Source organism: Danio aesculapii, chromosome 20, assembly GCF_903798145.1.
Source record: "Danio aesculapii chromosome 20, fDanAes4.1, whole genome shotgun sequence".
Classification (NCBI taxonomy): Eukaryota; Metazoa; Chordata; class Actinopteri; order Cypriniformes; family Danionidae; genus Danio; species Danio aesculapii.
The window spans coordinates 6644488-6708382 of record NC_079454.1 but is presented as its reverse complement, the minus strand read 5'-3'; the positions used below and the strand labels follow the sequence as shown (position 1 = coordinate 6708382).

The window sequence follows — 63895 nt, the reverse complement described above, 5'->3', positions numbered from 1 at the left end:
TTCACTCATTTTATTTCAATCCGCTGAGACATTCGTTCTTTCTCAGAACACACATGAAGATATTTTAGATGAAATCCTAGAGCTCTCTGACCCACTAATAGTCAGCAATGGTCCAGAGATGTTCAGGAAAAAAAAAGCAAACATTTTGCCAGAAAATTTCCACAAATAAATTAACTGTAGTCTTACAAAAGTCCAAAAAACGACTTTGTTCACCAGCATTTTCTTTTCTTCGTCAGGTAATATCATGTATTGCCATTAAGAAGTTTTGTCCCCGACGCATTTTTGTGCGGCTGAAAATGCCAGAATTCTTCTAAAACCACTTAACTGAGCGCACTTCAACTTTTGGACGTGATGCTGAATGCTCAGTGCCTCGCTATAGCATCGTTAAAACCCATGACTCTTCTATAGACATCAAAAAAACACCGTTGTAAGTCAGCAGCGCAACACAAGTATCGTAACGCCTGTAATAAATGTAAAGCCTGATATAAAGTGGTTTAGTATACCTAAAGGCCAGTTTTTGTATACATACAAAAGTGTTCTTGGAGCTTCGCATGTTTACTGTTCAACCACTGAAGTCACATGATGTTTTGATGTTCTTGGTTTTTTTCTGGGCCATGAATATCTCAGGAACATTGCTGTCTATGAAGGCGCAGAGAGCTCAGATTTCATCTAAAATATCTTAACTTGTGTTTCGGAAATGAACGAAGGTCTCGGGGGGTTTGGAACAACATGAGGACGAGTAATTAATAACAGACTTTTAAATTTTGGGTGAATACACCTTCAAGTTCACACAGAACACAGTAGGCTATATGCACTGATTTTCTAATGTTTTTCTATTTTTAAATATGAGAATGATATGTGTGACCATAACACTCTTCTTTTACACATATTGGGTTATACATTATAGTAGTACAACATTTAAACGAAACAAAAAATGTGTACATTTTATGAAGTATTGCCCTTCAAAATGTGCATTCTATTAATGCTAACACACACACCTAAAAATATTCTTTATATTTAACCTTTAACATCCACACACTCTCAAAAGGATAACATTGTAATACATTTGTATTTGATATAGATTTTCCACCGTTACTCATATTATTTCCATTGCAAATGTATTTCATGTGAATGCGCAATAATTTTGCAAACAAATGCAATCCTTTTATAAGAATGTAATTTTTCCAACTTGTTTTTGTGACCTGCTTGAAACAAAAACTGCATCTAGATATTTTTTGTTGTTGCAAAATCTAATCCTTCATGTAACCCCAGCCATGCTTAATAATGTTAATTACTGGTGACCGGGCTGGCCAATCCTGGAGCACCTTGACCCCTTTTTTACTTTCAGGAACTTTGATGTGGAGGCTGAAGAGGTGCTATCCTGCTGAAGAATTTGCCCTCTTCTGTGGTTTATAATGTAACGGGCAGCACAAATGTGCCTCAGGCTGTTGATGTTGCCATCCACTCTGCAGATCTCTCACACACCCTCACACTGAATGTAACCCCAAACCATGATTTTTTTCCTTCACCAAACTTGACTGATTTCTATGAGTCTTGGGTCCATGTGGGTTCCAATAGGTCTTCTGCAGTATTGGTGATGATTGGGATGCAGTTCAATTCATTTGCCGCCTTCCACTTTTCCAAATAATTATCTAGATGTCAAGTTATTATGTTGCTCTTCCAACTAGGATGGATGACAAGACTTTTGTCAGGTAGCGTAAAGTGGAGTTAAATGAAAATATGGTATTTAATATTGTAAAGCATTACACATGCTAAGCTAAATGATTTGCTGTCAGAAATAGTTTAGCTTTGCCTCTGTTACAGGTTTATTATTAAACTTTTTATAGCGTGTATTGTATTTCCTCCGTTAACACAATATCAACTCCCTGTTCAGCACTTAAAGACTTGATTTAACCAGCAGTTTTACTCCTTTAGATCTGTTTTTATCCCCCTTTAAGTATCATTACATTCCTCACACTGGATTACTTTGCTTTGAGTCTTTCATCCCTCTTTTTCTTGCATTTTTTATATATTTGTCTGTTCTTCTCATCTCAGTCATACTCTGGTTCCCATGTGCTCATGGCAGACAGCTTCACGCCATCTGTAGTACCGAGACAAAGAAAGTACAGAGGCAAAAGTTGACTGATCTACCGTAGTAGTAGAGGGAATATCAATGACATTCCCTTTATTTCCCCTTCCCTGTATGGCTCATCAATTCCAGTTAAGTCGTAATGAATTAAGAGAAATCCAGAACAAGTAGTTGGTCACCAGGTGAAATTTCTCAGTCTGATTCAAGGTGCGTGAGATTTTCATAACTTTATGATTTGTTTTAAACTCATATGCTCCAGGAAGCTCGCGCTGCTCTGTTTCGCATCAGCAAGTTCCCCAATCGGTCTTTAATCACTGACACATCTCTCATTATTTACGTAACTAAGTTCTAATCTGTTCCGTCCACTCCCCAAGCAAGATATCTTCATTGTGTTTGTTTGTGAGGATCCCATTGAAAGCAGGCGTAGACATTAAAGAAACACTCCACTTGCTTATTTTACAAGTTCCTCAGAGCGAAACAGCCAAGTTTTACCATTTTTCCATCCATTCAGCCAAAATCCATGTCTGGCGGGAGCACTTTTAGCTTAGCTTAGCATAAATCATTGAGTTGGATTAGACCATTAGCATCTTTCTTAAATTCAAAATAATAATAATTCTCCTTTTTAAAGATGGACTCTTCTGTAGTTACATAGACTACTAAGACCGATGGAAGTTGAAAAGTTGCCCCTAGGTTATGAGTAATTTCTGGCTTGACTGTAGCTGGGGACTATTTTCAGACACTGGATAATATCATTGGGCCATGCAGCCTTGTTACAGCAGCAAAGTTCCTTGATCATTACGATGGAATGAGAGTAGAATTTTTAGTCATATCGACCTAGAAAATACCAACTTTACAATGTGTGTCTTAGTATTCAATGTATCTACAGAGGAGTCCAGGTTTAAACGGGAAAATTAAAAAAATCTTTTATTGAGTGAGATGCTAATGGTCTAATCTGATTCAATGATCTATGCTAAGCTAAGCTAAAAGTGCTCTCGCTAGACCTGGACAGCAGCTGATTCAAACATGGTAAAACTCAGTTGTTTAAGCATTGGGTAGTAGTAAAACGAACATGATGGAAAAAAAAGTGGAGTCTTATTTCAATCAGAAAACAGACCTTTCAGAAAGTAATTTCCTGTATGTTGTGTCAACGTGCATTTGAATAGATTTATGTATACACTACCTTGACAAAAGTCTTGTTGTCGATCTGAGTTGTAAGAGCAACAAATAATAACTCGACTTCTAGTTGATCATTCTGAAAAGTGGCAGAAGGTAGAATTTTCCGATGAATCATCTGTTGAACTGCATCCCAATCATCACAAATACTGCAGAAGACCTATTGGAATCCACATGAACTCAAGTACATGAAGTTTGGTAAAGGAAAAAATCATGGTTTGGGGTTACATTTAGTATGGGGCATGCAAGAGATCTGCAGAGTGGATGACAACATCAACAGCCTGAGGTATCAAGACATTTGTGCTGCCCATTACATTACAAACCACAGGAGAGGGCAAATTCTTCAGCAGGATTGCGCTCCTCCATACTTCAGCCTCCACATGAATGTCCCTGAAAGCAAAGAAGGTCAAGGTGTTCCAGGATTGGCCAGCCCAGTCACCAGACATGAACATTATTGAGCATGTCTGGGGTGAGATGGAGGAAGAGGCATTGAAGATGAATTCAAAGACTCTTGATGAACTCTGGGAGTCCTGCAAGAACGCTTTCTTTGCCATTCCAGATGACTTTACTAATAAGTTATTTGAGTCATTGCAAAGATGAATGGATGCAGTCCTCCAAGCTCATGGGAGTCATACACAATATTCTTTCTTTTCCACTGCACCATGACTGTATATTATATACTGGACATTATTTCTGTTAAGTGACAAGACTTTTGTCTAAGCAAAGTCAGACCTTACTGTCCTAATTAAACTATTTAAAATCAAGGCATGATCATATTTTATTTTGGTAGTATGAGCTCAACTTAGAGGCCTTTGCCTTTCATACAAGAAACTTCTGATCCCAAATGATCAACAAGAAGTCAAAACTTGGAAAGATGACAAGACTTTTGTCAGGTAGTGTACATGTAGACGTTAAACCTTTAGAGAGTCTGGTACAAATCTGCAGTTCTGAACTTGCTGGAAATCTGTTCAATATTTAAAGAAAAGGTTGCAAGTTATGTGTTCCTTTGAGATAGGTATCATGCCTGTATGGAGAAATGAATGAGATCGCATAAATGGGCTGGAAAGACTGAGAGAATGTTAAAGAATTGCTTTGACTGAAAGAATGCAAGCTTTGATTCTACATCATCACTCATTGTCAGCGGTCTCCAGGCACTGCCACTGAATGTGTTTGACTCACAGGATTTAGATGGATAAAAATTTCAAGCACGGTCTTGTAAATCCTGTTTTTACAAGAGTACTCAGAGTTTCTGGTAAATGGCATGTTTCTTCAATCTTTCATAAATCTGCGGTGGTAACAGACGAAATGAAGCCTACAAGGTAAGAGTTGAGAGCTTTGGTGGAGGTCTTGAAGAACAGCCAGAGAGTTGAAAGCAAAGATGTTGAAGCCAAAATTAAGAGGTAAAATTATATTTGGACACATTTAAGATGTATTGATGTCATAAAATTATGAAGTGACATTCATTTTTAAGACTTTGATTATATTTTCACGCTAAACATACATGATTGACTGATTACTCAATGAGATATTCAAAATCAAGACAAAGTATTTGGTCATTTTGGATGTCAACTTTTAGTGGAAGCGAAAGGAAGGAACTCTAGTAAAGTCTGCATTAAACGGAAGCTGTGGTAATCTTTCCATATGAGCTGAAACGGCTTCTCAAACAAAAAATAAGTGAGTGGGATTTGATTTTGTCCATCAGAAATGGATTGGGCTGTTTGCTGTAGGTAAATCGAGTGCGATTGACAGGTAGTCAAACATTACATCTGACAAAATTATATCATTGGGAAGAGATTTTGATAACGCAGGAATAAAAAAAACACCATAAGTCACTACAAATTACACTAACACAATGAAATGAATACATTTAATTTAAAAGAAGTGCTTTTTGTGATCATTATATAACATTACTAACATGTTTTCAGGCGAAAAAATGTCTGTAAAGTTAGATTTATTTGATTAAAATCATCTTATTTTTACATACACATTGAATTAAATGAAAACCTATGCAGTGTTGAACTATTTACCTGCACACATACACAAAAACAAGATGGCAATGGAAGGTCTGAGGAATTGTTAAGTAAGAATGTTTACCAGAATTGTCCAAAGCAAGAAAGACTGTGTACCAATGAGGTATTTGTTAAATGTCATGGCATTACTAAATTTCACAGAAGACTTAGGTGGGCAAGAAGTTCAGTTATCTCATGCAAACACAAACAAAAAAGCCGAATGGCCACCATGAAGAGAGATTCCAGTCCTGAGCCATCTGGGCTACATTATAGATAAAAGAGTGTGAATGTGTTTTGAGGCAAAGTTTACAGAGAAAACTAGAAGGAAAAGAAATATTGGGAGAAAGTGATGAAATCCAGAGTGGAGGAAAGTGGAAGTGACAGTAGGATGTCATGAATACATGAGAACACTCAATTGTGAATGTTGGTGACAGAACGAGAAATGGGCAATGGGGAATGTTGATTCTGGAGACTGAAGCTGTTATTTAGGTCACTTTTACATCTCCAACATACTGACCTCTGCTTTGCATCACATTCTGGGCCCTTTAGCTAATCTCCAGATGTAACTAAAACTGCGGACCTCCCCCATGGGCTGTCCGGTAGGGGTAACTCTATCCAGATTTACCCCCTCATAGCAGCAAGTCTTGTGCTCCCTACAGCGAGATCCCCTGGCTGTGAATCACCAGCAGCAAACTGATAGGACTACATACAGCCGAACACCCAAATTAGACAGCAGAGGGGTATGCACTCCTTAGTAGTTACCTTCAGAAAGAACACATACCTAGGTCGTTTATTAGACCCGTTACGCAAGTAATCACTTCAATACCCTGCGGTAAAAAAACAAACCATTAAATAACAGAGATAAACAACCCTTGTGTTCACCTGTGGCCAGTCCAGCATTCCTGAATACAAAGCCAAACAAACAGCACACAATCCATCCCACACATGCTCCGATATGCCCTCCAAGAGGAGGCAACAAAGAATAATCTCTGGAAGGATCTTTTTGTTGGGGCAATCCCTCAAGCACATAGCATCCCTCCTTTTCTTCCGTCCCACTCCTTCCCTCCCTCCCTTTCCTATCTGACTGTATAAATAAGTCCCGGTGTAATGTGCCTGGACTCAGAGAAACTGCCTCCAAACCTGAGGAGACAAACTAAAGGATCAACCACCAATCAAAGCAAGAAGCTCCAACCAACCCCTCGAAGGCAACATTTAGCTTGAGCGAGAAAAAGTCAGTGGGAGCTAAAGATTGAAAAGACTCAGGTGAGAGGTCATTAGTGGAACGCCAGAGAAGTGAGCGGCTCCGGTTACACTTGGAAGGTGAAAGAGAAGGAATAGATTAGTGCAAGAGCTAAAGAGGACCAGGCAGACAAGTGAGCTGCAGAAAGAGTAGTCACCTCTGCCTAAAACCTAGGACAAGGCTCTTCGGGCAACAGTAGAAAGAAGTTATCTGTGGTCCACCTCAACATGTGGTTTTTAGCAGTGTTGTGGATTTCCTCCCTGCTGATGGGATCCCAGGTTCAGAGCAGTGCTAGTCTTCGCCGGGCAAATGCTGGGAGTGGTCGCTGTCAGTACACCTTCACGGTGGACAGCCCTACAGAAGCCAGCTGTCCATCTCCAGGTTCAACTCCCGAGATGGAGGCTCTGAAGTCTCGTCTGGGGCTGCTAGAGGCACTGGTTGCTCGTCTGGTAGGAGGGGAAGTCATGCCAGAATCATCACAGAGCTCGGGATCTGGCCTTCAGGACTCATACAACCAGGTGATGGGGGAGAATGCGCAGCTCAAGAGAGAAAAGCAGAGACTAGACAGACAGGTTCAGGACCTGCAGCAGAGAATGGAAGAGCTCCGCCAAGAGGCTGAGAGGTTGAGGAGCAGACCCTGCATGCAGCAAACTTCTTCCAGAGTGCCACAAAATGACAACAGCTTCACACCGGGATCAGGTAAGCACTGACAACCAAACACTGGGGGTGGGATGTTTGGGACATTTTGTGAAATGTTCGCTAACTTAAGACACTGTCAATAGTTTATCTGCTTGGAAAATATTCCACTCCCAGAAGTTAATAAAAGCAAAAACTGTACATCTGTACATTTCTGGGAATAGCAAAGAAATTAATTTGCACTTTAGAGCTAACATATTATTGCTTCAAGGTGCATTTTAGATCCTTAGAGTAGTAATGTTAGAGGTGTATGATGTGCAAAACTTTGGATCCTTGAAGATGCCCATATTGATCTTTTTTGCATGTTTTTTCTTTAAAAAAATTTAATTTATAGTAAAACCATGTAAAACTAATATTCGCTTCATCAAATTAGGGTCCAATTCAGCAAATCTATATTAGAGAACAAATATTTGGTGCTATTTAAAAAGATGCACATGCTGAAGTGCTCAAAACGCATTATGTAAGCCACTTTTGCTAAGCCATAAACAGGTTTGGTGTTTGAGAAACCAGAGGGTTTGAGTTCGCTAGAATCATTGGCACTACGAAAAACAGACGTTATGGTTAATGTGTAATTCCACGGTTATACTTCCCACCCAATATATAAATCACACTTCAGGCATACATGCAGAGGTTATGGTGTTCATTTTAAAGCACAAAGGGGAGGTATAGATAGATCATAGCTGAACTAGGTGACATCCCCATGTCACAGTTTATAAGAACAGGGCAACATAAGAGCAAGTGACTGAGAGAGATATGAAGGTGTTGGGGGGTGAGCCACTGAAGTAGTAAAACATAAGTACTGTGCTAATACTCGGCAGTAAATTCTTACTGACAACTCCCAGCAGACCCGCTGACTAATGCTGCTTGAGGTGGGGTGGAGGTTAGGGCTAACTCACCCCTGCTGGGGTTGTTAGTGACTGTTTAAATCTAGTGTTGGCACCTTAAAAAATTGATAAAGATTTACTGAAACTATTACAATCTTTTTTCGATCTGACAAAAATGTACTTAGTTCTAAAGGTCAAATATTCCTTGATATCTTGACACATTTGACATCTGTTCTACTTCTCAGGTTGACACCTGTGACCAGCACCACAGCTCCTTACATCTGCACCGTAAATCATGTTAAAAAGTTTAATGAGAGCAGTGGAGACACTAAACAGGAAAGCAGATTGCTGCGTTTTGAAACTGAAAGAACAGACCATGCATCTTGCATGCCCTCACCCTCTTAGATTCAGTGTTTTGTTTTCAGGTTCAAAGTCCCTTAGCTCTCTAAATATCCTACCGTGCATATGTAAGTTCAGAAAGGGGGTGAATAAACGGTTTTTAGACAAGAGGGTATGAACACTGTAATTACATAGAACAATTACAAAGGTGCACTTAGTACTTTATCAGGCTGATATGGTGGTCTTGGATTGACTTGACACCTAATGACATGAATGTTGTGCCGTGCAAAAGATCCAAGTTACAAGGTCTCAGGTAGATTGTAGAAATTACTTATTCACAATTTTGATCGATTCAAGTACATTAAGTGTGTGTAGGGGGGGGAGAGATGGGGGTATGGGGTGTTCAAAGTAATGAGGGAAAAATGACTGAGCCATGAAGCTGCCCAAATGCAAAATGTCCTTAAAATCCAAAAGAATAGGAACCCTGTTCCATTCAGCCACATGGTAGCTGTCAGTGTCACCTCATTACGGGCATACGAATATGCAATCATAATCTTTTTCCTCTGGAGATCAATTTGGTTTGGAAATCTTTACTGCAATGTTTTAAACAGGAGGAAATCTCTTCTCATTTAGAATTATAAGAGCTGGCATCTGGTTCACGGCGTAGAGTTGCAAAATCAAAAACCATTCAAACAGCGGAGAAAAAAAAAGTCAAAAGTCTTCAAGATGTTTCATTGAAAGACTCTTGGAAATAAATTAGCCCATTACTTACTACCAGCTGGCCAGAGCCTCTGCTTGATCTCTCGGGGGATTTCAGACACAGTATACTGATAAATACAAACACCTGCTAACAAACTTTGGCAATTACATGCTTTTGTTACCTTGTTGTGGAGCGAAGACATGTCTATGAGCATGTGTTGATTATAGGGATAAAAGACAGTAACTACAGACCATCCCACTGCAGGTGTGAACAAGCTATCATCATCAGCCGCATCACAGCAATCAATCCAAGTCAGAATACAGATGTTGGGCCATTATATAAGCTTGTTAACAACAGGTTAGCACATGATCAGTGTTTGATGATAATGTTGCATCACAGTTTGTTAGAGGCTAACAGAGGTAATTCAGTCCTTGGGCACATGAAATTGTGGGAGCAAGTCCAGTAACTCAATCTGAGCAATGCTTAAATCACATACAAGCCAGAAGAGAAAAAGGTAAACAAAGACACTAGCTTTAAATGGATTCGTCTGAGATTGTTAATTAGGGACCTTGTAGATGCACCCTGCTGGAGTGCACGTCTGAGTTTCGGAAGTGTAATGGGAGTTCTGTAGTCTGGCAGGCTCCGGGACAGCTGGGAATCTACTCAAGGCTGTTTATTTCCTTCTGTTAGATTCCTGACTGTCAGTAGAGCTGCCAGTCCTCCAAAACCATGCATCCCAACAAACATACATACCTCTCTCTCTCAGGCGAACAATACCAATAACCTAGAAGTCTGTCCTACCTGACTTGTTTGAACTTCCATCTTGGTGTGCTAGAATAATAATCAATCTCATTCGATTTATTGATTGGTCTGTCTTCATATTTGTTGTCTGGAGAAATCATATAATTAGGAACAGTAAACATTTACAAACTTTAACACCATATTGATTATGTCTTTTCCTTTCAGGACCTGTACCCTCCAACTTGGCATCCAGACCTGGGAATCCACAAGAAGACAAAAGTAGTTTGAGAGGTAGGGGGTGAGAAGAGTATGCTTGCTTCTGCAAAGAACAAAGTGCACCATTAAAAGATGTTTCAGTTCAATAATGGACAATCTTAACAAAAATAAATATTCTTTAACATTCTTGTTAGTAACAACCATGTGACTAGCTGTCATTCTGACAGTGAAGTCTTGACTAATGTAGATCTCAACACCTTCACATGCACGTCTCAATTTGACTGTGAATTTTGGTCTTCCTTCTTTCCTAGATCCCGCATGGCAGTACTCAAATCCCGGATACCAAGAGTTGACGGCTGTGGTCACCGAGGTAACTGCCCCGAATCTGGACGGTCCAGCAGACATCTCAGGTGAGAGTCCCACCCTAAACCTAGTCTTTCACAAAGAGACACAATCTAGTGGACATTACTAGCTGGACTGTCAAAACATGTTGATGCATATAAATACACCCTGCCCCTAGATCTGTCCATCTCAGATGCCTGAAAAGATGATACCGTGCACATAGCACTCATTCCTGCTGACAGCACTAACAAAATACTGCTATTTTTACCAATTCATCTGCATCTAAAATAGGATAGGTTATAAAAGGAGCCGTGTATGTTTAGTAACGCGCCAAAATGGTAATGCAAATCACTTGATAGACTGTCACTGAAAGATATTAAGGTTCGGGTTTTTCCCCATTAAGTCCTTTAAATTCTGCCAAGCATACCTTCCCCCAGTACCTCTCTCTTACAGGGTATTTTAGGAAAGGGTAAGTATGCTACTAATCTTTTACACTAGCAGTAATGGTAGGACATGGTGTCCTCTTTAGCAGATTTTAGCTTGAGAGAGTCCTCTTTCAACCGGTCACTGGTCCCATCTTACGTTAAATTTCAGGATTCCTCAAAATTGTTTGGTTTCCAACAAGTGTCTTTCGATTTCTTCAGGCTGTGGTGATCTGGTGTGGGTTGAAAATCCTGAGGTGCACCGTAAGGCTGACAGCATTGCTGGTAAATATGGTGTCTGGATGCAAGACCCAGAAGCCAAGGAACCTTATGGTCCAGACATGGTATGGCGTATTGATGCTGTCGGGTCTGAAGTGCGTCAACTCTTCGGATATGAAAACATGGACCAGCTGACACGTGGCTTTCCCACCAAGGTTCTACTCCTGCCAGAATCTGTAGAGAGCACAGGTGCTACCATGTATAAAGGCTCCTTATACTACCAGCGGAGGCTCAGCCGCACCCTTATAAGATATGATCTACATGCCGAGAGCATTGCTGCTCGTCGTGATCTTCCCCATGCTGGTTTCCATGGTCAGTTCCCCTACTCATGGGGTGGCTACACAGACATTGACCTGGCAATAGATGAGAATGGTTTATGGGCTATATACAGCACAAATAAAGCCAAGGGTGCTATCGTGATCTCCCAGCTGGACCCTCACAACCTTGAGGTGAAGGGCACCTGGGAAACAAAAATCCGCAAGACATCTGTGGCTAACGCTTTTATGATCTGTGGCAAGCTGTACACTGTTGCTAGTTACACCTCACCAGACACCACGGTTAATTACATGTTTGACACTGCAACCAGCCAGGGTAAAGCAATATCAGTGCCCTTCAAAAACCGCTATCGTTACAACAGCATGGTAGACTACAACTCCGCAAAAAGAAAGCTGTATGCTTGGGATAATTATTACATGGTGTCTTACAGCGTGAGGCTTGGCAAGCAGGAGTAAACCTTGTCAATTTCCATATCACGAAAGCTTATAGACGCGTTGTAATGTTTTATTACTTTAATATCCAGTGGGACGGCAATTGTTGGACTTACCGATTTTCAAAGACAATGACCCTTTTTTCTGAAAAAACAAAAAACAACAAAAAAAAAACACCTTAAGTCAAAATTTGCTGGTATTTGTATAGGAACCTGAGTGTGTGTGTGTATATATCAAATAAAACTATTTCCTGATAATACAAAGAGTATTTTCAAGATTTTCCAATTATATACAGTAAATAGCATACATTGTATATCCTCTCAGTCATAGATTTATCTTTGCGATAAATGTTTAAAAAAGATGTTTCTTTTGACCAACAAGTTCCAAAATGGATAATGTATCTAATCATGTCGATATTCACGTCTTCAATGATTTTGTCCACTTAACATGTTAATAGAGAAATTATTTTTCTACCTATGTAAGTAATGTCTTGTCTGTTTTTGTGTATATGGCACTGAATAAATTCAAGGAAGGGGGAAAATATACTGGTATACAATTAATTACAGCAAGCCTGTCTCTTAATTCATATATCGTTGAGAGGTATGCAACTTTACGAAACCATAACTAAACCTTTGCTTGTTGTGTTTGTTCTCCAATTCTTACTTTACCATATTATCTTTACTCTGTATATGATGATCATTTTCCCGTCTCTCTTTTGAATTTGCTGCAAGTCTCACATGCTGCTTGAGATGTTAAGATTGGGATCTTGTGGCTTTGGAAGTGTATTAACTTAAATGAAAATAAAGATTTATAAAATCTGCCAATGAGTGTGCTCATTTCTGTAGAGGTTTTGAATTATTTAGCATAAAGATATTTTGTTTATGTATCATATTTGAAGGGGAATTCAGCAGCTTAAAGCCAAAAAAGGAAACATCACAACCACTGTTCATTTTTTACAGCATATTATTTTATTAGTTTCTGTAACCAAACCAGGAGAATGTAAATAAGACCTTACATATTTTAATACAGCGATTTAACCCCTGTACAAGTAAAACAAAATCAAAAAGAAAAAAAAAAATCCCTCTCCTCCCCTTCTGTTTGTAGTTTCTCATTCCAAATAAACAAACAAGAAATGGGGGGGCCGTACTGAACCTCGTGTTCAACTGAAGGCCCCCCTCTTCGCAACAGCAACCCAAGAGGAGTGGTTTGGAGAAAGACCATGTATACTTGTAGTCCAGAACATCTGGGGACCTCTGTTCAAAACTTTCATCACCCCTGCCCCAAACCCCATACTGAGTCTTGTAGCTACACTCTTCAGCGATAAACTTAAAATGCTTGACCACTCACCCCAACCCAAACCCCGCCCCTCCTCTGCAGTGATTGGTCAGGAGAGTCAGAGCTGGTCAGCAGCATGGTTGGGTGCTGTGTGGAGAGGCTGGAAGGTGAAAGACTGGAGCTATTGAAGTGGGCGTGTCTACATAGCAATCACAGAAAAGGGGAGGGGCTAAAGCTTAGGACACATCAAACATAGGCCTGGTCTGGAGGAACCGTTTACAAAGGAAAACAAAACCCATCATAATTCTATCTGTTGACGATGTTGAGCCATCTTTGTCAAATCAAATATCTAAAAGGATTCAGGTCTTTTGACGCCTGACCTTTGGCTAAAGATTCAAGGTTATTTTGCGCGTACACGCAAATGCACAATCTTCGATTCTCGCAGGCGTAGACTATTGAGAAGGCAGGAGGGAAGGCTCACAGTGGAGACTGCAATCGATTAATTACTCCAATATGTCGGTAATCAATCCCTAATCTGCAAAAATGACATACTATTTAAGGCCAATACACATGGTTGAAGTGAAAAGTGTGAGTGAAAGTCATTTTGACAGGCGCACACACACACAAAAGCACACTATAATGACATGCGATTGTGTGTGTGTGTGTGTGTATATTTCATTGCATCTTAACTGCCATAACCAAAACGTTGCTTGAGAACACAAGGAGCAATCAAAATAAACTGGGAAAATCAAAACGAAGAGAAATCTGCCTTTCTACGATGCGTTTCTCTACATGTGGAAATTTGAAAAAGTGCGAAGGAAATCATATTGCTATAAAATGGCATTCTCAGCAGCAATAGTAACATGTTGATGTCTACCTTCATTGTTCACTGGGGGATGTGCCGTTCACACAATGGAGGGGCGCTTTTCTCTGTAATGCCAACCACAGCGGAGGAAAGAATGGATGGACTGATAAAAGGATGAGGAAAAAAGCGCACAGTAAGTGGGAGAAAAATGCACAGCACCTCGTAAAATTAACCTCCAACGCTCTACTTCCCTACACTTCTCCGATGATTTCGGGTGCTGTAGTATGTCGCCCCCCCCTCCCCCCTGTAATCTGGCTTCTCAGTCCATCCTTCTGTCCATTTTGTCCTTTCTAAAGTAATTAAACACTATTTGCCCTCTTCTGGTTTGATGGCCTGTGGTTTGATCGGACCCGTTCGGATGGGTTTGGTTGTTGCTAGAGGTGCAGGTTTGTCGGACTCCACGCGGTCGGATGGCGCCCCCTGGTGATTCGAAGTGATGCTGTCAGTGGGTTTGCCTGCTCCTTCCATGCGGGTGGGCTTGCTGACTGGAGCCTTGAGCTGTTGTTGCTCAGAGAAGAACTTGTGGGTTGACTGTAATACCTCAGCTCGCTGTTTAGCCTGAGGAAAGAAGAAGATGTCCTTATATACAACAAATAAAGCAGTGCTTCTCCACATTTTGACAAATGTCCACAAAAGCAGGTCTCATAGCTAGAAACAGGACTAATAATAAGGATTTATAAAAAAATATATATATTTGTATGTTTTGTCTGGTTCAGCAAGAAATCAGAATTGAAGAGCTAGAAAAAGTATAATTCTTTAAAATTAGTTTCAGTTTAAAATTAGTTTCAAATATCACAAAATAAGCTGCATATTTTTTGACATTTACATAAATTTAAAAAATACGCTGAAAGCTATTGCACGATTCAGCTTATTTTAATGCTTGATTTATTTTATTTTACAATTATGAAGTGCTCTTGAGACCTCATTGGCCTCCTTATTGAGATCTGAGTTATGACTATCAAATTTTCTTGTTTTAATTCATTACTGTAGCTTTTATCACAGTATACAATATTATCACCATATAAACTAAGCTGCAAAAATGGGTACTTCAAAATAGTGTACCAAAATACACAAATGTTTCAACTAAATTAAATAGCAAAAGCAACTATAAAATACAATAGCCATCTTTACAAGAAATTCTCATAAGCTAACGTTAGTTATTGTATTTAAAGCAACAGTGAGAAGAGACAGAAATTACAGTTACTATGTTAATATTAGTTTAAAATATGGTCACACTTTATTTTGATGGTCGGTTTGTTGAATTTTAGTTACATTGCATCTACATGCCAACTAATTCTCATTAGATTATAAGTAGACTGTTAGGTTGGGGTTAGAGTTTCTGATAGTAAGTTAAATGTCTGTTAAAGGAGCAGTATCAACAGATATTAAGCAGACAGTCTACTAATACTCAAATGGACCATCAATGCAACTGAATTGTATAAGTCATTAGCCTGACGATTGACGATTTGTAATCAGCTTTTGACTACAATAACTCATTATCGGGAATTAACATGACCTAAGATCAGGCATGGGATGATAACCAGTTTTAAGGTTTACTGCGCTTTGGAAAAGACAAGGTTTTACAACCGCTAATTTTTTCTATTTTACTGTTTCTAAAGTATATATAAGGTTTTTTGTGTTTTTTATGTGTTTTGTGTATTTTAAACTAATGAAGAGAGCAGAAGTCAATGATTTATTTGAATTATTTAGCCTGGCATGTTTATGGTTCCATAATATTACATTAAATGTTAACTAAAATAAAATGTACTATGTTCAATAGAGGGAAAGGGTAGGTTTTTTACCCAGACATTTAAAAAGAACTTTTTTTAGAGCAGTAATCACAACACCATGATATTTTTATCCAGGGTTATTATACCGTCAAACATATACCAGCCTATGCCTACCTAAGATTATTATAGGTTTTTTGTAGTCTTCATTGTAACTGCACATAGTAGTGGCCAGATAAATAGGTGAAAATATTAATCCTTGATTATTAAGCTTATTAACCAATTAAACGTCCAAGCATTTGGACCACCACAGCAAATACAATATGAATATTGCTAAAAAGCACTCTAAATGATTCAATAAAAAGTAAATATTCACTGTATTTTGAAGAGTGTACAATATCAATATTGTCCACAGTCACTGTCATGATCTATTGAAATTTAGAAAATCTGCATGTCTTAAGATCCAAAGCCTTAACGTCCATTTTCAAAAATCGAAGTCACTGTTTGCTTAAATGTCATCACAATTCCCACCTTTAAGTCTTGTTCTGCTTTTAGGGCAGCCTGTGTGCCACGGGGCGCTAAAGGTGGACCCGAAGGGCCTCGTGGAGGATGTTGAGGTCTGGGATGGGGCATCAGACCTCCGGTCAGGTTAGAGGACATCGGTGGACCCATGGCTGAACGCTGCACCCCTCCAGGAAAAGAGTTTGCATGGGGTGGACGTACCAGTGGAGACACCATGTTGGCCTGAGACAACATCTGAACATGTGAAAGAGACAGGAAAATCTATTATTGCTTAAACTGCACAACTGAATCAAGACAACAAAATTTTCCCTTGTGTTTGTAGTAGCTGACCTGTGGATTGAACTGTCCTGGGAAGTGTTGGGCTATGCGCATTCCTGCAGATCCCGTCTGGAACTGTTTTGGATACAGCATGCTGTTCATCTTGCTAGACTGACTACTGGGGCTTGTGGAGCTCGCCCTGAGAACACAAAGGAGGAAGCTGTCAATAAACTAATTTGGTCCAATAATAATAAGGGATGTTCTAGCAGCAACAAGTAAGTTGGTTATGCTGTAGTCTTGTGGTGTGTTCAAGGGCCAGGTGATGTGATGCAAGGCAACACTGAAATCTGCATTTGTTGGCATTAGTTCGTTGGCATACACACCTATAAGGGCTAGAGGTGGGGGTGGTGCTCCTGGCGCTGACAGGTGGAGTTCCAGGTTTCACATCAATTCCACCACTAAAGAGTTTCAGATCCATCTCACACATCTGCAACATATAAAGAAAATATTTCAACATGGACCATGTGCAATTTTAGAAATGTCACCCATGAAAACTGATCGTCAATGTTAATCAGCATGAATAACTAGAAACTATGGTGGTCAAATATATTAGCTTCCATTTCTTGATAACATCAGACCAATTTGGAGTGCGTTATTGAGCATAGCTGACTGGCCATTGTGTTCATGTGCTCAAAAGACATGACTGTGGTTGGACAAGAAAGTCATCGGTTTACCTCTCTTCACCGCTGTTCATCAAGTGCAAACACAGATCAGCGTTTCCTCTAGGATTTTTTCCAGCTGTGGCGGCAGGCCCTTTTTTACACAGATCTACCAACTACCTGTGGCGTTATTTCAATGACAAATGTTGTGAGCGCAGTATTACTAAGTCAAGATCACATTTACGTAATAGCCTATGAGCATGTGAATCTCTTTGCTTGCGCGCCAATGTCCTCTGCTCGTGCACAAAACTTCTTGCACGCTCCCTCAAATATACACTGCTCAAGTGCAGATCTTCTTGTGAGCTCTCAAATAAACGCTGCTGAAGTACGATTTAGTGCGTTTATGTAACAAGTATGTCTCCAAGATTTATTTGATTTGCTAGGAATATTTATGAATGTCACCAATAGACCCACAGAGCACCATTCATGTGTCTTGAAGTAAAGTGAAACGGCTTTACGTCGTGTTTGCTGGCCTCACGCACCTGTCAGTCAGCCAGACAGTCAGTCAGCACGTAATCTTAAAGTGGTAAACAAATAAGGCACAGCACTACTACGGTTACAGAAAAGTTTGCGCTGTTATAATTCACTTACCTTTTAATACGTTTTGTGTGATTATAACCCGCAATTTTAAAAAAACACGCAGACACACGAACACTGGAGCGTTTTGAAGCCACGTTGATCAGCTGATCTGTCTATAAACTAACAAGAGCAACCTGCTTATAAAAAAAAATACAGATTGGTACCGAGTGGTATCCCATCTCCAGGTTGGAGATAAGTCTCTACCCCAGGTGGAGGAGTTCAAGTATCTTGGGGTTTTGTTGAGGGAAGGATGAAACGTGAGATTGACGTGGGATTGGTGCACACATAGACTAACTTTAATCAGGCTATATTCTAGCTCCAGGTTTCAAGCGAGGCAAAGTTGCTTGAGTCTATGTTCTGTCTATTAGAATCACATCCAAATAAATTAGCCTAAATCTGAGGAAACTAATTATTTAAAAGCCACACTGCTTTATAAAACAAATAACTTGTGTGTGTGTGTGTGTATGTATGTATGTGTGTGTATGCATGTGTGTGTGTGTGTATATATATATATATATATATATATATATATTAAATATATTATATAAATTATTTTACTAATAAGATTCCTGAGTTTGCAGTAACTGAAATGCCAACACAACAGCACTGATCTGCAAAAGCACTTCTCTAAGTGTGTTTCTGCTAAGTGCTGTGCACCTCTTTCTCTGGCTCTGCGCCAAAGCGGGTTGATTTTCAGATGACATGATAAACTAAAGTAAACATTCTAAGCACACCGATGTGATCGTACGCTTCAGGGTTATTTATTTTTCTTTCATTATTCAGTATTTCTCTGCGTACAACTAGAAGGAAGCCCGCAGCTTGAGAACCACAGTTTGAGAACCACTGGGTTAGAGTATATTAAGTGCAGTAAATTAAAAAAAGCAAGAAAAAAAAAAAAAGTCAAGCAATAAAAGTATGATGTATATTCATGTAATACTGAATCTACACACAAACCTTGTTGGAAGGCTGCATCATGCTGTGTGTATTCTGGCCAATGAGGCCGCGGTAGGGTGGATTGTTGGGCGGCTGTCTGTTGAGGCTGGGAGGCGGCGCTTGAGGAGGAGTCGGCGCAAGAGACTGAGGCAAAGCCAAGAGCGGCTGACCTCCACCAGAGCCAAAGTTGGGTAAAGACAACTGTGAACCAGGCACTGGAACGGTCACCTGCTGCAGGGCAGAGCTGGGGCTTTGTGTTGAGCTGTAGTAGCTGCTCTGCTGCTGGACTTGCCCAGAGTACAGGTTTGAGTGCTGACCCAATCCCTGACGCTGCAGATTACACAAAGAAAACACTTTAGACCAGGACGAATAACTTGACAGAAGAAAAACCTATTAGTATACAAGCAACAAAAACTAATCTCTGACCTGCAGTAGGTGAGTGTCTATCAGCTGCGATCCTCCCATGCCAGAAGGCTGGTTCAGCTGGGGCTCAAATAGGATAGGGATGTGTTGGGTGTTTGAAGTCTGCTGGAAGGCCAAGCTGGACTGAGGCTTGCCCAAGTCTGGGGGCTGCACTCCAGGGTAACTGTGCAGCGGAGTCCCAGACAGCATCATGGGAGATGTCTGGGAGAGGCTGTTCTGCATGAATGCCTGCTGAGACCTGTGAATGCAGAAAAGCACATAGTAAGAAAGCATTTACACCTGGTGGCTGCAGTTTCCTGTTTTTTTTCGTCCCATGAATATAAATTTCCAGTATAAATGGAAAAGACCAAAAGGAGAGTTTTGAATACAGAGCTGTGGCTATGCACTATTGCTACGTGATTGGGTCTTCTGGTGTAGCTTTCCTTTATTCATCAATCCCTCTCATATGACCATTGGGCAACTAATGTAAACAATAACAAGGTGGAGGTGTATAACCACATGAATAATTCATAATGTGCTCAACATTTTACTTTTTCCTCAACCGGTCTCAGACTAGTAGAACTGTGATGAGAAATTGATTATGATGTTTTCAAAATGTATCAGTAGTGTCATTTGAAACTATTCTGAGATTGCAGCAGATGGTGCTCTGGGCTAGTTTTTAACCATACACTCAATGCTCATGAGGAAAACACACTTGAATTGGCTTAAACCTTTCCTAACTGTATTAAGGATTATTTTAAGTTCAAGTAGTATTTGTAAAAATGATTAATGCAGCTGTTTGTAAAGCCTAGAGTGCCATCTGCTGTTAAAAACCAAGCTCAGAATTGATTCAAGAGACAAATCGAAGTGCATTTTGAAAATCTCAAATGATGCAGAACCAATTCCTCAAATGATTTTTCTGTCACAGCCCTACTGCATAGTAACAAACCGGAAAGCAAACAACCAACTGCTTGTTGTGGTGAATGCTCATAGGACATTTCCAGTTGTACAGTGTGGATGGAGATTGTTTCTCTGAATTCTTCTCTGATGGGTTGTTTTCACATGACGTTGATGACGTGCGAAATTCAGATGGAGGGCAGGAAGTGATTCTTCTACATAGAACTGCTATCAGAACATCAAATGTTTCTCTTTTATGTTGCTTATAATGGTTTAAATCGGTCCAAATAAGAAATGCCGAACAGCTTTTATGGACTTCCAAAAGTTTTTGCTCATAAACAGGGGAAAGTTCAAGAAACTGGCTGAATGTCGGCGCAATAGCCTAGCGGTTAGCGCGTCGACATATGGTGCAGTAGCGCGTCACGAGTTCGAATCCTGGCTCAAGGACATTTCCCTACCCTACCCCCCTCTCTCTCTCTCCAACTTCGCTTCCTGTCCTAAATACTGTCCTATCTAATAAAGGCAAAATAGCCAAAAAATAAATCTTAAAAAAAAAAAAAGCTGAAAAACGGAAAAGGCGCCATGTAATAAACATTTATTCAATACATCCAAAACATTTTGAACGTGATCATTTGTTTGAAAGCACCAATAAAGATGATATATAGACCCAGCTGTGTATAAATATGTTCATGTGTTATATAAAAATCAGAAACAAACACCACCACACTTATACAAAATCCAGGAGAATATAAATAACGTACCCTGCCATGTAATCGCTGTAATGAAATCTCCATCTAGTTTTGCAATAATCAATGTTTTAATGGCGTTTCGTCAGAATAAACAAACGAAACATTTATGTCTATATGCACAGCAGCGGTGAATATTTGATAATGGTAAGTTCATCGACAGAACAAAAAAGAAATGCAACACTTGCAACAAAACTAGACTGTTATTATTGTGGAGCACCTTTTCATCCTTACAAAAAATAAATGAATACTAATGTAGATGATGCGTCCCCGATTTTGTATGCTTTTATGTGTTATTTTCTGACGTCTGGAAGATATCCACATGGGGAAAAAACTATACTATAGTCATTTATAATAAACATGTTTTTGAACCACATAATAAAGTGTATAATGTGTACAACTCTTTGTTAATGAATGCTACAGAATCCTGTAGCATAGTAAACTGATAAACTGTAATAAATACTGTAAGGTTAGTGTAAAATTTGCTGCATTGTGATGGTGTATAATTATAGTGTAGAAAACGGAAGTCTGTTGAATAATTCGTTTATTACTACAGTTTTGTACCACAGCAACAATATAATTACTACAGCAGTTTAATTCAAGTAATTAGTATGCTTCCAAACACTATTAGTATTTACTAGTATTTTTTCAACGTAATAGCATACAGTATCTACCGCCTCGATGACAGACAAACATATTTTAGTTCTGTAGAAAACTCGCTCCTCTTCATGATATAAGGATCATGCCCAACATAAGTAGTTATTTTCTATTTATATCTCCTTTGACATATTCCCCCATGTCTACCATTCAGTTTTTTTACTTCCTGCTGCCCATCAGAATTTTGCACATCACCAGAACCACGTAATTGAAAACAACCTATTGTTTCTCTCTTGTGTTAAAACAAAAAAAAACAATCTAAATGTACTGAAATATAACATGATCGATGCTGAAGAGTTCTTAGTGATACCTGTAGGGCTGTATGGAGGAGCTGAATAGGTCTTGAGGCTGAGACACCGGAGGTCCAGTGCTGAGGCTCAGCTGGGCTTGGTGCTGGTGCTGATGCTGGTGTTGGTGTTGGTGTTGATGTTGATGTTGATGTTGGTGTTGGTGTTGATGTTGATGCTGATGTTGATGTTGCCCCTGCAGAGGTGCGTAGATAGGGATGGGGATCTGCTGCACTGCTGTGGGCTATGACGAGACCAGAATGTCAATCAAGAACATGAGGGAAAATGAGACTACCGGCTGGTGGGAGAGATTTATACCTGTGAAAGTCCAGGTTGAAAGCCTTGCTGCTGTGCTATGGAGGGAGGAGCCAGGCGAGGGTGAGGTGCACTAAACAAGTGACTGGTGTCCATGTAGAAGGCCGGGATCTGAGCTGCAGAACCTACATGATTAGAAGCAATTGAATCAATTACTTTTTCAAAAGACTCTCTTGGAGAAACTGCAATTTCAGCACCATTTCTGTGTACTGTATGGCCTGTATAGTATTCCTGAGTTTTCTTTTATGAATTCCATGAAGTATATGCAATGTTGAGACTGGATTATAATTTATCATTTCACAAGGCCTTCCATAGTTACTGTGATTGTTTTAAAAGCATTCAGGCATAATAAATTGTACCTTTTATAACTTTGACAAATGAATAACAATTGAATTGTTTATAAAGCAAAGATTCTGCAGAATTATTTTACATTGGATTATTCAATTATTGTTTACCTGAATACAGTTAGACTCCTTGAAAAACAATAAATTGGCGTTTGTTTAATTTGTATCTTTTTCTTTATTGCACTTGTCTATGCTTGTACATAGTTTCTTGTATTTAATGCATATGCACTGCACTACAGAATCATCCCACTCAATCTAAAATGATAAATTCTTTCCAAATAGTAATTCAACACATTTAGTGAGATTGTATTTATTTCACAATATATCTCACAGAATAAAAAAAATTCTCAATGTTGGATTTTCCCAATATCGTGCAGCCCTATTTCACAACATATCCAATTGATCTAATTCTCACTGAAGGGGGCAGGGCATGGTTATGCTGCAGTACTAAGTGTATTGTCCAAGGAATGATATATACATGACTGAAAAGCAACAGTTAGCATTTAGAAAGTTTTTCCTTGTCGAAAAAGGGGAATTCATAGTATGTTAAAATAAATGCCCCGCCCTCCTTCGCAAACCCGCTCGCGAAAAATACACACTTAGGCCCTGTTTACACTAACACAACTTTGTATTAAAACGCCATTTTTAAACAAAAACGATCCACATCCACACTGGCGTTTTACCTACAATTTCTGCACAGCTCTCCATTTACACTATTTGTACCACTTGCTGAAAACGCACATCGCATGACCACACACGCTCGTCCGAGCACCAGCGCAGCGGATGCTTTGAGCAGTGCACATCGCACAGTTTATCAAGGATATACCGCTGGATCGCGTCTCACTATAGTTGTTAAACGTAATATTTAATTGATCTTGTTTCTATTTAACGACTCTTCGGTCTTTTGAATCTATCAAGTAACGTGTCACAGCCTCAGTACACTGCTTCAATCTTTCGCTTTCACGCTTGTACTTGGTTGGTTGGTTCCTGTTGGTTGTGCACCTTTTTAACCAACCATGTTTGTCGACGCCATCATAATGACACAGATCACTCTATGCATATCACGCCTATTCATGCCAGAGTCCCACAGAAAAAGTGATTGACAGGTGGTAAATTGTGTGTAACTTACCTTTATTTATTTATGATTTGGTTATGGGTAAAAAAAAAAAAAGACCAAGCGGGTCAGGTAGTTGAAACGGTAGGCTACAAATAATCCATTATGAATGAATGAATTATTCATGAATAATTAATTCACCGACACCTATGACGACGATGCCATCATCCATAGTGATGTTTCACATTAGATATCGTACAATGTAAAATTGGTCGACATCGCCCAACCTTAATATCTCAATTTCAATACAAGAATTTTTGTGTTGCCAAGTAAAATATCAAATTGTGTATGGAAAGCATCATCAATGCACGGTGATATCTAATTGAACCAAATCGCATGATAATCGTAACTGTACTGAACCGTGAGACCAGTGTAGGTTCACACCCCTAATGGGAAGTGTATTAAACTACACAAGCAGCACTTAAAAACTGATTCATGATGGTAATGTGAAATACAAAATAAAATTACCTGCTGCAGACTGGGAAACGAACACCTGTGGGGTCTGTTGCTGCTGCGGTGGGAGGAGAGAAGGAGCACAGCCCAGCTGGGAAAAGTTAGTACTGGACATTCCTGAACTCTGCAGCTGCTGTGGCTTCACCTTACAGATGTTGGGGGGGTCAGAGGCCGATGTGCTCTTGGTGCTTAGAGAGGATGTTGTGTAAGTTGCGGATCCTGTGTAACAGAAAAATAGAAATGGTCAATCTGGCTGCCTTTACCAGAACACCCCAATATATTTAGAAAAGAAAGCGTGAACTTGTACCGGACAAGGAGGTGCTGGGGGTGACAGAGGCCACAGGTATCTGAGGCACTGAAGCACTGGAAAAGGAGTTGAAGGGGGCGCTACCTGCTCCTCCTCCACTAGTGATGGGGGAAGCAGAGGAGGTGACAGGAGAGCTCTTTTCAACCAGACTGGGTGAGTTTTCCCAAGCCTTCCGTGCTGATTCCATCTGCAAGAGCATACAAGGAAGCAGGTTTAGAAAATGTGCTTTTGGTAGCATGCTTAAAGTGTTCTGTATGACTAATACCCAAAATATTTCCTTGATAGAGATGAATGATATGAACAAAGCTACCTTACAATTTTTCAAAAGTAAAAAAAACAAACAAAAAAAAAACTATTGAAATTAGTGATGGTATTTAAGATTATATAGAAAATGGTGCCAAATTATTGTCAGATTATTGTTTTAGTGAGAGAGGAAGTTCTGTCATTCTACAAGAGTGAGCAGTGGGGACATTTATCCTTGTAGATTAAGTGAAATAGGAAGAAATTATTTTTGTATATTAGCCTCTTTGCTTGGAATGTATTACCTAGAAGCAATAGCGATTCAAGTCGATAGTATTTTTAGAAGAAAAGTCAAAAAGTTGCTGTTTTATCATTGACATTGAGAATCTTTTTGTGATAAGTTGTGGAGCTGAAGTTGTTTGCACTTTTTTTTCTTAAATAAAGGACCACAATGGAAACAAGCCAATGGCTTTTTTTTGCACATTTTAACCTAGACAGTATTTAAATTATTTAAATCTTAAGTTTTATTTAAGTCTTATTGGACTATAGAAATTAATAAAAAAAAATCTAAATATCTTCTGGTTCTCTATTGCGGTAATATCAATGACCATAATTGATATGTCTCCACAGAGATCAAAACCCCTTCAAATTTAAAAAGAACCATTATTTGCTTTATTTATAAATTTAACCAAAAAATAGGGCATTGTGAGCACACAATGTAATACTGGTTTCATGTATAATGCCACAAAACTCCACTTATGCATAGAAGCCAGCTAGTCATCTATGGCAGAGCACATGATCAAAACACTTGAACTTAATAAAAATAAAAACACGATTGTGGTAATATATGGGGTCCGTTCTTTGTACCTTGCTTAAATTATCTACATGATTTAACAGATCCTGAATCTTTCAATCTTGATAACTGATCTCTGGTTAATTTGGTTCCTCAAACAAGTTCGCGAATCAGATTAAAATGTCTGGATGAACTGATCCGAGATCTCAGTGTGTGTTGTGAAGGACAGATCTATCCATCCTCGAAATCATGATCAGCAATGCAACGATTGGCTGACGGCACTGCAGCACAGACATCATCTGATTAATATTCAATTATCCATGTGAGCTCAATTTTATACAATTCGTGGTGTATATATACATATATATATACATATATATATATATATATATATATATATATATATATATATATATTAAATATTATTAACTATTATAAATGTATATATAATTTTTTTAAACTATTTTCCCATGTATATAGGTGTATATAGGTTACTACTGTAAGAAAATATCAGCATTCGGTACATACTTTCAGTATTACCTTTGCTTGAAATGACCCAATCTAATCCTGTTTATATGACATAAACCTGCTCCCGAGCAGGTTTGAGCTACCAGAACTCTTTGTATGACAACAACTCTCGACTGAGTTTCGAAGAAAGAAACGATCCTGGATCGTGTCAAATCGTCAATAATTAAATCCAGCAAATTGAATAATCCACGATTAGAACGGACCCATAATCCATCTATATTTTTAACAGGACAGTTAACTGTTCATTTACTAACCCCCTAACATGTCACAACCCGATTTGATTTTCTTTCTTCTGTTGAACACAGAAAGACACAAAAGATGATATTTGGAAGAATGTTGGAAACTGGTAGCCACTGTCTTCCATAGTAAGGAAAAAAATATACGGATGTCAATGGCTACCAAGTTAACAGATTTCTTCCAAAAAAATGAATAAACAAAATGACTTAGATTTTAAACCACTTGAGGTTGAGTAAATGGAGTACAATTTTATTATTGGGTGAAATATCTCTTTAAAGCTGTCCTGGGTTTTTTAGAATAATAATGCATTTTTATAATGAAATGCTAATTGACCTAGCTTTAATTACTATATAGAATACTGTAAAAAAATTATAACTTCTTCAACATTCCATGATCTAAAACATATATCGTCACAAAAAGACACCATTTCAAACATTCAACTTGCTATGAAGTGAATTATGTAATGAATTAAGTATGAGCAAATCTGTTTGTTAAAAGCGCACATGCAAAATAGCATCACACGTGCTACTGTAGTATATCTATTGCTTAGAACTTTTTATTTACACTAAACAGCCCTGAGCAAACCAGTTCCAGACTGCAGAGGCAGATTTCCGGTTTTATCGTTACTATACAAGGTTATTACTATAGTTACATTTTTATAAATCACAAACAATAAGATATCACTAGTCCTTGTATATTATCAGTTTTGATTAATGGGTCAGGATTGACAAAATATTACATTTATTCAGCGAAGCAAATGAATTGAGTATGTGCATTTTACTTTGAGTGTGAGGTCAACAGTGGCAGGAGAGACTGTAGCAAGACTGGAGCTCTGCTGCAGGGCTTCTCTTCTCTGAATAGGCAATGGGTGCGGGAGGGCCACCTGAATCAACCAGGACACAAATCAGAACACACACACACACAAAAAAACAACTATACCAATGAAGATTGATTACAGCACTTGAGCACTAACAGGTGATACAAGACTCTCCTCCATCTTGGTTCCTGCAGTGGGGACGTTGTCAGCTAAAGAGGACGACGGGACTGTGTAGTCAGTCACAGACTCCTGCACAATAAAAAGGCACAGTCAGTAAAAAAAAAAAAAAAACTTTACAAATCCTTTTACTTTGTAATATCCTATTCAAATACTCCCAGAAAGGATGTTTTTGTTTCTAAGAAAGATGCTTTAATGCCCAGCAAGAAATGTCAAAAATGAACCTAAAATTTATTATTGTTGACTTGACACTTGAACGTACAAAAGTCCTTCAAGACCATGCTTTATCTTTTTTTTTTCTCATTTTCTCGCGATCATGATTAAAATTTTCTAGTGATCTCAGAACAAAAGTTGATTTCTCAAGTTTACGACCTATTTTTCTTCTTTTTTATAAGAGATTGCCATAGACATGCATACAGTAGCTTCATACCGCATTTTTGGCCGGGATCCACTTTAAGTAATAGTAAATAACTTGCTGAAAATTTGCATTAAAGCAAAAGTAGAATTTTCATAAGTAAAAAATATTAATAATAATATCATAAATATTAATAATAATAATAAAAAATTGAAATAATAGCAAAAAACTTAAGCCTTGATAACAAGAACACAACTTATATTATGTCATGTAATTTTCTCATGTCAAGATCATGAGAAAACAGAAAAAAAAAACAATTTGTGCAGCGGCAGCAGTGATGCGATCGATGTAGCAGTCCGTTGTGGTAAAGTATGAGCTGAACCGAATTTACCGGTCAATCTATGTTCCTACTCTCACCTATAGTCATGAGCTTTGGGTCATGAACGAAAGGACAAAATCTCGCATACAAGACAACGAAATGAGTTTTCTTCGCAGAGTGGCAGGGTGCACCCTTATAGATCGGGCATCTATTTCGGATACCTCCTGGACACCTAGCTAGGGAGAAGACCCAGGACACGCTGGAGGGACTATGTCTTTCTGCTGGCCAGGGAACTCCATTGGATCACCCTGGAGGAGCTGGAGGTAGTGTCTGGGGAGATGGAAGTCTGGAGTTCTCTCCTAAGACTGCTGCCCCCCCGAACCGGCCCCAGATAAGCGAATGAAAATGAGATGAGAGATTTAATTTTCGCAAAATCAAGCAAATTGGCATTTTTCTGAAATGCCGCAGATTTCCTGCAAATTCAGGTTCTAGATGCTTTTTATGACATCATCATAACACAGATTCACCCAAAACAAAGGCCATGCAGATGCAAACAACCTTTGCTAAGCCATGATGTCATGCCTCAATCAAGCCATGATGTCATTTGTCATGCCTCTTTTCCCAGCACACGCGCTAGCAAGAGCAAAAAGCAGCGAGCCGGCTTTCACATCAGCAGCATCTGCCGCGCACACCTGATTCACGGCTGTTTCACAGATCCTACTGTTTCTATTTACCATTACTTCAATTATTATTAGTCTAGGAGTAATAAGAAACGTATATAATGAAGACTTTTGACTGGGATTTTAACAGGAAATCACCAAATAAGGTTGCAAACATTGCGGCAAATTTTAAGAAAAGCAGCAGCAACAGTCATTTTAGGCTGCAAAATTCTGAAAAAAAGCCCCGCGGAATCCTGGAGGTAGTGTCTAATATGCTGATAACTGTATTAAATAGTTCAGCAGCTTAATATTTTGTGGAATTATAATTATTTTTGTATATACTGATCCAAAACATTTAAACATTGTGAGGCAGCGGGACATTATGTCGCACCTTAGAGCTGCTGGAGTATTCTGCTGATGGAGCAGTGATCATGCCTTCAATGTCTCCACCGAGCTCGGGAACTTTGTCTTTAGTGGGTGAGCTGGAGTCTCGGTCTCGACTGGCTCCAGTTCCACTGTTATCCAAGCCTTCTCCATCAGACTGACGCACATCTTTGGCAGCCTTACGGTTCTTGAGCGAACGCTCTTTACCTATGGGACCGGGTTTATATTCCTTGTGCTCTGGAGGAGGGATGTCAGGTAACTGTGGAAGGCACAATTAGTTTTAAATAATGTACACTGTTTAAATACAGGTATGTCTAAAGTCTGGGACCACAATCATGCTTATCACTTTGAAGTTAAACGTGAGATCCTGTTACTCTTCAGTCACTATTGAAAACATTACTGTTTTAAAGGCACAATATGTACAATATTCCCATTAACTTATCCAAAAACCATTAGAACAGTGCTATCTTTTTGCTGGCTTATGTACTTATATTAAACCAAATGGTTCAAGGAATGTTTAATTCCAGAGAACTAAGCAATTTTAATTAGTGACTTGGACCATGCCCTGCTTGGACCATCTCCTCAATTTCAAGATTAAAGATGCTTTATGTTGTGCGTTATACCGGACCATTTAGTGCAGCATTTTAACAGAACCCTAAATATATATTTAGTACCATAAAACTGTTTTTGCTTCATGAGCAGAAAAACAGGAAGCAGTGGACTGTCATAATAAAAGCTGCGCTGATTTGGTCTCTCATTAGCAATTGCTCCAGCATCATACTGAAACTGCTTTCAGCCTTACTCTGCTTTATACTACCATGGTAATAAGTGTTCAAATATGATAAACATGGTTTCTGAAGGAGACCGTAGGATCTAATGAAGACTACAACTCCCATGATTTCACACTAAGGATGTTTCTTAATTCCAAGAAAGTAGAGAACGGACTTGCGTTCGTATGGAGACGGGTCTTGCCAAGTTACCTCGGAAGAACAAACTCAGGAGACTGTGAGAACAGAGAATTCGTACTCTGAGAAATGAGATGCGGTGTTCTTCCTTGGTTCTTCCTGATGGTCACATGACCTTCACACGTTTTTAATAGAAAATTTTATATACATTACAGCATTCATACAATGACTTTTTGTTTTCCCCTTTTCGCTATATGTAATTTGCATAAACACATTATAAATATACATTGCACAATACAAATAAAACAGATTTTAATATGAATTTCAGCAAATATACACTCCATGTGTTTATGCCTCTATTAAGATTTTCATAGTGATGTTTACGTTCACCGTCTCGTTTAGGGAAACTCCTGAGATAAAGAAGTTATATTTTTGAACTTTAATAATAAATCTATTTAAAATGCTGCACTTCACACCTCCTTTCTACAGTCGCAATGACTTCAGGGACTTCTCGCACAAGTTTTGCGCTCAAGTCTGCATCGACGTGTCCTTGATATGAAGAATCTTAACAAGGACACAAGATCACTGAAGAATACATATTGAGAAACAGCCTAAGTCAAGGCGTCATCAAAACAACATTGTTTGTTGTGAAAATCCTCCCTCTAGTAGTGAAAATTACATATTGTGCCTCTTATAAATTACTTTTCATGATTCACTTGAAAATACAGCAAAAAACTACCTTCTGAGGCTTGACAGGTCCAGCGCGGGGCTGTTTTTGCCTCTGCTCTTTGGGCTCAGGTAATTTATTGTCAGAGGTTTTCTCCAGCAGGGCAGGCACTCCATCACTGTCAGTGCTGCCTGCTGAAGAGGGGGCACCAAACTGGATGCTGTCCATGCCCAGCTCAACTCCACTTTCTACACCTGCTTTCACACCCTAAAACAGACAAATAAAAGAGTAGGCACTCAAGTAAAATGTGTGTTGGTCAGTATATTAAAATATAAAAAGTTTTAATTTTATCAAAGAACTATTTGAGTTGAGTTTTTTTATTCTGTTGAACACAAAAGATGATGTTTTTAAGAAAGCTGGAAACAGCTAAGTGTTAGGTATTTGTTTTTCTTCCTACAGAAGTCAATGGTTTCAGCATTATTCAAAATATCTTTTTGCGTGTTCAACAGATTAAAGAAACTTTAAAGAAAGGTTTGGAACCATTAGAAGTATAGGAAAGATAAGTAAATCTACATTGAGTAAACTATCCATTTAACCTACTGGAAAACAGACTTGATTTACTTATTCTTACCTCAGGTGTTACAGTGCCAGTAAACGAAGTCAGTGGTTTGTTCCAGGCACTGACAGATGGAGGCTGAGGAGGACTGATAGGTCCAACTGCAACAAAGACAAATGGGGCAACCATCAAATACAGATCTAAATCAAAAAAATAAACCAACACGTGGAAAAAATAAACAAAAAAAATAGTGAATTTTTCATGAAACATTCAAGCAAATTAATCAAGTACTAAGTCTTGTAAAGCATGGCTTTAGGACAAAGGTGTAAAACTCAGTTCCTGGAGGGCCGCAGCTCTGCACAGTTTAGTTCCAACCCTAATTAAACACACCTGATCAAGCTAATTAAGTCCTTCAGGCTTGTTTGAAACTACAGGTGAAGCTACGGTCACACTGGGCTTTGTGTGTGCGAAATTCTGTCGTATGGCGCTGCGAAAAGGGGCGGGATTAAACAAGATAAATAGACATTTAAAAAAGCCAACGATTGCTCAATATTTTCAATTTCTGTCCAGAGAGGTCGTGTTTTAATCCTCAATTGGTCTCACGCAGTCAAGTGATGCGATTTCGCAGGTCAGAGTTCACCAAGCTTTAACTTTGCACCGCAGCGAGCTGGGAAACTTAACACATGACACTGCATTTCCGGTCTGACGCATTCGCGTGCGTATGAATGGAAGTCTATGGGAGGAAAAGTCCAGTGTGACCGCAGCTTAAGTGTGTTGGAGCAGGGTTTGAACTAAACTGCAGAGCTGCGGCTATCCAGGAACTGAGCTTGACACCCCTGCTTTAGGGCAAGGATCTTACGTTTCTTGACATCAGAGAGAACGGTGGAGTCAGCCACTTTGTTCTCCCACAGTTCAGTACCCAGGGTGTTGAGCGTCTGACTCTTAGCAGGGAAGTCTACAGGTGGAGGGGCCAGAGGTGCTACAGCACCCTCAAGAGGCTGGGGTGAGCTAGTGCTCTGGTTAGAAGTGGGAAGATTGTGTTGTGGCACAGAGAGAGCTGGCTGTGGTTGAGGCTGCTGTGGAACAGACTGGCTCTGCGGAGCTGGGGCTGCAGGCTGCTGCCCCGCTGCCGCTCCTTGCTGCTGTTGCTGCTTTTTGGCAAATCGAGGAGGGAGTTTCGAACCACCACCTCCCCTGCCCTTCTCTCCAGAGCCCTTTTTACTCCAATTCTGCACAGAATGTGAACAGATGCATGCAAGACATTGAATGATTTGTGTACCAACTACCATGGTGCAATCCATGGAATATATTGGAATTAAAGAACGCTTCCTTTTGGTTCTCACCTGTACAGTCTGTTCTTCTTTCTTTCTCCGCTCCTCATCCTGCAACCGTTTCTGCTGTTTCCGAGAAACAACCTCTGTGAACCCATCATCATTTGTGTTAGACTGCGGGTCCTCGAGTGTTGTGACCTCTGGGTGGTCATCAATGATCACTACACCTGAAGAATCAAATAAAAAGATAAATGAGTTTTGTTCAATTTTTGAACATTAATACTTATAGTATAATTATATCATTAAAACATTAATTACTTGACTGGAATTAATCACATTACACAGGGTTACATGATGAACACTCACTGGCATAATTGTTGAGATCAAACTGAGACAAAGCATTTTCTTTCTCTTTGGGTTTTTTAACAGCTTGTTTTGCTTCGTCTTTCCGACGGCTGGTTGCTGGCTCTTTTCCAGGCTTCTGACCTGTACCGGCCTGTGCACCCTCGGCATTCTGAGCAGCAGCACTGCGAATAGCAAGAGAAAAAAATATTGGCTTTTTAGAAAGATTAAATCAATTACGGTTTTAATAAAGCAGGAAGCCATATGACCAAGTGAAGCAAATTCTTCAATAGTTACGTTTGTTCATAATGCTCTATAACTACAAGATAACAGCAGGTCAATCAATAAAATGATTATAACAGCATTTTGACAAGGCAATTAGCAAAGACAATAGTCAGTAACTGGAACTTTAAAAACCTTACTAAAAGTTAAATAAAATTACAAATATCTTAAACATCTTAAATGATAACGGTTACATTAAAACTAAAGACTCTAAGCTTTCCAGTAAAATAAAAACTCACCCTCTCCGTCCTGATTTGGCTCCAGATCCTCCCCTTCTTTCGCTCTTGCCTCCAGGGTACCCCCGACCTGTTTTAGGCCCACTGTTGCCCCGGCGGTTCTGTCGATCCACAGGGCGCTGGCTGGAGAAGCTCCTTTTGGCTGCTGAAGCTAACTCTCTTTTTGGGATTGCCACACTTTCTATGAGTGATTTGCTCTGTCCACCAGTGATCTGTGCAGGTGCAGAGGAGGAGGATGTGGTGGCAGTCACGGCTGCTTCAAGCAGCTTCTTGTCCTCTCGCTCTCTCCGCTCATTAAAGTCACTACTTTCAGAAGCAGTCTCCCACTCCTCATTGGCTTGATCAGAGGAGTTCTGATTGGACAGGTCAGGTGATTTGCTGCCAGCAGCAACTACAGTAGTGGCTCCTACTTCCGGAACAACCGACTCTGTGACAGGAAGCTCAGGGGGACTCACATCAGGAGTGTGAGAAGATGCTGTATTAGAATCAACCACTCCCTCAAGCAGAGTGACCTGAGTTCCTGGAGCTTTAGACAACGTTGGGGAAATGGATGTACCTACTGGCATACCTGGTGTTGATTCACCAGCATACACTGCTGCCTCACGCTCTTTAAGTCTCCTAAATCGTGGGGGCTTGTCCTGTCTGGGAGGACGGGCTGCTCTTGGCCTTCTAGGCCTCTCTCTGATGCCTTGCCCACCCTCTCCAATCTTTTTGTTGTCATATTTGGCGTGTCGTCTTTCAGATGGTGTGCTATCAGTTCGTGAGGTCTCTGCTTCCTCTGGCCGAAAGGTCTCCATGGGCTTTGAGGGCCACTGGGAGCCCTCTTTGACAGGAGCGCGCCGGAAAGGTGCAGGTCTGTGACCACCTCTTTCTCTGCCACCTCCACGTCTGCTGTGCAAGGGTGCCTTGCCCCGACGTGCAGCCTCACCCTTTAACAAAAAACCAGGTTTAGGCCGCCCATCCTCATCACGAGACCCAAGCTTTTCTGAAACATGTCCAGGCGCATACCCTGAAGCAGGTTTAGAGGACCGAGATTCTGGCAGCTCACGGCGGAGTGGTCTGTTTGGTTTGGTGCTAGGCTCACGGTCTGATGCTCCGGTGTCACTGGCAGATTCTCTGCCTTCACTTTCAGAATCTGTGTCAGAGCCCCGTCTGCGTCTGCGCTTAGGCAAGACTTCAAAGTCTGAGCTCTCACTACGCGTTTCACTCTCTTCTCTGCAGTGGAAACCAACTGCCCCAGTGGCACTTAATGGCAAGTCTGAGCGTGATCGTGGCTCTCTGTATGGGTAGTCCCCTCGACTCCGCCCACGGCTACCTCTACCTCTCCCACCATAGCTGCCTCTGTAACTGCGGCCACGGGAATAGTACTCCCCCCGACCACGGCCTTTAAAATCAGAAGGCCACTCTTTCTCTCTGTCTGCATCCCTGTCTCTCTCTCTGTCTCGATCTCTGTCTCTCTCTCGGTCCCGATCTCGGTCCCGATCTCGGTCTCTCTCTCGGTCCCTCTCATCTCTTCTGTAAGATCGGGGAGGGAAGTTGGACTCTTTGCGAGAGGGTAGTTTGGGTTCAGGGTATTTGTCATTAGATTGAGGCTTATCTGGCTTTTCTTCAGCAACAGTTGCAGTTGTTGGACCTGCTGTTGGCTGCAGATCTCTAGATTTTGTTCCACCAGTTTCAGGTTCCATCACTATTTTCTTCCCATCACTGGAAGGCTTTGGTCCATCAGATGCCACTATAGCAGCTGACGAAGCACTTTTAGAAGCAAATCCTTCTTTTTTGGATCGATCTCCTCGTTCATGCTGCTCTTCTTTCTCTCTTCTCTGCTCCCTCTCTTCCTTCATGTCTCGCAGTACAGGTTTTTTAATAGGTCCAGATCTCCTGACCGGTCGCTCTCCTCCAGGACCCTCTCTTCTTCCAGATCCAGAACCACGGGATCCCCAGCGCATCTCTGACTTCTGTTTGCTGGGTGGCGGTAAGATAAGCTTGTCACCTTTGTGCAGATTATCGTTAGTAACAGGAGGAGTGGAACGGCTGCTGATGGCAGGCCCTTGACCAAAGGCCTCCTTTCTGGACTTTTCTTCTGGTCTTTCCACAGTTTCAGTGAAGTCCAGGGTCTTCTGTGCTATAGTAAGTCCCTCAAATCTGGGTTCTTCTAGTTTTAGAGAGTGACAGGAGCCTTGAGAGATACTCCGTTTTAATACAGCCTGTCCAATGGCTTCAACCTCATCAGTAGCAGTAAGGTTAGCCTCCTCAGGTTCAAAGGAAGGGATGACTGGTGCTCTGTCAGCCTGTAGGAGACTTGGAACCTCATCTGACACATGACTAAAAGTAGACAATGTTTCAGACGAATCCCTGAAAAAGTCACTTTTGCTCCGAGGCTCCAGTGGGCTATGGTCCTGATGATAGACACCTGATAGACCTCTATCCAGGTCCAGACCAGCATCCAATCTATTATCAGAGGAGGGAAAAATGTTTAGCTCTTGAACAATTAACATGCAAAGAAAAGAAATGCCTTTAACTTGTTTTTGGTTACCTTGGGTCTTTGCCATCTTCTCGCCCTTTAGCAGTTGCAGTGGATGGCAGTGGTTCCGTTGAGGGATATGGGTCAGAACCCCAGACCATTCGAGACTCGCTAGGAACCCCATGTTCTCTGATTGGTCGGGTCAGATGATCAAAAGTGTCTGATCCAGAGCTGCTGTTGTCTGTGGGCTCTCGTCGTACCAGTTGCTTAGGAGGCATTCTCCCTAATAATAATAGAAAAAAATTATTAGGGTCCACAAAAAAAGAAAAAAAATTTAATAAAATACCTTAAACCTATTTGTGAAGGCAATTTTTTTAAGGCAAGTTTCAATGTTTTATACCGGGGTGGATAGGAGGAATGTCTATAGGTGGTCTTCCAGACATCATACGAGGGTCCATGTAAGATTGCATCATTAACCACCTTGGGTCAAAACCCATTGAGGCAAGATGTTGGTGGTGGGGGCCAAGAGGTTGGTATAGGGATCTATGCTGAGGAGGAACTGAACCCCCTGAAGGAGAGACTGGACCTCCTCCACCTTGCTGCTGCTGTTGTTGTTGTTGCTGCTGTTGCTGCTGCCACTGTTGTTGTTTAAGTTGTTCCTGAGGAATTTAGGAGAAGAAAGATGATCTAATAGCTAAAACCAGGCACTTCAAAGAATATCGCTTCTCTAATAATACCAGTGAGGCAATCTGAATAAACAGATTTAAAAATATATAACGAGTCAATGCATTTTGATCTTTTAGAAACAAAATCAACACATTGTAGAGCACCTGTTGTCTAAGGAACCTAGGTGGCAAAGATTTCTGGAACTGTTTTGAGTATCCAGAGGTTACAGAAGGACGAATGGAAGTCCCAGCATCTCCTTCATTTTCCAGTTGAGATGGAAGTGGTACATCTTCGCTAACAGAATGATCCAGTCTGGATAATGACAACTGAGGCTCCTCAACTGAAAGGGGAAAACATTTTTTAGACCAATCTAAATTTACAAATTGGTAAAGAGCTGATCAAACTAAAATTGTACAAAATCCATATAATTATTTATTTATTACATGCATCAAACAAGATAAAATTCCTTAATTCATCGGTCAATCAAGGAAGATTAAAAGAATAAAATAAAGAAAAATAAATAAACAGCCATGGTAATAAAGTTAAAATAAAGCACAAAAAAAAATATTTGACAACCACTGACTTCTTATCACATTTGCACTGTTTGGTTCAATCCATAGTTTTAACACAAATCATTGAAAGTGTCACAAGTGACAAAAGCACATCCCAAATCACTGTAGTTTAAGTGCAATTTAAACATTTACCTCTGGGCTCCTCAGCACAGAAGTAGTCTCTCATTGGCGGTCTCTCCACCTGTCCATGCACCTCCTCAGTTACAGCAGTATCTGCCTTGATTTGGGGTTCTGGGACAGTCCTAAGAATAGGAGGGCTAGGTTGCCGGGTAATAAATTGCGGCACCTCCTCCACAGTGGGCTCTGTCCTTTCATGAGTTGGCATGGGAGGGCAGGGTAGCTGTGCAGGCAGAGGTGGTGGCTGAGGCTGAGGGGGTGGAGTTTCAGCAGGTAGTTTAGGCACGATTTCAGACACTTCCTGGTGGTCGCTGTGAGCTTGCGTAGCTGGTTTAGTAGCCTCTGTAGTCGAAGGTCGTCTTTTCTCCTCTAGTTGTTTAAGCTTCTCTTTGCAGGCAGCAAGTCTTTGCTCCTCCATGCGCCGCTCCTCCTCCTCACGCCGTCTGCGAGCACGTTCCACTGCTTCAGAAAGCTCTGACTGCTTCTTTCGTTTTTGTCGCCATGCTTCCGTTTCCTCCTCACCAACAGGGGGTGCCGTAGTTTGCAGCTTCGCAACACGGGGGCCAGCACTTCCCATAGAACGTCCGACAGCTTGCCCCTGTGTAATTTATTATTTTGTGAATTATGGAGCACAGTGAATCAAATACAGCAAAAGCATGTTTGGCAACTTCATGCATACCTGTTGGTCTTGTGCGGTTATTATCTTGCTGTAATGGACAATATTGCCAGGAGAGGGAGCCCTGTGGTCTCCACTTTCAGCCCAAGAACTCTTGCCGTCACACCTCTCCTCTGTTCCTTCCTTCCATCCCTCCTGGACATCAGCGTTTCTTGACCGCATGCGATCAACTTTAGCCATCCACTCCCTTTGGTGTAGCAAGAATGGGTTTTATAGAACCAATACTCACAGTGCTTCCCACACAAAGATTTTAATTGAGCAGACTGCCCAGGAATATTAATGGCCAACCAAGTATATTTGGTGACATTAATTTTTTTATTAACCAGTGGAACAATCTTCTCTCGCCCTACACATTTCGTACAGCTCATTGTGTGTGCGTAAGAACTGACAACATTCCAACAGACAATCTCAAGTGCTCTGCAGAGACCCACAGAGACATGCTTTTTTGGGACTTATAAAATATGTCTGTCCGGGGTTTCTATATCTCCTATTATGTCCAGGATTCTGCTTTTGGTTTCGCTTTCTAAAGTCATCGTAAATTATGCACTTTTGCATTATATTTTTATTTTAAGCCTAATCAACTCAGAGAAACTTTTCTATATACTCAGAGAGGACGAAATTACATCTAAATTGGCTGCAAAATATTTGTAAAACATTAGAAATTATTAATCAACTATTTGCCTTATTTAAATAGCTGACACTTTATTCTTGTAATTATTTTACTTTTTAGACATTTTGTCTGTTTTTAGTCTTTCGTTTAATTTATTTCTCAGTTGCTGTATGTATGCATGTACATATATATATATATATATATATATATATATATATATATATATATATATATATATATATATATATATATATATACATATATATATATACATACACACACACACACACACACACACACACACACATATACATATACATATATAGATATATATATATATATATATATATATATATATATATAGTAATTTTTTTTGCTAATGTTGATATATTACATTTTATACATATCTAACAAGCTATGGCAATACTGTAAAAATTGTCAGCAGCAGATTTCACCTGGGTGCACATGGCTCCTGAATAGAATAAAAGTAAAAGAATAATAATAATAATAATAATAATAATAATAATAATAATAATAATAATAATAATAATAATAATAATAATAATAATAATAATAGTGGATTTCTTTTTTTTATTTCCAGTCTTTTATTTTTTTAAACTTCCAACCCATTGAAAAGAAAGTTTATAACAGTGTTATAATAAATAAAATTATTGTTAAAAATCACTTTTTTTGACACATGTAGTTAACCATGTGCCATGGGTAAAAGGTGTGTTTCAATCCGGCGACCACCGCAAGTATATTTCAAACCTGTGGGAAGCACTGACTCAATATGCTAGAAAAATGTTTTTTTGCATAAGATAAAACACAAACTTGCATGCTTACCAGTTATCGCCTTTCTCTTTAGCTGAATGATTTTCCTCATCATCACTAAAATTTAGTTTCTCGGTATAGTCAACTTCCATTTGGGCACCTAAAAACAAACACCAAAAATAGTGTATTTATGGTTTCAACATGTAATTTGCATTCCTATTGCAAATGTTGCATTACCGCTTCCCTTAAAAAAAATCTAGATCAAAAATATGTTTGCAACTTAATTGCTTGTTTGCATTCGTGGCCTTTAAGTTTAAGACTTCTCATAACAGGCAGGTTTTGAAACCAGTGCAAAAGTGTGTGCTTAAAGGGTCACGAAACACCAAAACACATTTTTTGAGCTGTTGACAGTCATATGCGTGTCCTACACTGCTAAAAACACTATTAAGACACATATATTTCACTAAACAGTGAAAATTGGTTGTTTTTGCGTTATTTCGAGCAAACTCGTATTTAGGGTTTGAAACGATTTTTTGAAGGTGCGTCACGGCCATAAGATCTTAGCGTGTATTCCAGCGTGTAGACTGGACGTCTGTACCTGGGAGTACCTTATGACGTCTCTGAGTGAGATGCATTCATTCATAAGTAAGACTTGGTTCAAACCAATCAGCGCGCTCTATTGTGTATGCATGCAACCTCATTAATATGCATGATGGCTTCGAAGACTATTTGTGTACAGTGTTCAGACGGCAGAGAGACGCCACGTTGTGTTGCCAAGCTGAAGAGCATGAATTGTTTGGAGATACGGGTCGTCAGTGTTGTGTTTATAATTTGCTGCAGTTAAGGTTTTGTTTTTATTTTCCCTCTATGAGAGCGCAGCTGGACTCACATGTGGATTACAGTGCACGCGACGCGCGACAGAAATATGTGTCTGAGAAACATTTTTTACCCGAGAGCTTTTCTCATCTGGAAATGGTGAAATTCAGATTTGCAGCTCGTCTCCTCTTAATAAAGGAGGTGGTGTGGTGTTGATTGTCCTGTCTCTACAGATTTGGTAAGTGAGCAATCAGTGGTCTTTGTTTGTTTATTCAAAGGCAAAGTTAGTTTGTGTCGTGAGCAGCACTCTTTCAGTGTTTAAAGCTGGACCTTAGTCAAATGCTTTCTAAGTTAATAAAGTTTACCGTACGTTAATAACACTACAATATTATGGACTGAACAATCTGCTGTAAACGCTGCTCTCCCGAGTGTAAACATGTGAGCACCACAAGAGCCAAACTGCAGTTGAAGTCCACCATTTAATAATTTGGCAAATAATTCGATTACTGATGTCCATGTAAACACAGTCACTGTCTTTCTGCCCTGCATCTGTGTGTTTATTTTGCCTCTGTGAAAATCAGCGCGTGCCCAAACCGACACTCCCATTTTTATGCAAATTTTTACAGACCTTCCCTCTTGCCCTCCTCCGACAGTCCCCCCTAAATAGAGTTGGACACGCCCACTTTCTTGACTTTTTCCAAAGTAGAGGTGTGAAAAAACCTCTACATGGCCCTTTAGTATCATGTATTAAAAAAAATAGTTACACTAAAATACATACACTAATATTTTAAGTAAATACTATAAATACCAACTGGATAAGCCACATTCAAGGACATTGTAAATAATCTGACCACACAAATTTAATTCTGAATTAACACGGCAAGTTATCATGTTACAAGTTACAGTATTTCTGTTTTACCATTTTATTCCATGTTTACTTGACTGAAGCTAATCTTTATCTTCTAGTCACAATATACATGTACATAAACCCCCTAGGTAGCCAGATTTCTACTGCTGTACTGTCTTCGTGCCACATGAAGCGCACACAGCTGTCATTCTCACCTGCCCAACCCTCATCAGCTTCTGTGTCCAGATTGTCTAGCTCCTTTAATTCAGTGGCACTAACAATTGATGGCCTGTCTGGATCCTGCAGCCATGACTGAGAGGGAGGCTGAGAAGGTCTTCCAGTCCGTGGACCCCTAAGCAAAACACAGAGAATAATCAGAAAGTAGCAAATTAGAAAGTAAAAAAATGTTTCCAAACTCCGAAACGGATCATGGATAATCTGCCTTGATCAATAGGAAATACTAAGTTTGAATATTCACTAAAACTTGCGGTAGACAAATTAGAAAGGTGATGGAGAAAAATCTTCAACTGTCTAATACAAATACTAACTCAAATATAAAATGAAACTATTCAATTATCCTAACGAAAGGAAGGACACAGTAATACTGCGACTGTACTGCCAAATAAGTTTAGTTTCAGACCTTAAGCGATCACTTACTTGGACATCTCCTGTTGTGCAGGGTACCTAAAGCTGCCTTGTGCAGGTGGAAAGGGCCCTCGAGGGTAAGCATTAAACATCTGGGGGAAAAAAAGCACACATTCAAGTGTCACAGCAATATACAATTTATAACAAGCACCAAATGAAAATAATAACTACATTTGACAAAGTAGAAATACTATGAACAATAACTAAAGTATAGTCACTCACATATGGTGGCATCATGCTCCTGAATTGGGCAGCATGGAATTGAGATGACATCCCTCCCGGTGGTTGCTGGCCACCATTAAGTTTATGCTGAGGGGCAGCAGTTGGGAGCCTGTCCCTGGCATCCCTCTTTTCTCTTCCCTCTCCAGCAGAGGGTTTCCCTGCCTCATCGGAGTCACCCGAGGGAGATGGTGTGCCTCGACCAATACCGGACTCCTCAGTAGGCTTACTGTCAGTCTCAGAGGGGCTGGGAGTAACGTTTAGGTTCCTGCCTCCACCTTCGCGCCAGCTACCCACATCTGGTTGGTAATGGACACAAAAGAGAGAGTAACCTTTAGATCTATATAGTACTTAGATGATGAGGCTTTTATTTATCATTAAAAGGGTCATTTGGCATTGCTAAAAAGAACATTTTTTTGTATCTAGTCTTCAAAGTTCTACATTTAATTCAGTGCCTAATTAACACATGAGGAATAGTCTCACAGAAGGATTTATTTTAAATTCATTTAGAAACTATGCAAACAGCTGTAATTATTGCAAAACAATAATGCCGTGATGTGCATTTTCATTTTTTGAGAGGTGTGCATCAGGCAGTGTTGCCAGATTGGGTGGCTTCCTGCCCAATTGGGCAGTTTTGAAATTGTGCAGGTAAAAAAATGGCATAGGCAGGCTGACAAAATTTGGCCGGTTTTAAAACTTTTATATGAAACTTATTTAACAAAACATAACTGTGTGCTCCTACTCCATTCAGTTAAGGCTGATCTATACTTCTGCGTCAAGCGCGCGTGTATTCTACGGCGTGACATATGCCTGGACGCATAGCCCTTGCCGTGGCTGTCGGCTTTGCGGATGCGCACCTCTCAAAAAATTTAACTACACATCGCAACAACGCGTAGCGCAAGCTCTGTGATTGGTCGGCTTTGTAGTGCTAACGACTGAAAGCCACGTGATGCAGATGGAGCGATTGTTTACAAGTGTGGAGTTTCGTGAAGGAGCTCCGGAGGGAAAGTTTTGTTTTGTGTTTACCTTATGGTCAAAGTTGTTGCACGTCTGCCAGTTCCTGCCTTAAAACGAGCGAGTTTGAACCACTTGTACATTAAGGAAGCATTCGGAAAAAAAACAAAACACCAGCGAAGAAACTTGACACAGAGGAACATAAACATCTCACTGCCAACTAGCGTTTCGGAAGTGTTATTGCAGAGCAACAGAAACAGCTCGCAGAAGTATGAATGCACAGCTATGCGCGTTGCATGCGCTGTGGGTCATGCCGATCACTTGACGCAGAAGTATAAAGCAGGTTTTAGTAGTGACCAGAGCATGGCACAAACCGCAAGGGGCCCACCCGCAAGAGGAGGTGAAGGAAAGTTGTATCAAAATCTGACTCCTGGAAAAATCTGACTCCGCTCTGCGTACATGCGCATCACGCAGCGCCTGCAGTTAAACTCACAGTGGTTTATCATGACACTGTTATGGATAATTTTTTCCGCAACTGACAGCAAGAACAAATAATGAAGCGTTGTCTGATTGACAAGCACCTTACACCTTATTTTAAAAGTAAAACATACTCTAATAGGTAGTGTAATCTACACAACATTAAGTGCAGTGTGTGGGTGAGAGGGGGGCAGTGTTTCGATGTGATCCAGTTATGTTGTGGTTCTGTGACTGCTGGTGTTGTTTGCTGTATGGTAAAAATAATCTGACAGTTAAAGTAACTAGGCTAATTTCTTTTTTTGTGCGTTTGGGTGGGTTTTGGTCAGCTTTTGGGCTGGAAAAAGTCAGCTATATCTGGCAACACTGGCATCAGGGTATAGTAAACTGTGTGCGACGGTGGGCAAGTCTACACCAAAACAACCATGTGCAGTATTGTGTGCATGTGATAATGAACACAATATTCAGTAGCTTGTCAGTGAGCTATGACATGGTGTAGTAAAAGCCAAACCATGTAAAAGTGTGTGAATATTCTGAAGATTTGTTACCGATCACAGAACCGGCTTTACTGACAAAATGTGCATGTAGACAGAATGTAACAGAAGGTTTTATTTTACAAAGCAGTCAACATGGTGTCAGCAGCATGTAAGAAATAAGTCTGTCTCGACCCAACTTCCATTAAAAGATGATTTGATGCTCATTTCCCAAAAGGGCTGACTTGTGAGATAAAAGAGAAGTCAACAGTTTGTTGTCTCTGCATTGTTTGAGGTGACTACATCTCGACCAAATGGTAACAATTGTAGAATGCGAAGGATGTGGTGCACAGACAACCAATGCATCAATGGTGTGGAAACTGCACTAACATAGGGAGACAGAGAGAACAGCTGGCTCAACAGCCAGAGCAACATCATTTACATCTAAAGGCAAGTCGACATCGAAAACGATATAAAGGTTTGAGTTTAAGAATGTTCAGGGTTCATTCTGACACCGGTGAAACCAGGATACTGCCGTGTATTTTGAGACTGCTATGCTGAATAAACATCTTCACCGAGATTTCCACGTTGTCGTAATTTATTCTTACAAGCAACATTACAGCGAGAACAAAAGTTATGCTTTACGGCAGTATTATGGCAATGATCCCACTTACAGATTTTTGAGGCATGTTTGAATGAGGCATTTTGGAAGTCTCTTTGAGTTTGCGATTTTAGTTTGAGACTTTATGGATCTTTTATTTGCACTAACAGCTTGTAAAACTTCAAAGACAAAGGAAAATATGAAATCTTGAGCATAAGAACATATTTAAACTAACATTTTTTACACCAGGCTTGTAAACAACCAAATGATGATGGTCTTACTCTGAGGCCTGAGGCTGGGCCCTGGTCCATAAGGTTCATCTTCCTGATCACCTGGTTTCTCTACCTCACCCGCTGCCTGCAGACTCGGAAACTCCTGATGAAACTGACTGCTCATCCGAGGAGCTCCTGCACACACATAGTGGCATTTAAGCATTATGCTTTAGAAGTTCAAAACCCATGGTTAATCAGCAGTCCTAATTCATATCAATACACATTTGAAGTTCATAAAGCAGTATTTTCAGAGCAATCTAATAGCAATATAGTAGTTTACCATCCAGCTGCCCAGACTGTTTGCTGTTGGCCCAGGAGCGGCTTCCTCCCAGAGGGGCATCAGAGGTCTGCGGCACAGTTGGCTTGGGCTGTGGGGGAGGGGTTTCTTGCTGCCTAAAATCAGAAAAGTGTCAGTGAAACAGAAGTATCCCAAGAGGGCAAAATGTATAAACCAATGTTGCAGACTATATTTAGTGTAATGGCAAGTTCATACTGCAGGATTTTAGCCCTGAATCTTTGCCTCGCCGTCAGGTTTTGTGAAATCACAAACAAATGGCCAAAAATCTGAGGCAAATCGCTGCTACTTCATGCAATCACGCAGTTTGAATTATCAAAGACATGATCTGAGAGAATCACATAAAATAATTCTATACCATAAAATACTGGGCATGCTGAATCTATGGACCTGTCAATGGTTCAAATTTAAAAACACATCGGAGATGACCTACAGCCTCTGAATGAGCAAGATTAAGGACAGCGAAAACAAATCTGTACAAACCCCTCCCTAACAACACAGTGTGGCTATAAAGACTGACGATTGGCAATTGAGCAGAAGGCGGGACTTTCTTTGCTGTGGCAGCCATAGTGAGCATTGCACTTTTCCCCATACAAAGTCATGCGTTTAAATTGTAATTGCATATCTATAGTCTTTGGCCAGACAGAGTTGTCCTTGCATGTTTCTGGTGCAGTTATGCAGTTTGTAACTTCCTGTGCAGTATGAACACAGCAGCAACTGAGTGCTACCCCAGAGAGTCGTGTAATGTTAAAACAACAACTTTAAAATATAGGTAAACCAGCAGAGTTTTTTTGAGTTTTAAGGTTGAAAGTTTACCGTTCATCTCCTGGTTGATCTTGTCTGGAAGCCCATCCACTGCCATCCTTGGGTACTATGCTAACATTGGGATCATTGCCTTTGTTCTCAGCTTTTAGGCTGGGCAGGTTAGCTGGAGGGGGCATGCGACGACTGACCGCAACTTTACCCAAACTTTGGAGCCCATGTCTGGCGGCAACTAAATGAAGGAGGAAAAAATGAATTATCAACCCTGCTAACACAATCTTTCCTTTAGGCTGGGAAATGAAAGTGAAAGTTCTGATTGAAAAAAAAAATGTAATAAAAATAATGATCAATAAAAATCAATGAAGTTAACCCGAACAATGTAAAAAGCAGCAACATGTTCTCGAGCACTCTTTCCTAAAGCTCATATGAATCCACAGCAGTGACTGAGTGGACAAAGACTGCTTAATTGATCCAGCAATGCACAGGAGGCTGATTGGGAGGCTCAATGAATGACATTGCTTGACAAAATTCCCGTTCATCAACTCTTATTTTAAGACCCAGTATACATGATCAGGAGTACAATCTGCTAAGTTAGCTTGGGCATACATGGTGCAATTTCTGAAGGTCAGAAAATCCAACGTCACAAGTAAGTTTATGTGAAAACCACTGATATATGACAATTTTATTAAATGATGAGTTCCGATGCAGTGTTCAACTGGACACGCTTCCCAAATTCAACCCGATGGCTGCTGTTTTTTTTTTTTCGTGAGCCATTTGAATCAGCTCGCAAATTGCTTTCACACAATACGACCATCAATGATTTCCACATAAATTGTCTCAATGGAGAACAAAAAATTCCGTACAAGCTCCAATGACAGCCAAAAAAAGGCACCCATACGCCAGCCTTTACTCCTGTTACAAAAGTGCCAAGATTACTTTTCAACCCCAAATAAAAAGTCTGTGTTACATGATGTTATATATCTATATACATCTACTTTCTTTGCATTCACTTTCTTGTAATAATTTGGTTCAAAGCTTTCGATTTTGAGATGATTTAAATCAGCTTATGTGTGCGAATGATTAGCTGGACTCACCTGCAGTTTTCTGAGTCTCCAGAGACTTTCCCTTGTAAGTGTTGAAGAGGCTAAGGGTTGCATACTTGGTCTTGCCATCCTTTGCCTTGGTGCTCTGCCCTGACTTCTCGGACATTTCGCTGGAAACTCATTGAGTCTGGTCCTGCGGCCTCACCCCTTAGAACCAGCCCCTTATTGAAGAGAGCAAGAAATAAAAGACTAAGTGAGCAGATGGTAAAACAAGATACTCTGCCTAATATCTACCTACACCACTTAAGTGTTTTAGGCTATATTTCCTGTCAGGTTTAAAAGCAGGAGCAAGAAGCCAAATGCTGAGCAACTACAGAGAAAAACAGACAAATGTACATGTGAGCAAGAAACACTATGTTTGCTCATGATAGCCTTTATACTCGTTTCACAAACATTACTGAATCCAGTGCCTCTGACTAGGTTTATTTGAGGCTATATGGCCTTGCAGAGGAAAACGAAAGCATTAAGAGCACAATCAGCCTTTTATCGTACTCTTCTACTTCTGCTCAAGGCAGAATTTAATGTGCAAAATACATTATGTACATGCACATTAACTATTTGAAAACATCAACCAACAAGTTTGCCACGCCAGTATATCCATCACTGGCAAGTGACTTTGAAGCTGATGGAAGAACGCTACAGCTTTCTCAATGGTTGGAATCGATGATGCATATCACATTGCCATGCCGATGTCAGTGAAGATGGTGAACTGACAGTAAGGGGAGGGGGGTGCTGCAATCTACCGTGAGCCACATGGAGCTCCATTCATAATTGATGTGGTGTGAGGGCTTATGCCAAGACAACAGAGTAGAAGCAACAGGGTCACCTCAACATATCCATACACAATTAGACACACTACACTACATGAGCCAAAATACTAGTCTGCTAACATATGTAAAAATGACCACATTGTATATTCAGAACTACATTTATAGTACTATATCTACATATAAATCTAAAGCTATGTCCACATGGTAACATTTTTCTTTTGCAGATTAAAAAAAAACGAAAACCATATATTTGTGCAAAACGTTTCAAGGGAGATCTGTCTCCAGATGGAAACAGGAAAACTCGGTTAACATGGAATAATACTTTTGCCACACATATATACATGTCATTTTAAACTAACAGACAGAACTGCAAGATACACGAAATTCAAAGAATGCAGTGAGCATCTGCATGAATACCATGCGCTGATGACAAAGGAAATGATTGCAAATGCATCTACATCTAACAATATCGGATACATGTAACTGTTAACACATTTAAGCTAGGGGTCAAAAGAAATACATTTTTATGGGTCACCATGCTGCAGAAAAGGACAGTTCTTTATCGACTATATCGTCTGTCTTGGTAACAGACAAAAGGTATGCACTCGCATTGTCTATATTTGAAATTATGAACTTGAGCTCACGATATAACTTGCACGTAATGACTGCAGATTCTCACACTCATTTAGAAACGGAGAGTAAGGCACAAAAAAACAACTGAGCAAATGATTCTTTCAGCATCCCAAAATATGAATAAACTGTGATGTTTAATTACCATCACCTTTTGGACAAGGGCTGGGCGATTTGGCCTAAAATCAAAATCTCGATTATTGAACAATTTAACTATTACGTTTAATGATCATTTTATTTATTTTTTATGCCCTCACAGTTCTTGGATTTTGTACAGTAAATATGCTCACATAGTACAATTATTGACTTTATTTATTTATTATTTATTACATATTTATTGCCACATCAGCAACTTAGGGCTATTTTGTGGCTAAATGGATATACATTAAAATATTACATGATAAAAACAAATTTGTATTATATATAAAAAAATTAATTAGACAAATATATAAAATACAAATAGATAAAATTCACAAACAAATTTCAATTATTAATTTTAAAATAATTATAGAATCTACTCAAGTGAATTGAATTACAATGATTGTTTATTGAACATCAACGTTGAGCCACTGAAATCACAACACACATTGCCTAAAACCAACAGTCACTTTTTTCTTATAGAATAAGTGAAAATAACGCACTTTTGGAAACAATAATTATTTTCAATGTTTTTCATATTAAAATTGAAAATAAAAAATTTTCTAAATAAAATAACTCTTGTATATCCTGTATTTTAAGCAGTGCATTTCTTGAATCTTCTGTAAACAAATATTTTAAATGTCAATAATATTTTTATTGCAATAGAAAATATGCCGTCTCAAGGCATATCTGGCGCAGCTCCCAATCATCGTCAGTGTAGTGCAAAAATGTATGCGACCGTGCGAAGGCTGCAGAAGTATAAATCAGCCTTAACAGAGTGCGGTCATGTCACGTGACTCCACGCATGGTAGGGAAAATAATTGAAATAATTGACCTAGAAAAATTTGATTGATTATAGGTTCTGAATGACTATTTCGATTACTTTTCGATTAATCACCCAGCCCTAGTTTGGACAATTATGAACTCCCAAATGCTAAATTACTTTTTAACAAGAGGTTGCACTTAAATGTGCTGGTGAAGAATAAAGATGCAAATGAGAGGTTTGCGTCGACTATAGGTTCAAGCTATGTTACATATTGTTTTTGAACCCAAAAAAAAATGCCTAAATGTACATGTCAGGACTGGGCGATATGGGCAAAATATCATATCCTGATATTTTTAGGAGGAATGACGCTATACGATATATCCGGTATTTTCCCATAAATGATTACTTGAGTTAAAGGGCCCATAGTTTACCTCTTTTTTATGATTAAATATTAATATTATGGTTCTTCTGAGTGTGCCAGTTTAGGTTCAGTTTAAAACACAATTCAGATTTTTTTATTATAATGTGTTAAAAAGTGTCATGTTGGGGGCGTGTCCACAGTTCGCTGATTTATGGGTGTGTTGCTTCACATGTAGATTAGTTTCGGCTTCCCGCCAACGTAACAAGGGGGCGGGGCCATGAGCTCACCCGCTCTGCGTTTGTTACAGAGTCTGACAGGCAGACTGCGAGAACGAGCTGGAGTGAAAGGTACAGCATTCAGTCGTACATGTACGACTCTGACACAGACCAAGCAGAGAGTACAAAATCATATGCGTCTTTGTACAGTTTTACAGCCAACTGTGTGCTAGTTTCAAGTGCCGAGCTTGTACACAGAAACTAATAACCACGCACACTGAATTAACTTTGACTGAGGCACCGGATGTGCCGCTCGAAGCCGCGACACGGCACACCAGACACTCTCTGTAGCGCGGCAGAAACATGAAGTGTCCCGAATCGTCGCGCCAAGCATTTTTGAATTCTAAACATAGGTTTCTGCAGCGGTCCGCGGCGCCCAGCCGTCGACTTGTGTACCCTGATAGAAATGTTTAGAATTCTAAAACGCATGCTAGTTAAGATCACAGGGAGCTTCTAGGATCACAAGAAATGCAAACGGCTGAAGTATAAGGTAGACTCAATGAGAAGTACACATGTTTGCAAACCTACCTAAAGATACAACCAATAATTCCGATTAGAGCGATAATGTGGAGAATATTGCTCTTGTGTTGAGCCCAATGAGCCTTGCATCTAAAAATAGAGCTAGCGTGTTCTTTTAGTGATATTGCTTCGACTCACGCTGAAAATGGCGGACGTGAATCAACAAACTGAGGATATGATGACGCGCCTGTCAATCAGTATTAGTGGGCAGGGGGACCGCTCTCCTACGTAAAGTCGCGGTCGGTTTGAAAACCGATCCAATTGGTCCACCGTTTTTATGTTGTTAAATTGAAAAAAAAAGCACTGGGTGTGTTTATATCACCCCAATATGACAGTCTATACACCATACATGCACATATGGCTGTCCAAACAGCTTGAAAAGTATATTTTTTACTATAGGTGCCCTTTAAAGCCTTTATTAAAATATTATTAAACATTTGTTGAGCAAAATATAATTCAAACACAGGGGTTTCCCTTCCTGTTTACAAATAAACAGCTGAACAAAAAATAACAGCTGCACAAAATCTTTGATAAATAAATACATTACAGGGTTTTTTCCTGCTTAACACTATACACAGCTCTACTGTGCTGTTGTGCAAATAACAAATTTAACAGAACCATAGAAAACATAGCTACATTGTCAGAGCAAAAAAGAAACGCACTTAAATAGTAACACAACAATAAGTATTGTAGGATAGAAAAAGAACCACATTGAATGTAAATATGAAACAGTATTTTGGCACAATTAGAGTGTTTTTATAAGTAATCATGTATACCACAGTTGTGTGATTTATTAACAACAATTAAATCAGCTGTATATGCTTTTTTAGTTACACATTTACATGTATGTACTGTGCACAATTATTAAACGGTGCACATTTCGAAGATATCTAAAGAGAAGTCTTTCACTCCATGTAAAAAGTCCTACACTTTTTCTTTTGTTTTGATTAAACTTGTTTTCCTAAATATTAAATAAGGAGATGAAAACGAATAGACTATAGATTTGAGAAGTAACGAAATAGTTTACTAGTGATGAGTACTGTGATGAAATGCTGGTTAAGCATATAAATGTAAAGAGTCATTATAACAGACCAGAACGCAGATATAAATGTGTAATAATGTAAATGTAAAGAGACTGTTGTGTAATAAATACTGAACTTATAATCAGGGAATATGAGGTGGTTTCACTTTCCAAATGCGGTATAAATTCATCCCATTTTGGCATTTTTAATTCTTTTGAACACATTCAGGTGCTGCTTGTCAATTTGACAAGTTCATTTTGAACAAATCTTTTGTTTGACATTTGCGCATGTGCACAAACCATATCGATATGAACGATATTGGATAATACCGCCTCGCGTTGGGGAATCATAACGATATATTCCCAGAACCCGATATACCCCCCAGCCCTAGAACATGTTGGGTAATTTTCAACGCCATTTGGACAGGACCTAAAATTTCAAGCTCCATTTGCAATATTGGTTCATTTTTCTTGCCATGACCAGATCCATATTCTCCTTCGCTAACCCATCCTTTATTTCAGTACACATAAAAAGCAAAACCACCAAAGCTTTCTTCAGCTTTCTCAACTTGTTTATTTCTAATGCTGCGTTCACACCAGACGTGGCACACACGAATAAATCACGTTATAAAACGCAAGTTTACTTATTTTGAGTTTACTCGCTTCATTTGCACATCAAATTCACTTCACGATGATGTGGATTCGTATCATGGGCAGGGCTTCTGTCTGCCTGGTGACTTTAGCTTCGGTGCTAAATGGAGTACATAGATTTTATTGAGAGAGTAGCTGTGCTTTAGGAAGGCTGAAAAACTGCGTCGATTTGTTCGGCACCATGTCAGAGTCCACTAGATACTTTCAGAGGTGCACCCAGCTCTGTGAGTTCAGAAACTCCTCTAGAAACTATACATGGATGATGGAGGCTTTCAGCGGTGCTTCAGACTGAGCTGAGCCCAGTTTGATGAACTGTTGTCAGCAAGAGGATTTTGCCTCGGGACACCAACAACAGGCACTACGTCGTAATCACTCCCCATACAAGAGCAAGATCATAATTGGTTAATGTGGAGCGAATGTATGCTAAAGTTCAGATTTTCCAACTCGAGTGATTCGTGCATCAAAGGCGCAAAACAATTCGCTGTATCATTCACACCGCAGGATGTCTAACTGCGTCTTTGCATTGACTTAACAAGTAAATCACTCATGGTAGATGCTTCATCTGCATTTGGTGTGAATGCAGCATTATACTTATGATGATTTCTTATGTAGATGAAATAGTTTACCCAAAAATGAAAGTGTTTTTTTTCTTCTGTTAAACAAAAAACCATTTGGTTCTGTAAACATCAACTTCCATAGCATTTCTTTTTCTCATACAGGTTTGGTAGCACTTGAGGCTGAGTAAATAGTAAGTACATTTTCATTTTGGGTGAACTACTACAACTTTATTGTAGCCTACAATTCAACATGTGCCATCATCACAAGTCTACATATCATTTATTAGATTCATGTTGCAAAATAAGATTAGTAAATACCTTTTAAAAACTGCTGGAATCACAAAGACTGTAAAAGATTTAAATCTAAAACGAATATGCAAACCAACTAAACCCTCCACACACACAAAAATGAGCACAAGGTAAGACAGAAAGTATAATGAAAGTGAAAGCGGTCACATTTTACTCTGCACTATCAGCATTTACTGGGACAAACAACAAGGAAAAACTCGGTGCAGTCATGGGTTAAATGCCACTAAAAAACTTCCTTTCAAACCAGACCTGAAAAGACGCCATCAATACAGCTGTCTGGCATATTAAAGATGGGGAAAAAGTTACAGGTAGTTAAGCTCAACAAACAGCACCATCGAAAACATTATTCAAATGCCACTTTATGCCAGACTGCCAAGTCAAGAGGTGGAGACAGACAGATGACTGCATAAAACCCCCTGTGGAGTGCGAGTCATTCTTGGGACGTCTAAGGCAAAGATGATTAAGACTGGAAAGAGTGAGTTTTAGGCCAATGATTCCAGAAATGTGAAGCAATTCACTTAAATTTTAAACTACTGAGAAATCTCCCCACAGAGTAGAATGTTAATGTGTAAATCTTCTATTAAGTAATGAAGTACTGTGCCTGAGATACACTGAAGGCTTCAGTCAAATCTCATTACTCTTCCAACCCCAATCTCTGACATCCAATCATGCCCCCATCACCTGGCCATCTGCTTCCCAAATATGCAAGCCAATCCCTGCTTTTCCTTGACATTCCCAAAAGAGCATCAAAGCAATCACTGGCATTGAGCCACGGCCCCTAGGGGATGAGAAAAGTCAATATATTTTTCAATAGATTGGCAAGGGCTGTTCTTAAAGCAAGGAGAATGCACTCTAATATGAAACCTCACAGCTCAAACGGATCCGCCGTTACCAGGAAACATCAAATCGTTCACTTGATCTCCTGTTCCTGTGACTCCATCCCTTCCTTTGTTAAAACACACAAGGCCCGTTTCAACCAGTGGTGTCATTGGTGGCATTTCCCCTAATGAATATGTAAAGCTTTTTAAGTGGAAGTTAAATGCTTAAGTCCTCCCCTCCAGTGATGCTCACAAAAATCTTCCCTCCTGCTGCCACTTTGATGAATCAAATCTGACTGGCTCCTGCATCTGCTGAAAGACACTGTTGTGCATTGACCACAAAGGCTTCAGACTTGCTCAGTTGCTCTCTCAGAATTTTTTTACTCTTCAAGAGCCCCAAAAGAATTAAAAATCTATTAAAGTGATAGTTCACCCCCAAAAAACATCTAAGTTTGTGGTTAATTTAATAACTCTCAATTCATCCAGATTTAGATGACTTTTTCCATCAGTAGAATGAAATATGTTTTTTTTTTGGTTGCTGAAATAGTAATCTTGGGTGATTCATGAAATGCAAGTTAACAGCTACTTGACCTTAGTGAACTTATATATTAAAAATACCCATGGCTTCTGACTATAAATCAAGGTCTTAAATGGCAAAAATCAGTCTGCGAAAGAAACTGACGAGGAGCATTAGTACCTTTAATCCACAGCCTTGAAAAATGGACCTGACAGCATTCATGAGCCAGGGGTGAATGTTTTCACTTCATCTTAATGCATCATCAGAAGCCACAGATATTAATTTGGCTTGCTTGTAAATATTTGAGCATATAAGCACATTTTTATTTTTGGGGAAAGGGTCCCTTTAAGGTTAGTTTACCCCAAAATTTTAATTTTGTTATTTACTCACCCTCATGTCATTCCAAAACCCTGAGGTCTTTAAAACACAAATGAAAACTGTAGATTTAAAAAAGCAAACAACTTTATTCAGCAGTTTCTTCTACTCAGTGTCAGTATAGGGCGGGCACATACTAGAGCAGTGGTTCTCAAACTGGGGGTCTCAGAATAATTTCGCGAGAGTGATTTAAAAACTGTGTAATTTTCAGTGATTATAATAAATATTTTTCAGTATTACAAGTGAAAACTAATATTTTCAGATTTTTTAAAGATATCACTGATGAATTCATAAGGTATTTAGGACACATTCAGGCAGAATGCATCTTTGCACTTAAAACGCAGCGCTCAGGAACAGTTTAAAACTGTTGTCATGTCAACTTGCTGCAATAAACAAAGCCGGCAACGCTTCTCCCGCCTTTGCGCTCTTCTTATTGGCTCACTGCGCTAGACTGAATCATTCAGTCAATGCCTTCTGCCTTCAGATGACAGGAGCTACAACCGCGAAAATGTAACGCGCTGAAGATGAGAGAATGAAAACAACACTGACAGATTCAGTTTTAAAAACCAGCTAAAGCTACAAATAATGGCTCATCTGATTACTGATCACGTGGTGAATGTTAATCCACCATCTACACTTTTCCAAGAATGGATAAAAGACTTCCATTGGCTTCAAGTCTGCTATGAAAATAACTAAAGCGTTCACTGTAAAGTCTGTGGGACGGAACTTTCAGGTAACTGTTTGCTACTGAATCTACACATTTTAAGCACGAGAGGTTCTGTTTAATCCTTTATTTAATGGCCAGACGCTGTCAGCCATGCAAGTGGCAGCTATATGTAAGAGTTAACACCATGTACACCATCGCAAAAGGGCTTGCACTGACCAAGATTAAACTAATATTGCAGCTCATGAAAAGACCAGTATTGCTATTAAAATGATGTATACAAATAATAAGGTATATGTCAAAAGCATCTGTGCAATATCAGACACCATCTGTGAGAACACAGTACAGTTAACGTATTGTTACAGATTCATTAATAAATTCATGTCAAGCAGTGCGTGCAGAGCCAGTGAGCGGTTCGTCCGTGTATCTTTTGGTCACTCAATTATGTTATAAAAATGTGTTTTCTTGTGATAACGGGATTTCATTGAGACATATTTTTCCTCACGCATGCATACATATATATACATATATACATACATATATATATATATATATATATATATATATATATATTTGCTTGTTAGTTTTGATTAGTGTTGATTTCAAATGCAATAAATCTGTTTATAAAACTTAAAATAAGTTATTTATATTGTTTGGATATGTTTTGGTAGTGGGGGGGGGTCGCGAGTTCTTGACGATCTTACATTGGGGGTCGCTGGCTTAAACGTTTGAGAACCACTGTACTAGAGCACTGTGCACTGATGTATACCCCAGATCCCAATGCATGACTTCCTGTGTTTAAATCAAAGCACAGACACATTCAGTGTATGTGCTTCATGAAAAACAAAATGTTGATTAAAGCCGTTATTTTTGTTTTATGTGGGCACAATTGGATTCTTGTAGCTTGATAGTATTTCGATTGAAGGCATATAGTCTTTTTCTTTGTATTTTCTGGACTTTAAATGGGTCAGGACCATTGCTGTCTATGGAGGGTATGAGATCTCAAAGATTTCACTTTAAAGTATTTAATATTCAGACCCTCCAGGATTGAACAGCAGCTTTAGGGGTAAAGTCTACGTTCTGTTTCTCTCAGTGTTTCCTTTACACAAGCTGCCATAATCAATATTCATGAGGTCAAAAAAATTATAAAGAAGGTGTACATTTGTGCATATTTTCACAGCAAAACAATATAAGAAATGTTGCCAAATTTGCTGTAAATTTTGCAAAACTCACCACAACCATTTGTCGCAATATTTTTTCCCACAAAATCCTGGAGGGACTGTATTATGTGTTCCAAACGCGAATGAGTCTTGGTGATTTGGAATGAAATGAGAATAATTACCAGCACAATTTCATTTTAGGTTGTACCCTGTAAAGGCTGATATATTAAAACAAATATAATGTGGAATATGGACACTTATTGGCAATAATGTGACAATATTGGACACTTAAGAGACATATTCCACTGCAAATGAGAGCATTATCATGTAGAAATTCTGATATTCAATTCAATCCATGATCCATGTAAATGAGTAGCAAACTACTAACATAAAACTCATATAAATCATTGTGTTGCTCTACATAATCCAATTGAACACCATCAAGTAAGATGATAATCATCAAATGGTCATTTTTAAACAAAGCCCTGTAGCTTTAATGGTGGAGACAAAGCACATGATGCAATACAATGATGCCAGAGAGAAATGTACTTAAAAGTCCCCAAAAGGCCTGGAGCATCAAAACCGATAAACTAAACAAATTTGTCTATAATTGAGATGCTTTCGACATTCACCAACTAAATGAGATACTAGTAGGCATGGGCCTGTATAAGATTCTGACGGTATAATGGATATAAAAATTGAGGGTTCACGGCATTGTGATTACTGCTCTAAAATGAATTCTTTTTAAATATCTGGGTAAAAAAAACAACTTTTCCCCCATTTGAACATGATATATTTTAGTTTGAGAAACATTTAAAATATTTTGGAGCAGTAAACATGTTGGGTTAAGTAACTCAAATGAATCATTGACTTCTGCTGTCTTCATTAGTTTAAAAAAAAACACAGATCCCTTTAGAATTTAAAATGAAATCTTAGGATATCTTTTTTTGCTGGAAATACTGTTGTCCTAAAAACAACAAAAAAAAATCTTACTCATACCTTAGAAACGGTATAGCAGAAAATTGACGGTTCAAAACCTTGACTTTTCCAAACCGCTGTATACCGTGTAGACGGTTATCATCCTATGCCTAGATACTAGGACTGAACAATATATCGTTTGAGCATCGATATTGCAATGTGTCTATTTGCAATTGTCACATAGCAGGATTTGATTATTTGTTACGGATTAAAGGATAAAGCTACTATTAATTATTATTTCACATTATTTTACAAAATTATTTCATTCATTCATTTTCCTTCTGCTTAGTCCCTTTAATTATCAGGGGACACCACAGCGGAAGGAACCGCCAACTAATTCTAGCCGCAACACACTGCTGGGAAACACCCATATACACTCACTCACACACACACTCATACACTACGGCCAATTTAGTTCATCAGTTCACCTACAGCGCATATCTTAAGACTGTTTAGGAAACCGGCGCACCAGGAGGAAACCCACGCCAACACTTCACACAGAAATGCCAACTGACCCAGCTGGAACTCGAACCAGTGACCTTCCTGCTGTGCAATACAATGATATCTATGCCATTTCATGTCTGATTGTTTCATTTCTGTTTCAATTTTGCCAAGAAAACCATGAAGCACTATTTACTTAACTTTAATTTCTGCTCTATTTCATGTAACTTATTTTATGATATCTTTCCAAACAGAGCTATTCAAATCATCTGGGGAAATTATATTCATATTGCAATATATATCGCTAAAACAAAATACTGCAACACCAGATTTTTCCAATCTTGTGCAGCCCCATGAGATACTGTAAGATTTAGGGGGTTAATCATACATGCATGCATGCATGTAGAAGTCAGGCTGATTGGGACTAAACAGACAGCAATACTCTGAATTTCTACAGTGATTTAGCAAGATTTATAGGGTGAAACAGCACATATGCACGTTAAGTCAACCTGGATGGAAACAGACATACAATTCTGTTGGAGTCTACTTAACACTAAACACACATCTACATGGCACGCACTACGAGTTTTTAGGATTAAAACCCATTTATGCACAAGTCAACGTGGTTAGGAGGATAAATGAATAGGAGTACCCTCCCTTTCTCTGGCTCTATGCACACTTGCTACAGTGTGAGAGGCAGCAGGACATTTTAAACCACACATACACTGCTTACAAGTTAACTTGGCACTACTCTGTGGCTCAATGCACAGTGGTTGTCCATTTGCATGCACTGATTTTAATGTTTTGTTTGATGTACTTGGGAAAAGTCATGTGAGCCATCATCACCTTTGGCTAACCTACCTCTGCACAAGCACAACCAAGAATAGGGCACTGTATATAACCAGTGCCTTCCTCATGGCTACGAATTCGTCTTTCGGCTATAAAGATGAAACAATATAACTACTAATTTGACATAATGATGAACTCATCAAGGCAAAAATGTCAAATTATCCCCATTGGTGTTTCACCGGCAAAATGAGTCATTTATTGAAAAGAGCAGGTCAATTGGGCCCTGTGAGGTGGCCTCCAAATCCCCACTATGTCCCCCAGATTTTTGCCTCCGGCTATCCGGTTAGCATCTTTCAGCAATTTCTACACAAATCCGTCCCATATTAACGTGATCGGTGTGAGAGAATGTGTGAAGGGTTTAAATTGCGTGCTTTGTCGTTGCTCATGGCAGTGCTAACATTAGCCAGACTGACTCCTTTCTCTTCTAATACAGCAGCTGCTGCACGCTGACCAACCGTAACCATACCTGTCTCCGCCGGTCCCGTCTCTCTCTCTTCAGGTGTAACCTTGCGGTTTATTCCGTCCAGAAGCTCTGCGTCCGGACCCTTTGTTTTGTGTCTCAGCGCGTGTGTGTGTGAGAGAGGCCGGCTGTGGATTACAAAAGCTCGTGCTATGCTAGTCCCAGCTAGCCGAACGGTTAGCGACCCACAAAAAAACCCTTCCACAGACGAGAGAGAAGCGCTTCTCCTCCTCCCTCGGTCGTTTTTGATTCCTGGTGTCTCCTTGGTCGCGCCGCCGGTGTGAGGTGAGCAGTAACGGGCGGTTGGCGGTTTCTCGTGCGCTCGAGAGAGGCCCCGCTCGCGCCGCGGCCTGTCGCACAATCAAAGATGGCAGAGCGCCAATCCACGAGAGCCTGACGTCAACACGTACAGACGCTGCGTAGCGCCAGCGACCGAGGAAAGGCCATAAGAAAGGCCTAGACACAGCAGATGGCGCCATTTGTACTTTTTAGCACTCTGGTTGTTCAATCTCTGGCACTGATATTTTTATTGGGACAACGTGATAATACAAAATTATACACAAAAACTGCAGAGTGTGCATAACAACAAATTATTAATGTAGATTCAGCCTTTTTTCGGATGCGTTTTAAGTTATGGATTGTACATCCGGTTCGGGAAACTTCCATTTTAGAGAACTGAAGCAATCACTTCCAGTTATATGCTTCAATAAAAAAAGTAATAAACAAGACTGAATGGAATGGCTAATAAGACTGGAAAAAATATGAAATGAGAGGTATGTTTTCTTTAGTGTTTAGTTTTTATCGGCCATGAAAACAACATGAATTGGGTAAGCTAAAAATTGTCATTCGTGTATGTTTGTGAATGAGTGTATGGGTGTTTCCCAGTGATGGGTTGCAGCTGGAAGGGCATCCGCTGCGTAAAACATATGCTGGATAAGTTGGCGACCCCAGATTAATATACGGACTAAGCTGAAAAGAAAATGAATGAATGAAAATGAACGTAATAATAATGTTCTTTCAGCTTTAGTTTGAGCAGGCCTGATTACAGTTAACAAAGTTAACCGAACAGACACAAGTAAAGTTTAATGTTTGCACAGCTTACACGATTAACTCTTTTCCAAACCTCAAAATATGAATAAAATACTTGTTTGCAAAAACACTGAATCTAAAACGAATAAAAGTAAAATTTCAAGAATTCAGACAAACTTACTGATATTAAAGATAAAACTCTATATGTTAAACATGCTTACATGTTAAACATTGACTTTTTCTTTGAAGAAATTAATGTAACTCCTGTTTTACGTTTATATAGAAAAGATTTTACATATAAGATTAATAATAATAATAATATTATTATTATTATATTAAACAATGAGCATGTTTCACAGCTCTGTTATTATTTTAAAGTTATTTAAAAGAGAGCACTTTTTAGTTAATTTTAGACTGTGAATGTTGATCCATTAAAATTAAAACAAAGATTCGCTGTTATTTGATTTATTTGTAATAGTTATTATTCTTTTTTTCAATACAACAACAACAAAACATAATAACAGTAATAATTTTTATACTATTTGGATAAAATTTAGTATACTCAACTGCTAAAATCATGTATTTTACCACAAAAGTACATTTATACATTCAATATTCAACAAGAATTGCAACAAATATATTTATTGAAATATTATTTGTAATATTTTCAACTACAATAATAACTGGAAGTCATACAGCTATAATTTAACTTAATGAAATATCTTTTTGCAGTGTACGTCGGTTTGTTAAAACCACACATCAATTAAAATAATTAGGCTGATACACAAACTTTGTGTGAAATCAGCTTTACAGTGAAATGTAGATTATGCACAATTTGCTTTTCAAAGGTTAAAGCTGATAAATCAAAGTATCAGTATTACAATAACAAATTCACAGAATTTCCCACATTATTTTCCCCTGCCCCATACACAGACTGGTAAAGTTTATTAGAATGGAAAGATGAAATGTTAATTTCACATAAAGTATGTTTCTGACTGATACATGATCACTGTGTGGGCATTGGCAATGGTACAAGCCCCCTGATCCTGTCAAATAAAGCTGAAGGGTTTTCTATGAATGTTTGCAGACTGGCTCTGCTGTAATACAGAGCAGACAGGAGCCCTGCTACAGACACTGAGAATACGAGTGAATGTGAGAAGCTCTGTGACTGTGGTTCCTTTGTACAGCGTGTTTTTAGAGGCTCCACAACTCGATCCCACTGAGTCAGGATGGCCTGACGTGCACCTTCCCACTGGCCTGGTCCATGCAAGCGAAACTGGTATGGGGTGCAGGGCCCAAACATGATGTTGAAAGCCAGTCTTGGGTCGGTCAGCAGCAACCTCATGATAGAAGGACGAACACCCACTTGTTTAGCCAACTCATCCATGTAGGGGATGTAGTCCACCTGGATGGTGTGCCTTTGGGCTGCCACATACCTGTATGAAAGCAAGATCAAGAGTCATTTGGATACAGTAAAATTACATTTTAACCCCAGAAACCGTGTTAATGTTGTTATATAGTCATGTGATATCAAATGTGAAGGACCTTTGAGTCATTGCTTGCTCTTTGGCTTTAATGTCCTTCATCATAGCGTTCATTGAAGGCAGTTTACACAGTCCTAGTGAGCATAAAAAATTACATTTTTATGTATTTACACGCAAAACTGAAGGTTCTTTTTAAGTTATGAGAAAGAACACCTTTGATACCTTTAAAAACACGTGTGGCCCAACGCGCTTGCATCTCAGAGATAGGCATAATGGCTCCCAAAGGCTGGATCAGACCAATCACTGCTAAAGTTGAGCGCTCCAGTGCTGGAGGAAACACAAATTTGTACAGGGATACCTTGTTGTTGGAGACAGGAATCACATGTGAAGACAGGAAGGGGAATGAGAAAGTGTAGCCTGTGGCAAACACCACCAGATCAATGTCATCCTCAACAGTGCCATCCTCAAACACCACACTAGATCCACGAAACTCCTGCACATTGGGCTTGACCGAGACGGTCCCAGAGAGGATCCGGTTTGGCAAATCATCATTGACCATGGGATGTTGGCTGAAAACTCTGCCAGATAAAAAAAATATTCACCACAATGTTGAAGACAGCAATAGAAGACAATATGCTGTTTTAACTGTAACCAGCATGATCTGAATGTTGTTCTTCACTATTCACAGTACCTGTGCTCAGGCTGCAGCCCATAGAGCTTGTGGTCAAAGCGTTTATTGAGACGACTCTCTCCCAGTTTGTTACGATATTTAACAGGCAACGAGTCAAGAAACCACATTATTGCTCTGTTATTAATTATCATATCAAAAGGAACGCCACTGTCTCCCACACGATTGAGTATCCAGGATCCCTTCCGTGTGCTCAGATAAACCTGAAATCGAAGCGACATACACCTAATATTGAAAAACCTTTTCTTTTTCACACAATTATAATTGCATTGAATGAGTGTTGATGCTTCCATCCTTAAAACAAATAAAATAAGAGTTCACTATATTGTTAAAAGTTTTGGGACCCATGAGTCCTTACTTTGAAGTGTTGCAGAGTCCATACACTCAAGTTCCACTGAGCTTTTGCTCAAGTGCAACTGAGCCTTCACACTCTAGTGCCATAGACCACAGGTGTCAAACTCAGTTCCTGGAGGTACACAGCTCTGCAAAGTTTAACTTTAATCCATAGGTCTTAAACTCAATCCCTGGAGGGCCGCAGCTCTCCACAGTTTTGCTCCAACCCTAATTAAACACATCTGATCCACCTAATCAAGGCGCTCAAGACTACTAGAGACTATTAAGCAAGTGTGATTTGGAGGTGGTTGGAGCTAAACTATGCAGAGCTGTGGCCCTCCGGGAATTGAGTTTGACCACTGCTTTAACTGCAGGCAAGCATGCCTGTTCAAACCAATTCAGTCCGTCAGGCTCATTTGAAATCTACAGGTAAATGTTTTAAAGCAAGGTTGGAACTAAACTCTGTAGATATAGTGGGTCTCTCTCTGCTGCTCTGCCCATTATGGGGATTGCCTTCCTGTGTTTCTGGACAGCACATTACTCCGCTGCTTTTGAGCCTCCAGAGCAGGGGTCACCAAACGGGGTGTCCAATCTTGGTCCTGGAGGGCCGCTGTCCTGCAAAGTTTAGTTCCAACCCCAATCAGACATGTCTAGGCTAGCTAATCAAGCTCTTACTAGACATTCTAGAAACATCCTTTCAGGTGTGTTGAGGCATATTGGACCTAAAATCTGCAGGACACCGGTCCTCCAGGACCAATTTTGGACATCCCTGTCCTAGAGAGTTACCTTTCTGCAAAATTCAGCTCCAAGACTGATCAAAGAAACCTGAACCAATAAATTAGAGCCTGAAGCAGCACTTGATAATTACAGACAGGTGTGTTTGGTCAGGGTTGCAACTGAAATTTCCAGGAAGGTAGCTCTCCAGGAACAGGGTTGGTGACCCCTGCTCCAAAGCCTGTTACTGTGACTCCACTCCAGAGCTCTCTTCTGTCCATGACTCTGCCTCAGTGGTCTTCATCCACAGAGAAGTGATCTTCCCTACTTGCTCCATCGTGGTGGTCCTTCAGAAGTGATCTTCTGCTTTGCCTACCCTCACATCATATATATCTATAATCTATAATGTAAGTCAAGCTTATTACCTGTTTGGCCATTCTGCTCAACTCCACAGCAATATCTCCTCCGGAGTTGCCAATGCCAATCACAACTGCCCTCTTCCCTCGCCAGTCTTCTGGGTTTTTGTAGTCACGGCTGTGAAGGAATTTCCCCTTAAATTTGTCTATTCCTAAAAAGAAAATTGGAATAAGTGTCCACCATTATGAAAGAGAGATATACACATATGACTATTTTATCTATGACTCATGGGCCCTTAGCATTAAATCTGTTTGCAATTCCAACATTCATTATATGGCTGAAGCTCATTGGCCTTTGCTCTTTCTATCAGCATACCTCAGAGACCCCCATCTCCCCTAGTTCCACCTGTCTATTCATGCAGCAGCAAATATCACATCAAAATGTCTGTTAGCATACTCCAGCAACATCAACAATAAGAGTAGAAGAAAATAATGTAGCAGATTTAATGCACCAAGCAGTGGTGTGGAATTTAGAATTTGATTTTCGTTCAATTCTGTGTGTGCATATCAAGGATGATCAGTGGAAACAAGAGCATGTGAGCCCATTTTTAAGAGTTATGTCAAAACCCAATTACTTCTTAATTGACTAAAACAGATGCCAATTGAGTTCATTATATTTCACTGAAAACAAAGTAAATTCTGTCAGATCTGCCCATTATCACTTATGGCACCAATCATTTTCTATTCTTGTGA

The 63895-nt window shown here is 39.5% G+C and overlaps 3 protein-coding genes across 5 annotated transcripts in view; 1 reads left to right on the top strand and 2 right to left on the bottom strand.

The window, feature by feature from the left end:
- The first annotated feature begins 6377 nt into the window (after positions 1-6377).
- On the top strand, positions 6378-12601 carry myoc (myocilin). The gene is made up of 4 exons (XM_056481507.1): positions 6378-7210; positions 10037-10102; positions 10339-10437; positions 11014-12601. Exons 1-4 carry the CDS (start codon positions 6739-6741, stop codon positions 11799-11801), a joined length of 1425 nt encoding a protein of 474 aa, XP_056337482.1. The 5' UTR covers positions 6378-6738; the 3' UTR covers positions 11802-12601.
- A 121-nt stretch (positions 12602-12722) lies between these two features.
- On the bottom strand, positions 12723-58903 carry prrc2c (proline-rich coiled-coil 2C). 2 transcript variants are annotated; one of them, XM_056481608.1, is made up of 33 exons: positions 58545-58903; positions 46271-46440; positions 45231-45408; positions 44400-44512; positions 44129-44254; positions 41349-41644; positions 41139-41218; positions 40697-40833; positions 38891-38978; positions 37441-37624; positions 36777-37359; positions 36237-36412; positions 35807-36065; positions 35479-35689; positions 32949-35393; positions 32452-32612; positions 32158-32312; positions 31674-32043; positions 30890-30975; positions 30331-30525; positions 28694-28945; positions 26937-27041; positions 26757-26858; positions 24178-24364; positions 23886-24089; positions 21963-22084; positions 21668-21888; positions 19082-19316; positions 18677-18985; positions 16808-16911; positions 16497-16623; positions 16176-16400; positions 12723-14475 (listed from the first exon to the last, which is right to left on the bottom strand). In XM_056481608.1, the coding sequence occupies exons 2-33, from the start codon at positions 46383-46385 to the stop codon at positions 14224-14226; spliced, it is 8403 nt and encodes a 2800-aa protein (XP_056337583.1). In that variant the 5' UTR covers positions 46386-46440; positions 58545-58903; the 3' UTR covers positions 12723-14223. The 2 variants fall into 2 exon arrangements, with proteins under 2 accessions (XP_056337583.1, XP_056337584.1); XM_056481609.1 differs by having other exon boundaries at positions 26949-27041.
- A 1286-nt stretch (positions 58904-60189) lies between these two features.
- LOC130247714 (flavin-containing monooxygenase 5-like) overlaps positions 60190-63895 on the bottom strand; it is a 7567-nt gene continuing 3861 nt past the window's right edge. For both annotated transcript variants that reach the window (XM_056481142.1, XM_056481143.1), the window contains exons 5-9: positions 63212-63354; positions 61743-61942; positions 61274-61629; positions 61113-61185; positions 60190-61003 (exon numbers count right to left, since the gene is read on the bottom strand). In XM_056481142.1, coding sequence (XP_056337117.1) covers positions 60574-61003; positions 61113-61185; positions 61274-61629; positions 61743-61942; positions 63212-63354 — 1202 coding nt within the window. In that variant the 3' untranslated portion in view covers positions 60190-60573. The remainder of the gene's footprint in view (positions 61004-61112; positions 61186-61273; positions 61630-61742; positions 61943-63211; positions 63355-63895) is intronic.

What these genes read in the sequence shown, in the direction of transcription:
- myoc (XM_056481507.1), top strand. Translation starts at nt 6,739, where the DNA reads ATGTGGTTTTTAGCAGTGTTGTGGATTTCCTCCCTGCTGATGGGATCC. An exon ending in CAGCTTCACACCGGGATCAG is followed by an intron (nt 7,211 to 10,036) that starts GTAAGCACTGAC and finishes TTTTCCTTTCAG; the next exon opens with GACCTGTACCCTCCAACTTG. An exon ending in AGACAAAAGTAGTTTGAGAG is followed by an intron (nt 10,103 to 10,338) that starts GTAGGGGGTGAG and finishes CTTCTTTCCTAG; the next exon opens with ATCCCGCATGGCAGTACTCA.
- prrc2c (XM_056481608.1), bottom strand. Translation starts at nt 46,385, where the DNA reads ATGTCCGAGAAGTCAGGGCAGAGCACCAAGGCAAAGGATGGCAAGACC. An exon ending in GCACAACAGGAGATGTCCAA is followed by an intron (nt 40,834 to 41,138) that starts GTAAGTGATCGC and finishes TGTTTTGCTTAG; the next exon opens with GGGTCCACGGACTGGAAGAC. An exon ending in AGCTGATGAGGGTTGGGCAG is followed by an intron (nt 38,979 to 40,696) that starts GTGAGAATGACA and finishes GTTTGTTTTTAG; the next exon opens with GTGCCCAAATGGAAGTTGAC.